This window comes from Mytilus galloprovincialis, chromosome 9 (genome assembly GCF_965363235.1).
Source record: "Mytilus galloprovincialis chromosome 9, xbMytGall1.hap1.1, whole genome shotgun sequence".
NCBI lineage: Eukaryota > Metazoa > Mollusca > Bivalvia > Mytilida > Mytilidae > Mytilus > Mytilus galloprovincialis.
In genome coordinates this window covers 38,161,882-38,233,970 of record NC_134846.1, presented here as the reverse complement: position 1 = coordinate 38,233,970, position 72,089 = coordinate 38,161,882, and the positions used below count along the sequence as shown (strand labels likewise).

The window sequence follows — 72,089 nt, the reverse complement described above, 5'->3', positions numbered from 1 at the left end:
CAACCCAACAACGGGTTGTCCGATTCATCTGAAAATTTCAGGGCAGATAGATCTTGAACTGATAAACAAGTTTACCCCATGTCAGATTTGCTCTAAATGCTTTGGGTTTTGAGTTATAAGCCAAAAACTGCATTTTACACCATGTTCTATTTTTAGCCATGGCGGCCATCTTGGTTTGATGGCCGGGTCACCGGACACATTTTTCAAACTACTAACCCAAAAGATGATTGTGGCCAAGTTTGGATTAATTTGGCCAAGTAGTTTCAGAGGAGAAGATTTTTGTAAAATATTACTAAGATTTACGAAAAATGGTTAAAAATTGACTATAAAGGGCAATAACTCCTAAAGGGGTCAACTGATCATTTCAGTCATGTTGCCTTATTTGTAAATCTTACTTTGCTGAACATTATTGCTGTTTACTGTTTATCTCTATCTATAATAATATTCAAGATAATAACCAAAAACAGCAAAATTTCCTTAAAATTACTAATTCAGGGGCAGCAACCCAACAACAGGTTATCCGATTCATCTGAAAATTTCAGGGCAGATAGATCTTCACCTGTTTAACAATTCTACCCCTGTCAGATTTGCTCTAAATGCTTTGGTTTTTGAGTTATAAGCCAAAAACTGCATTTTACCCCTATGTTCTATTTTTAACCATGGCGGCCATCTTGGATGGTTGGCCGGGTCACCGGACATATTTTTTAAATTAGATACCCCAATGATGATTGTGGCCAAGTTTGGTTTAATTTGGCCCTGTAGTTTCAGAGGAGAAGATTTTTGTAAAAGTTAACGACGACGACGACGGACGACGACGGACGACGGACGACGGACGACGAACGACGACGGACGCCGGACGCCAAGTGATGAGAAAAGTTCACTTGGCCTTTTAGGCCAGGTGAGCTAAAAATGGTTAAAAATTGACTATAAAGGGCAATAACTCCTAAAGTGGTCAACTGACCATTTTGGTCATGTTGACTTATTTGTAGATCTTACTTTGCTGAACATTATTGCTGTTTACAGTTTATCTCTATCTATAATAATATTCAAGATAATAACCAAAAACAGCAAAATTTCCTTAAAATTACCATTTCAGGGGCAGCAACCCAACAACGAAATGTCCGATTCATCTGAAAATTTCAGGGCAGATAGATCTTGACCTGATGAACAATATTACCCGATGTCAGATTAAAATTTTGCTCTAAATGCTTTGGTTTTTGAGTTATAAGCCAAAAACTGCATTTTACCCCTATGTTCTATTTTTAGCCATGGCGGCCATCTTGGTTGGTTGGGCGGGGCACCGGACACATTTTTTAAACTAGATACCCCAATGATGATTGTGGCGAAGTTTGGTTAAATTTGGCCCAGAAGTTTCAGAGGAGAAGATTTTTGTAAAAGTTAACGCAGGACGACGACGGACGACGAAGACGGACGACGACGGACGCCGGACGCCAAGTGATGAGAAAAGCTCACTTGGCCTTTCGGCCAGGTGAGCTAAAAATGCAGACCAGATGTGGGATGGTAATTAAACACACTACAACAAAAAAGAATCTACAGTATAGATCTAATAGTATTCGCTGTTTCTGGCAGCTAGTTTAAAGCCAATAACAACTAATAAAAAATCGTGAATCTAAGACTCGAGTATCAATACGTTCACATCCAACATTCATTATATTTAGTGTGGAAACCTCATAAACAATCAGGCTACGTTCTTTAAATCCAAAACGTCACTTAAGACACAGGCATAGAGAACTAATTATATTATATAAACACCGTATTATGGTGCACAAAAAATATCATCATCTAAAACAACAGGAAATTTGCAATAGGGAATGAAACATCTTCCTTTTTGTCGTAAGTTTTAGTTTAGTCTCCCGTGTAAAACTGGAATATCTAAATTTAGAAAAGGACAGTTATTACTGTTTATATTTGATTAATTGAAAGCAAGTATCTTTGGGTAAATTAAGGTGGTACCTAACACTACAGGGAGATAACTCTGTAAAGTCAGCTAAACGTTTTAATTACGTTGTGTTGTAAAAGGAATATTAAGCTTCTCAATGATCAAAATTGGTGTTTGTCAAATTGCTATATAACCAGTGTAATTTTTCTGGCAAAACGGTTGGTTCAAAAAATTTAAAATTTTTATATTTTTGTTAAAGTGTCAAAGTAAATACTTTGATAAAATTTTATGAAAATTAAACGAGCCAAATTAATTTAGGTGAAAGTGTTGGGTACCACCTTAAGGCAGTATAGTAAGAACACTCTTGATTATTCGGGTCTATATTAAGTTTGTACATAAACTGTGATTCGTGACAGTACAAGAACAAGTTTGCTATTAAAGGGGTGCAAATGGTGACCATAGAATTATACACAACGTACAAATAAATGTTATCAAGGAGAAAATTATTCGCCTAAAAAATCTCATCATATCCTCCAATAAGTTTATCTAGCAAACTTACAATTTTAGTTTGAGAAGAAGGCTTTGAATGAGTTGCAGCAAATCTTGCAAATATATTTCTTATTATACTTTTCAAACGACCATTCGATTGAATAGGAAAACTTATGTCTGGTAAGATTGTATGGAAGTGTAGTGCAAAAAGGCAAACAGTCAAAACTTTTAGCAGAATCAAAATGACATTTAAAGTACGTATTCATATAAAGTATGCAAAGACTTTTTCACAGTCCAAACACAGTTAGCTCAACTATTTTCATATATTTTATTTCAATAGTTAATGATAAGTTCTTTGATAGTATTTAAGGAACTTTCTGGTTAAAAGCACTAAATGAATGTACCCAATTCATAGCAGGGTTCTTCAAATGTTCAAAAGAGACCTTACGCTGTGGTGTGCTTTTGATATGATTGTTTACTATTTGACTGTCAGTGGTGCGCACTAACCTGAATGTAAAAGCATTATCAAAGATGCAGGACGATATTTTGATTCTTTTCGCCAAACATTTTCAACATCTCGGTTTTAAACAACTAGTATATTGAGTCCCTCCGTATTAAGATAGACATATAGTGATCATCTCTAAAATTCAACGATTGACAGTCTCCAATTAGAAGCGTATTTTTTTTTTTTTTTTTTTGCTGTTTTTTTTTGGGGGGGGGGGGGTGTTTGTTTATGTAGCAGTTATTCGATACAGCATGGAATAATAACTTATGTCATGATACAAATGTTTTAATTTAATTTCACATCACCGACCTTTTTAACGAGAGGAATGTGAATTTGTAACTGCAGTATATAGAAAAATGACATACCGTAACCTTTGTTATGTAAAAAGATAGCCAGCAGTATTGAGATAAGAAAACAGCAGTCCACATGTCAGTAAAACAACGGATACAACATGGAGAGTGTTTGTCCTTCCAGGCAACATGGAAATATCTGAAAATATCATTAGTCATCTGAGATTTATTTAGCAATTTTCGGTCGGTTAACGGCCTTCGCCAATGGGCTTACAAAACCTCAGTTTTAAAAGGCCCAACATTACAAAATGGTTCGATTAAAGTTCGGTAGTGTTAAGCTAATAGATATGATTTGCATAGAAAAAAATGTATGTTTATAATGGGTTAAACGTTCCCATTTCTGAAGATTTGATAAGTCTGAATTTTGAATACATATAACTATGTAAATTTATCGCCCAGAATTAAAAACGTAAATCCTGGTGGATTTAGAAATACCGAAAGCAACATTACTTAATCTTAGAAATCTTTATCTGAATCAGTCAAATGATGAAGTAATAGGTTTAATTTGACTGTGACTTTAAAAGTTTACTTCTTCGCCTATACTTTTTTCATTGGAAATCCTTATTTTCAAAACGAAATTAGAATTAAGAGTAAATCAGTACAAAATCTGTACTTTGTATAAATGTTACAAAATCAATACAAAAGTTAGCAAAAAAATAGTTTGTTGAACAAAATAAGCTTTTAAACAAAATACAGGAATACAACCTCGCCAGTAATGATCCACATTAATTTCGGTTTTATCAAGTCATAAAACTTTTAAATTACCTTTGCATTTGTCAACGACTTCTTCATCAAGAACGATTTCCTCTAAAATATAGCACTTAACATGTAATCTGTTTACACAAGAACTGCCCAGGTTTAAACTGATACCAAGAGATGCCATATACAATGGACCGACCATCGTGAAGTTCCTGTCAAATGGTTTATCGATACTTTCATCCTTTAGGGGAAAAAATGAGTGCATTACTATTTATACAGAAACGTCAGTATGGTTGAAAAGGGTAATTGTTAAAGCTAGGAAAGAGTGCAACTTGTCATTGTACAAAAAAGTGTCCTAACATTGCTTTACTTGACACATTCTTCGTGGTTCAAATAGTTATCAAGGTACCAGGGTGATAATTTAGTATAAAAGTCTTGAATATTGAACATAACGGATTTTTATTCAACATATGGCTGTCAGTGTCAATAGCACTTACCTTGTTACAACACTTTTTAGTTTTAAAGACTGTTGTTTGTCTTTTTGTCTTTTTCGTTTTTTATATGTTTTTGTCATTATGTTTTTCTTTGAAAAAAGTTACTCTTGGCTATCCCAATGGAATCTTCCGCATCTCTTTTACTTTTTTATTTTTTTTATTCAAAATTATTTAAGTTTGAAGTATAAATGCAAAGAATAGCAATGCCTACTGATGCACTGTCCTTATCGTCTGATTTACCCGGAAGTACTTTGAGTTATTTATGTTCTTTACCACAATTAATGAGAAAAACACTTATGTCATCAATTGGATTAAGTACAACTTAAGTTCCATTTGGGCGACAAATAAAAAAAATATAACGCGGTCGAGCATGACCACAAACATTTGAAAGATTATTTCTATTTACTTATTATAATCTGTAATAGAGAACCCAAATCACAGATGCTAATTTTTCAATGTTAAACTTATGGAATTAATCTTATGTTTGTATTTTTACTTACATTTAAAGTTAAAGTACAGTTTGGCTCTGGAAAAACCGCATGGAACCTCAAATATAAGTCCACATTGTTTTCCAAAAAAGTGATGTCCTTATCCACTTTTCTAGGTAGCGCTATAAAAGAAAACGAAGGAATAACATCCCACGGCAGCAAACAGAATTGTTGCTACGACAATTGGAAGATGGGTCCGTATTTTCTTAATTCTGTCTGAAAACGCAACATATCAAAAGAAAGTTAAAACAGTAGATTTCCAAATGAATAATGCAGCTTTTCTAATATAGTCTTGATTCTCGTCTTTCCAATTGGGGTTAGTTTTTATTATCAAAACTATTAAAAATGTTTAACTACTAACCACTCATTAACTAAATTTACAACAACCAGAACACATAATGTGAACAGAATTATGCAAATATCTGGTACCATTTCTACATGTTCTACATCACATATGCCCGGTGAATATATATGCTGTTGTAACATCTTAAAACTTGGTGTATTAAATTGAAGTTTGTGAGAGAGAAAACAAAACCGAAACTGTCATAGAGATAATCAGTCAACAAATAGGAATGCGCTCAAAACGTTTTAGTCAAAATAAAGAGTGCATTTCTTTCTAACCAAACTTTTGTAAACGTTGTGTGGCGTTTGTTGCTGTTTTCTAAACGCTCCAAAAGTAGAAACAAATACATCGTTTAATCAATGTTTACTGACCCTGTTTGAACTTTCAATAATGCATGCACATATTGTTGGTAAACAGATTTTTTATAAACTATTTTTGTCAAAATATTCCCATTTCATTATCCTTGATAGAAACAAACGATGCACACGGCTAAGCGCGCACATGTTTTGATCATTTGTTTCTAACATACGTTTGCAAAGTTAATATAAACTTTGACAAACTATGCACTCGCTAGAAATGCGTCTGGTAGAACACACGCTACATTTGTTTAAAACCTTAATATAAGTTTTATAGGTTTCCAACTTGTGTTGCTTTGAATCTGTAGGCGTAAATGGATTATGAGAAATGAGAATAAATAACGTAATTGAGAAAAAAGAGTCATAAACGCGAATTTTAATATTATGGGTATTCAAGACAAGACAATGAGTTATGCGTCTATTGGACTGCGGTGGGTATGCATTGTGTTTTGGAATGTGAAATTTCTATCAAGGATAATGAAATGGGAATATTTTGACAAAAAAAAACACATTGATAGAAGTAAGTAGTTAATATAGCTTTGTTGACAAAATGAGTAATAAATATTAATCTCTCGATGAGTTGTCTTTAAAAGCCATTTACAGCAGTTTCCGCAATTAAACTTATCTTTTTATCACATAATTCTGACTAATACATCTTATTAGGAATGTTTAAGAAAATCAATATATGACACCAGCCGAACGTTGTACCAAATTCGCTCCGTCCCCTCAAAAAGTTTCTTGGATAGATTATGTTTCAGAAATGTATATCTTGTATCACAATCTATAATAATCATAACAGTTGTTGTTGTAAGATGGTTGTGTTAACGAAAATTTTAACAGTGTTTTGGTGTTTTGTGATTGTGACTTTGTGATTTGGAATAAATAAGTAAGAATTTAAATCTTCAATTTGTCTGAAGAAATTAGGTGTCAAGAAAATTCAGACAGGAAATATCAAATACAAATACAGCTGATGTGCATGAGTATATAGTAAAAAATAAAGGTGAATTTACCTACGTTAAAAGAATCATGCTTAATAGATTAATTTACAAATATGAGATATGATTTTCGAAGACTTACATATGAACAAATCATTGCTGAGTGATAATTTGGTGGAGTTTTGCAAGAATCCGTACACACATGTATAAGTTTTTTCCAAGTAATTTTCTGTGAAATTATGAACAACGAGTCTGAAACCACTAGTAAAAAGTTCTTCTGTATATTTGGAATCATTAATTGAATATCCATTACGTAACAATAATGTGTCATCCAAATCCCACCTTCTTGTAACATTCTCTTTAAAATTTTCACCGATCAGTTGGCACTGCAATACAGCTCTTCCGTAAAACACAATACGTGCGATGATGCAAATATTAACAAAAGCTAAAAATACAAAAAAGACATATTAAACCAGTATCCATATGTTGCTAAACAATTGAAAGATTTCCCTTTAAAGTCTAATATTTGTATCTCAAATCTGAAAAATGGAAATGATCTGCAGTTAAAATTCAACAATGTAACAAACAAATAAAAAATGCAATATCAAACTTTGAACTTTCAAATGTCCCAAGTTCAAGGTCAAAAGGTCACATTTCATTGAAGGTCTTGGAATACTTAAGGTGGTACCCAACACTTTAACTAAAATTAATTTGGCTCGTTTAATTTTCTTGAAATTTTGACAAAGTACTAACTTTGACGTTTGACAAAAATATAAAAATTTCAAAAAATTTGAACCAACCGTTTTATCAAAAAAATCACACTGGTTATATAGCAGTTTGACAAACACTTGTTTTGATCATTGAGAAGCTTAATATTCTCTTAACAACACAACGTAATTAAAACGTTTAGCTGATTTTACAGAGTTATCCCCCTGTAGTGTTAGGTACCACCTTAAAGGATGATAGCTGTGACCGTTAAGTTACAGTAAATGGGCTTTTTCACAGATTTGTTTAAATTTTGTATACACTTTTGGTTATTTAAACTGTATCTGAAAATCAAAAAAAATCATACCTCTATGTATTTATTTCCCTTAAATATTACGGATTGCATTCTTTCAAAATATGTGCCCATTTATATAGAAAGCAAATGCACTCAACAAAAAACGTCCTTAAAAAAATTTAAATCATCAAGTTTTCAATTTTTTCGTTTATAATTTTTTCTTAATAAATTATAAATCTGTTGATTCAAAAATTCCCTTTTTATGGACCTAAAATGATAATGATGGTGTACTTGGTGAAAAAATGCACAAAAATGTCGAAATAATCGTAATATCATAGCGTTGTTGACCCTAAATTGACAGTGTTTTTACTGGGGACAAGGTAGTGGATTTTTTAATTCACCAAAAACGAAGTTGGTGACCATATGATTATTTTATTTTATCACTAACAACAACATAGTTTTTTTTAAGAAAATTAAATGGAGTGAAAATATAAAATAACTTAAAGCTAAATTTACGAACTTGATTTAATGTGATTTCTTTACAAATGTTCACCCATTTCGAAAGAATTCAATCAGTAATATTTCTGGAAATAAAAGAGATAAATGTATCTTCTTTTCGATTTTCAGATAGAATTCAACGGGCCCGACCGATGTGCAAAGTTTTACCAAAATAAGTGACATAGCCCATTTACTGATCATTGACCTTAAAGATATTCACAAAATACATTACCTTAGCGTTGTAACTTTTGAACAGATGGTCGGGCAGTTTGGAACTTTTAAATGTATGAAATGTAAATCTCTTGGAGAGAAACATTCGATACATTGTATGTATTCAATCAACAGGACCATGATCCTCCTTATCTATGAAAGTTAGCATCATCGAAAAAATGTATCGCCACACCAACAGCCCTAAACTAAATACTCCTTTCCAAAATGATAGAGAAAAGTTCTGGATAAGGAATAGGTATTGCAATGCAATATGGTTGCAATTATAACACCAAAGGAGTAGGAAATGTGTCACGTCCAACATGTAGTGAGGTTAATATAATGATCTTATTAAATACTACCTTAAGACACCAACGGTGTCATGGATAAAAAACATTATTATCAATCTAGTGTAAAACAAAACAAAACAAAAAAAAGTCTTTCAAATGTTGATTTCCCTCTGGAAGCTTTGATGACCTTCTTTCACATCTGCATCATCCGCTAGGGTCACATTACATTAGAACTATTTTATCAACACTGCCGCTTAATTTTCAAAAATGTTTGAGAGATAATTCACTTGACAAAAGAGGCATAACTATAATTTTTACAATATACAGACTTGTCAGTATAGTTTGTGATGTAGTTCCTTTCCGTCTTTTTAAAACAGTAAGATCGGAACCATTATCTAAGTAAAAGAGGAAATTCCTTCTTGTTCAATTTTACCAATAAAGGAATTGATTGAATCAACGTTCTACATCATAAGCAGGTAACATCTAAAATTCCACATTATTTTCAAAATTAGTCTAATTATAGTATCCTATATTTACACCAAAACCATTTCATCCAAAGTATAACACTATTAATAAGCATTACAGGATCTTTATTTAAAACAATCCCTAAAATACAAGTTGACGTGTGACTGTTCCCACTCGCCTTATATTTGCAGCCACTTTGGCCATGTTATTACTGGGGATCTTAACATAATTCAAGCATTAACATCTCCGAAATGTGCTATCCCATTGTCAAGAAGAAACTCCGGTATACTGATCAATTGTTCATCTGTGTATCATATTTATCATTTCGTTAACTATTATTATATTAACTATATATGATTTCCCAAATTAATAGATTAATAGTGTATGCTACCATATGTTTATGTTAAAAAGCAATTTGGATTAATTATTTTAGACGATTTTTTAATTTCACATTGGGAATGGTCAACAGGGTTGAAAAATTCAAAGTTTTGATAGAAATCATTTTAAAGATCGAGATTTAAAATTATCCATAATATGTTTCCAGTTTGTTTAGAATCGACACATGGTTAACAGCACTTCGAGAGACGACCGTTTTTTGCAGTATATCTGAATACTCTTTCCCTGCAGACATTTTTTTTTTTTGTAAATCTAATGGACAATTCGTAAGTCAAACATGAAGATGAGCCGGAAATGTAAAAAGTGAAATCACAAAAATACTGAACTCCGAGGAAAATTCAATCAGAAAGTCCCTAATAGTTAAAAAGTACCTGGATTATAATTTTATACGCCAGACGCGCGTTTCCTCTACATAAGACTCATCAGTGACGCTCAAATCAAAATAGTTAAAAAGCCAAACAAATACAAAGTTGAAGAGCATTGAGGACCTAAAATTCCAAAAAGTTGTGCCAAATACGGATAAGGTAATCTACTCCTGGGGTAAGAAAATCCTTAGTTTTTCGAAAAATTCAAATTTTTTAAACAGAAAATTTATAAAAATGACCATATAATTGATATTCATGTCAACACCGAAGTGCTGACTATTGGGCTGGTGATATCCTCGGGGACGAAACGTCCACCAGCAGTGGCATCGACCCAGTGTGGTAAATAGTTATCAAAAGTACCAGAATTATAATTTTATACGCCAGACGCGCGTTTCGTCTACATAAGACTCATCCGTGACGCTCAAATCAAAATAGTTAAAAAGCCAAACAAATATAAAGTTGAAGAGCATTGAGGACCTAAAATTCCAAAAAGTTGTGCCAAATACGGTTAAGATAATCTACTCCTGGGGTAAAAAAATCCTTAGTTTTTTTCGAAAAATTCAAAGTTTTTTAAACAGAAAATTTATAAAAATGACCATATAATTGATATTCATGTCAACACCGAAGTGCTGACTACTGGGCTGGTGATACTCTCGGGGACGAAACGTCCACCTAATCACATGGCAAAATCATATGACAAAACCCATAAAAAACAAATGGACCACAACTGTCATAATCCTGACTTGCTATAATCATTTTCAAATGTAAAAAATAGTAGATTGAGCCTGGTTTTAAAGCGCTGAACCTCTCACTTGCACGACAGTCGCATCTAATAATGTAAATGATGCCTGAACAAAACAAACAGACACAATAGTTTAAATGTCACAAATAAAGGTAAAAAGTCTAATTCGGTATGTCACATTCGTAAAACGGGAACGGGATTGTAGTTACGACATTAGAAACATATCCGATATCATCTATATAAGAGGTATTCCATAACTGCCAACCAACTCGTGATGGCGTCCTTAAAATTGACGTAGTAATGATTTCAGCTTCCCAATAATTCCCTACTGGGAAGCTGAAATCATCTCTTTTGTCGAAAATTTTTGTTTTCAACCGTCAGCATAGTCAAGTTCTAGATATAAATCCTAAACAAGTAGCAAAATCAAGAGCTCAAACACATCAAACGAAGGGATAACAACTGTCATATTCCTGACTTGGTACAGGCATTTCCTATGTAGAAAATTGTGGATTGAACCTGGTTTTATAGCGCTAAACCTCTCACTTGTAAAACAGTCTCATCAAATTCCGTTGTATTTACAACGATGCGTGAAGAAAACAGACATTATAAATAAAATAGTTAAAATATGGGTACAGCAGTCACCATTGTGTTATAATTTTAAAAGAAACAATGTTACAAAAAAGCACAAAAGCATCTATCAAATCAAAAACACATTGATTGCTTCTCGTATCTGACGTCAGAAAATTTATACGTCACATAGGAAGTGAGGCTTAGGTTTCCGATACAAACACGGTAAGCCCTCTGATTTGCTTTTCAATGTAATGTTCATTGAAGCATACCCCCCCCCCCTTTTACATGACGTCATTCAAAGAGTAAAACCACAAAAATACTGAACTCCGAAAACGCAAAGTCCCTAATCAAATGGCAAAATCAAAGGATAAAACACATCAAATGAGTGGACAACAACTGTCATATTCCTGACTTGAAACAGGCATTTTCAAATGTAGAAAATGGGGGATTGAACTTTGTTCTCTCATTTTTATGACAGTCGTATCAAGTTCCATTATTTTTACAACGATGCGTGAACAAATCAGACATAATCGGTAAAATAGTCAATATATGGTTACAGCAGTCATCACTGTGTTACAATCTCAGGACAAACAAACATGTACAAAAAACACAAAAAGCATCTATCAAAATTGTGTTTCAAATTGGTGAAGCGGACAGTACGCCGAAATTTATTATCATTTTAATATAATAGAAACAAAATCGAAGTCATAGAGGTTAAATAAAAAGATGATTGATTTGCTTATTTTTTTCATGAACTTCAGTAGTCCGAGATTACTCTGACCTAAATCAAACGCCTGTTTTGCAAAACAGTCGTTGGAAGTCAGAGTAATTTTGGATTATCAATTCAGTGACTTGATACGACAGTCGGATAATGATACTGATTACTTTATTTCAAATCAGCAAATTGCAGGCTAGAATGGTTAGACAATAATGATTAATGTCAACCGGAAGATTCTCCCATGTCCTCGGGGAATTGAAAACTTCGATTCTTTCGTAGTAGTGGTGAGCATCTGAGACATACTTATCGGAGAGTTCTAACAACCTTGAATCGCTTAATCTTCAAGAACACCAGCCTTTAATATATACTGTGAAAATATGTACTCTATCATTGATATTCGTGAGAAGGATGTTCCGCGGAGAGAGATATAGATTTAACAAAAATATGATGCACGTGGACCCCCGACCGAGACGATTAACCAACATCACTATGGCCATGGCCAGTAAAAATATCGGGTCCGCAAAATTAATGTGTTTACAATGTACCACTAGCCCTACTTACTATTCTGTATACCAGTAAACTTCAACACTGGTAGTGGTAATTATAGGCCCTTTAAGCAATATATAAAAGTATAAAACATTTGATTTTAAGATTTATTTTTGGTCTAGAAAATTAAACGTGTTTTTTGAAGTCAGTGAGAGAACAATTATTTGAAAACCATAATGTGATTTATTGGACAAACTATTCATATTTACCTGTTACCATAGAGACTTATTTTACAGTATGGTAATAATGTATAGTTGTACTCATCTATTATGACATAGAAAGTCAGATGGTTAGTTCATTTCATTAAAACTAGTATAGGACGAACAATATCACACAATACCAGACCATAATTATTACGATTCCAAGCTAATTCAATCGTTAAAAAGAAAACTAATTATAAGCCAAGAAACCACACCTAAAAATAAGATTTGGTATGATTGATAATGAGACAACTTTCCACCGGGCTGAGACCAAATAACATAGCAGTTAACAATTAAAGGTCAGCATATGGCCTTTAACAATGATCAATATTCATACCGCACACTCCATATTCACACTCAAATAAGGGTGAATGCAAAATACTATATTTATAATGTTTATGAAAGGAAAATAGGTAGAATAACCGACTGAAAATTAAACACATATACTTGCTTGAAGAAATTATTAATAATATGGTACATGGTTTTATGGGTGAAGATAGTCCTACATATATGCCTTTGTGGCATTTTTTCACAGTTTTTTTATAAGCTGATATTTTCATGTTTTTTTAATATTTTTAAATAAGAAGCTCGATGGAAGCTTGTTAATAAACAAACAATACACTGAGTTCCCACTCAAAAAATATAATTTCCACTAAAATAAATATTTTTCGAAAAAAAAAATACCAAGTAACTTTATGTGCAGTTTTTATAAAGTAGATACCATAAGATGTAGAAATGTCTGAAGTTTAATTGTTTATTTGTCCATAATTATTGTGAGGTCCGTTTCATTTTCTGATGTGTTAAACACGAGTACAATTTTTACGATTTTTTTTTAGTTTGATTACTTTTCCAGATTTTTCTTTGTGTTCATCTCGTCAGAGAATTTTAATGAACATGAATACCATGGCTAGATAAACAATATAACTTTAAAATTTTCTACATCTTTTGGTATTTACTTGGTAAAAAAACAATCAAGTAGTTACTTGGTAGTATTTTTGTGAGAAAAAAAATTATAATTTGAAATGAGGACATTTTTGAGTCATTTTTAACGTTAGGAGAAAGCAATTTTTAATATTTAACACTACATGAATATTTTCTTTCTGTTCCATAGTGCTTTGATGTTACATTGATTACTTCTTTTTGATGATCTTTCATATATTTGCAACATTTCATATGACGAACATAGACTCATTTGTTGCTTTTGGTCAGATTGAATTTAAAAGATCAGAATGCCGAACTCGTATTTAACTGTGAATGTAAAACTAAAGGATATTTTGGAGGTATGCCAACTAAGAGATAAATATCAGTCAAAAATGGCGAGCATGAAAGCCGAAAGCAACGAATACTCATTTTAAGCAATTTCTTTAAACATTTATATTGGTCAGAATATTAAACATGTATTGAAACTATATGGGGTTTCTTGTCTCAGCATTTGTCAAGAAGTGTCTGTACCTTTCCGGTTACTATTCATGTTTTGTGTATTATGTATCACTTTATAGTTTTAAGACAGGTTGAACATAGACGACGAAACATCAAAACAGCAACAGATAATTTCCGATGCCAGCTGATTTCAGATAAGTCATGAATGATAAAAGAATGTTATAAAGTTCTAGTTTGTGTAACTGATTTGATTAAATGATTAACACATATCAAATTATTAAAATGCAGAAAAAAGATAAAAGTTTAATAATGATTGTTATGATGAAAATGTAAGTTTTGTTATTGAAATGAAAGTAAAGCCTGACTTGATGTACCGACACATGGGAAGATACAGCAAGTCCAGAGTTAAAATATACAGTACGTCACAGTACGTCACTGATCAAAGAGAATTGCACCAGTATCGATAAAAGAAATAAATTGTTCAAAGATATTGCATTGCTATAAAATTGGTACATGTAGTATTGTTTACGAGCAATTGCGGAAAACTGATATCCTTATTTCATACATAGAATGTATTTTAATTAACAATGGGGTTTGTCGTAGACATGAAACTATAATGCAGTTTTACATACCTCTTATTAAGTATCTTAATAAAGTACAGCCAACACTCAGTGTTGTAGAGTGAAAGTCCTTGGTGACTTAATCAGTTATTCCCAAGGTTAATAGTCATTGCACAAAGACCAGTAACAATTGGATTAATCTATTTGACTGATATGCCTTACACAACCAAATGAGGAGTATTTTTTTTAATTTTGTACAAATAATGTGTTTGATTGTCCTGTAAAAGAGTCTAGTCAAGTTAAGAAGAATTGTTTACTGAACCAAATGTCCAGTAGATTTTTGAAAACCTTGGAACCTTTGGACTTAATTTCATTTCAGCAGGCAATTGCGTTAAGCTCATTTTCATTTTATTCTATGATCATTCAAAACATAAGCATATCAGACTGGAAAATTGTAGTCCTCTCACCAAATATATATATATAATCTCTACACCACAATAACATGTATACATGTCTTAAATAATGGTTATCAAAGTAAGAAAAATAACAATGCAATTGGTCAATTGGCAAAATCATATTGACATAGCTTTATAAATACAATGTATCAAATGTTTGACATTAGCATTTACATGTTGAAATAGCACATTTCACACTCTGACCCATGATTTTTCATTCTTAAAATGCAATTAAATGGCCACTGGACATGAACAAAAACAAAAATTATCATCTTCTAGGAAGTCATCGGTAGTTTCTAATGTTTCCTGGTCTATTTGTTTGTTGATGTATGCATTCAACACACAACAAAACCTTAGGAAATATACTGGGTGTTAGCTTGCTGGAATAATACTAAAATCCAATTGATTAGGAAGCAGCATTTAAATTCGTATGACATCACGAACAAGGGTATGTCTGAATGGTTAGGATGCCAACACCCGATAAGTTGGGATGCCAGAATGCCCATATTTTGGGATGCCAGCATCATAATATGTTGGGATGACAGCATTCGGATATCTTGGGACGCCATCATCTGTATATTTTGGGACGCCATCGTCTGGATATTTTAGGACGCCATCATCTGGATATTTTGGGATGCCAGCATTTAGAAATGGATGCCATAATCCCATTATTGTAGCATGTCATCATCCAAATATGTTGGGATGCCAGAATTCCCATATTTTGGGATGCTACTATCTAAAACTGATTTGATGTCGTTATTCCAATGTGTAGGGTTTCTGCATCCAAATGCTGAGGTATTCAATATGGAATTAAAAGAATAAAATCAGCATCTATCAAAGGTGAAGATGCCATTTTAATATCTATCTTCTTATCGCAGACACCTTTTTGATAGATTCTATATACAGAAATGTATTTTTTTCAAACAAAACAATCTTATAACAACAAAAGCTATCTTTATAATCACGAGTGCATCCAATATCTTATAGAAAACAATAACAAACATTATGTAGTATCTGCTATTCATAGAAAAAAATGAATAAGTATGATTTTTTTGTAAAATTAGCATTTGTTGACACTAATAAAACAAAATGCTATATAGTGGATAAATAAAGGCAACAGTGGTATACTGCTCAAAAGTCGAAAGTCATAAATCGATTGAGAGAAAACATATCCTGGTTATCAACTAAAACCGAGGTAAACCCATCAACTATAAGAGGAAAACAACGAAACAACAGAAACGCTATAGTGCAACAAAAATCCAAACGACATTATAACACACATAGAAACGAACTCTCAGGTAATAACTGCCATTTTCTTGACTTGGTACATGACATTTCAAGACAAAAAGGAGAGTTGAAACTGGTTTTGTGGCTAGTCAAACCTTGCGCTTTTATGTCAATGTTAAATATAACACTAAAAGGGCAACACTACATGCCAGAACTGCAGTACAAATAAATGCAAGAACATTCAGGACAGAAAAATACAGAAATAACAATACAATAATACATTACGACATTCCAATATATAGTTATCAAAGGTACCAGGCTTTCCAAATATGGAACATGTTTATAACATTTTCTCTGAACATTGAAAATTTAGTAGAATACAACATGAATTGACCTTAGAAATTCCAAAAATGTCAAATGATATGTAATAGCATATGAGAATTAAGAATTTTAGTTCAGAACCCATTGCTAATAGTAAATGACAATTTTTTAATGACCATATTGATCAAACATTTCAGTAAATGACTGTTGATTGATCAATACTACAGTAAGTTGTTTCTGTGGTATTGACATTAAAACAAATGTCTGCATGAAGATTCTATGAAGACATTAATTTTTACCCGTTACATCATTGCGTCATTTCATGTTTTAGGCAGATATCAACCACTATGTAAACACTAGCCTGGCATCCGGCCCAATCTAGCTGAGCGTCGTAAGGGCCAGGTGGTGAACAAATACCATGTGATCAATTCAGTGCCAGTTGACTCTGAATCTAAAGTGACGCTGAATAAATATTTGCATAAATTTGATGTTTGATGTAAACCAGCAAAATTGAAATCCAATTCACACCTTAGTTATGTGAAATCTAAAACTTTTAACTTTCTCACCAGGCGATTACTGATAAGAATTAACCCTTTTGTGCTTACTAATTATCATCATACTAATAATTAGATACACTATACATCAATTCATAAAGAAAAATAATTACAGTCTAATTTTTACTAATTAATGTTAAACAAGAATTGATTGGATACAGATGTTAAACAAACATTGCGCGACAAAAGTAGTATTAACCAATCATTAACAGGCTGTATATTGATACACGCCTGGCTATACTGACAAGATTAGCCAGGACCCCAGATTATGTAAACACTGCATAAATTCAAACCACTCCCATAAATTGTCTCAAATGAACGTTTTCTATCTTAACTTTGACTTATAGTATATAGCGATTATTTTCCTGAGCATAACTGCAGTATTGATCAATCAACAGTCATTTACTGAAACCTAATGAAAAAGGGGGTCAATACTCCTAGATACTTAAATACTTAAATTGTTTACTTAACTCATTGTAAAAATTGAAGGAAGTCTTAAAAGCAGTAGGACTTATAAGGAAAAACCAACCAAAATTAATCTTGATATTGAAATGTATGTTCTTGTAGTCTGAAATATAAGTTTTACGTAGTTTTATGAAAAATAAAGGCAACAGTAGTATACCGCTGTTCAAAGTCATACATTGCAGTCAGTCAGAATTGAGCAGTGAATTTTGCAATACGAGTCAGATAAGATTGTTTTAATAACAATTAAACCAGGAACAAAAATAAAGCAAAACTAAAGGACTCCTGATAAAAAAATTTAATCTCTTTAAAATGTTTATCAAACATTAAATCAAAGGTTGCCTACTGAAGATTCTATGAAATTATAGCTGCATTATTGATCAATTAAAATGATTAATAAGCCATTACTGACATACATTGTATAATGAAAAGTCGGGCGAAATTCCTGTAGTTTTATTACTAAAAGCATTGTAAAATTGTGAAAAGTGTTAAAAGCAGTAGGAAAAACAAGGAAAAATTAAATAAAATTGATCTTAAGCTTTGATATTAATATTAAATAAAAGCAACAGTAGTATACCGCTGTTCAAAACTCATAAATCTATGGACAAAAAACTAAATCGGGGCAACAAACCAAAACTGAGGGAAGCGCATTAAATATTAGAGGAGAACAACGACACAACATTAAAATGTAACACACACAGCAACGGACTAAGCATTAGACAAAATTCGATGAGAATAACCAATATAACATCAAAACCAAATACATGAATTTGGGATAGAAAATTAATAAAGTATTCCTGTTCTCGAAAATTAAATTTTTGAGTATTTTCTATAAAATGCATACATTACAGACAATATAAGTTGAGCTGTGAATTTTACAATTATGCTTGCTGAACAAGAAATATGATTTTAACCATTTTGAGCCAAAATTTGCTTGTCTCTGATATTGCAATCAAAATTAAACATTAAAATGCGCTTCATAGTACACAAACTTAATGTTTCCAGAAAATCAGGGGTTATTTTTGGTAGTACTTGTCTCCTGAAAGGCATTTCTTTCTTATAAGACTTAAACATGGGTTGAACCTTGTCATGTAGATTCATGTACAATTGAGGACAACATTGTTTCTGTAAAGTTAAGCTTAGGATATAACGAAAGCTGTGAAAATTGAAAAGTTTGGTGGAATAGATAGGGATTTTGAATTGGTGGTCTAACACTTTGAAAGCGAAAACCCACGTGAAACCAATAGATCAGGAAACAATTGATTATTATTGGTGTTAACTGATCATTTGAAATGCAAGCAGTCACATTTCAACCTTTTTTAAAAAGTCACATATTGTAGAATTATAGCCTTATACCTAAATTTGAGCTATTTTAAGCTTTCCCAACAATATAATATACATTTATATAAAAAGGCAGATATTGTTATGAGTACACAGGAAGATGTTTTACAACTAAAAAAAAAGTCGTCATAAATATTTTATGAAATTATCTGATGTTTTACCTATAACATCATTGCGTCATTCCATATATTTGGCAGATAGCATCTTTTTATTTGTCTCAAATTAAAGTTTTCTACCATTACTGTTATTGATATATAGTAAGTGACAACTGTTTCATGACCATAACTGCATTGTTGATCAATTAAATGTCCATGACTGACCCCTGATAAAGAAACGCATGAAAATATTTGGTTGGAAGTTTAGGGATTTTGAATTGGTGGTCTGACACCTTCTTTTGACCAAAAATGGAGCATTTTACAATATTGGTGCAAACTATTTGGTAATACAATTGAAGACACTGTTAGATTTTGTTTTACATCTTCTTTGTTCTTAGAAATATTTGAAATTAAATAATTTTGACAAGATTGTTAAGAGAAGTTTTCAATCGTGTAGCATGTTTTTTTATATGCCATTCATAATAAATGGCTTAATAATTTCAAGCAAGAGGCAATAAATAACTAATGAGTATATAAATTAGCAATTTTTCATTTATGAAAATATGCATGTCCTGTTTTCAAATATCATAAAATATAGAATAAATTAATAAATAATTCAAATACCTTATCTTGAATAAAAATACAATGGGGAATATACAAATAAATGTGTTGCAGAAAATACTCGTGTAAGAGTTTTGCAATTATGTGTATTATTTCAACCAAATTCCTGATTAATATAACTTAAAAAGACCTTAATTGTTAATTAATCACAGATGAAATGACACTGATTTTACAAGTGAAGCAACAAAATTATACATATTTTATGTTGAGTATCTTTATTGAACAAAATAACGAGTCAGCTTTCTCACACAATGAACAGAACAAGTAAATGTATTGTTGTTTAAAATAGTTAATATGTTCATTGTTGAGGTCAAGATTTTTGTGTATGCAGTTTAATGTGTAATAAATATGATATACAATTTTTTTACCTCATCATGCTCAATATCAGAATAAATACCCCCTGTCATGATATATATTAACTGTGGTCAATAAAGATTGCATTTGAGGGGACTTGAATTAAATTAATACTTACACCTTTGAATCGGATTGTTTTAAAATGGTGATTTGTCTATCATACTGGTATTGTACAACTACATTTTTTTGACTAATGAAAAAACGGAAACAATAGAATTTCAAAAACGTGAGGGAATCAACTCTGGTATCAATACACACCTAGAACCAAATTTTATTTAATAACTTACAATAATATAGGATACTGATAAAACACTTTCATTATTTTTATAGTTTATAGTTTGCTTAGATTTGATTTTTTTTAATTTTCCACATCACTTTATTGATGGCAATTTAACATACATTTTGATTTACAAAGGATCTATATGCAAGTGTTTATCGTAAATAAAGAAGCTGTTCGTCCAACCTTTTTATTAATTTTAGGACAAATAACATACTAAAAGTTGGCAATTGATTATTAAAATGCTTTATACAGTTTCTGCAAAGAAACACATACTTATTTTCATGATGTGTTTTAAAGTCATAAGAAACCTCAAATTAAAAAAAAATAATGCATAACTCAATGGATAGTTTTCATTATGAAACTATTATTATACATTTACTTTTTTTCTGAAGAAAATTCTTCAAATTGTTCATATTTAGAAGAAATTTACTTTATTTTGATTGATTCCTTCCAGGAAGCAATTCCCCGAAATATTTTCCGTAAAGTGACCTCAGTGTGACCAATCTTGTAAAAATCCGGTGATCGCAATACGCATGGATGTCCTTAAAATAAACTATTATCTGATTGTACATGTTAACACGTGCTCAATATCCATGCTTTTTTTTTTTGTTGTTTGTTGACAAACAGGTGACAATCGTTAAACGTCGGCTTCAAAACACGAACTTTAATTATTTGCCATATTTTCACAACAACACTGACCGATTGAAAAAAAAATGACGATTATACGAGATTTATGCGAAAAAAGGATAAAATTGTGCACAGAAGACTGAGTTTATAATTTTTGTATGCATTGGTTCAAGAATTGGAATAACATGATTTTTCACCGGTCACTCGTTTATTAGGACTTTAATCTTAGAATTTGGGTCAACTCCCAACCCGGGGGAATCATAAATATCCAGTATGGCTGAATTAAAAATGTACAATAACACTATTAAAGGTCCCTTGATAACAAAACATGAAAGATTTCAAAGAAAACACCTCTCGTCTGATTAAGTCACCAAAATCAAACTGAAACAATTATGACACCATAAACCATTTCATTTGGGACATGCATATAAAGAATGAGGTGAGGATGTGCATATTTTACAAGCGATAAAAATCTCATCATAGATACCAGGATTGAAATTTTATATCGCAGACGCCCAATCCGTCTACAAAAGATTTATGAGTGACGCTCAAATAAAACAAATTGTAATGGTCAAATAAAGTACGAGATGCAGGAACATTGAGCACGCTAATACCATGCAGAGAAAATATAAGTACTGCATACTCTTTCTATATTTACGTGTCAATTATCCGGAAGATAGTGTCAATATCAGTAAGAATAAGTATTTGCTTTATTCATTTAACTTACCCATTTAATTCACCAAACAATTAACACTTAACAAAATAATTACAATAATTCAATATGGCGATCAAAAAACCATGTGCATTTATTTTCAATAATACTGAAAGGGAAGTAATCGGTTTTTTTTTATCTCCCCTGTCTTTTTCTTGTATGTATCACTGACTAATAATCATTGTACAATGTTGTATTTTATTTGTTATCGTTACGTCTTTGAAAAATCATAATAATCATTGCATGAAATTTTTCAATGATCGTAATAGACGAATTTACTGTTATCTATTATAAAAGTTGCGTTAGCAAAACTTATGATAAATAACAATTTTGCCGTTCAATGGAAACTATGTCTTAACGATACACCACATCATTACCTATGTAAATTCCTTCTTTAATGACTTAATACATTTACATTACCTTTAATAACAATTATCTAATGGAAAAGTTCCGTTCCTTAATTTGCACCAAATAAGTCAATGATATTGTCCAAAATGTACTTTAAACTTGGATATTGTTTATATCTCAAAACATATTCGAACTGACCAGAGAGTTTTTGTCCAAAATGTGATTAAAAATAAAACAGTGTGTTACTAATCCATGACAAATTAAGTGACGACTATTTGTGTTTTAACTTATCTGTCTCTGGTTTTCCGACAGAAAAATGTACGTCTATGACATTAATATATACTCACTTTTCCTTAACTGGTACTAACGTGTATCTGAATGTCTGAATTACATATTTCATAATGATTGTGTTATATATACGTTCTAATAATTCAAACCAAAAAATTGGCACCCGATCAAGATTTTAGTGACTTGCTAAAAAACAAACGAAGTTTTGTAAAATATTCTTTTCTTTACCTTTAATATTTAAATGTTAATTCAATAGATAAATGGATTTTATTTTACTTTGATACCACAAGGAAAGTAATGTATATATACCTATCGTGCATTCTATTCATTATGCATTATGAATTGAGCTGTGTGTAACTTATATTTGATGTATTTCCTCAGTTTTAGTTTGTAACTCCTGATTTGGTTTTTTTTTCTCAATCGATTTATGAATTTCGAACAGCGGTAAACTGCTGTTGCCTTTATTTATACGACACTATAATCTACCCGAATAATTGATCTATGAGGTGTAGGTTCTCTTTGAAGACATATTTGGGTTTTTTTTAACCAAAAATCTCGTAATCAATAATAAGGACAGAAAATGAACTGACATCCTATTTTTATATTATTTTCCAACAAAAAATGAAACATTACGTTGTTATGATTTGCTATTTCATCATTTGGATTAGTGAGGCTTAAAGCGAGTTCTTTTTAATCTTTCTTTATTGAAAAAGATAATTGGCACAAAGTTCTCTAAAGCTGACATCATCAATTTCCTTTATGTTTTAGCATTCATAGGAAACCCAATTGTGTTTCACCTCTTGCGAAATGGATCCAATACGCATATATAAGACAAACGTCAAGCATTAGCAGCAGAAGCAAAATTGGAAAATAATCCTCTTACAAAATGATTCACAGTATAGTGATATTTTTTAAACATATCTATTCCATTAAAATATGAATTCAGGTCCATATACGTTTTGTATTATTATACTACTTAACAATTGTTAATTTCTATTTCTCAGGAGAAACATACCGTCTAATATATCTTATGGTGTTTGCATATATCACTTGATACGTTACGCACTTGCATATCGCAATGTATGGACTATATATAAGTTCTCAAGGGTGTGACACAAAAAAAAATCGCAATCAAATTAGTCCGGAAGAAAGACATATCAACACAAGATAGTTTTTACTATACCTGAGTCGATGTCCCAACTTACACCCAATAGGTTTTTAGTGGTAACAGCTTTTTAGATAGCAGTATACCAATCTGATCCGAATTAAACGATTGTGTCATGTTCCAGATTTTATCATTTAGACTGAGTGAAATTACTTATCGGCGTACCTGGTCTAGTTCCTTATATAGTTTATGAAAATCCTTTTGTAACTTATTAAACGATTTGCGAGATCTGATCATCCGATCCGTTAAATACTGACGCATTAATGCAAAGGCTCGTTTTGTTCACACAAAACATACCAGAGTCACTCAAATCAATACACCCAGAAGCTAAAATTAAATTCGGAGCCGAAGTGCATGAAAACCAAAACTAGATGATCGGAAGATCCTGTGTCGCTAATGCATCTTTTACAATTGTTTTTTTTTTTGTTGGGGGGGGGGTAAAATTTTCCTACTGTTGGTGCCTATTTGACCGTTTGAAGCCGCTGTATTTGTTTGCACCTGTCCAAAGTCAGGAACCTGATATTCAGTAGTTGTCGTTTGTTGATGTGGTTCATAAGTGTTTCTCGTTTCTCGTTTTTTACATAGATTAGACCGTTTTTTTACCTTTAGAATGGTATAACACCAGTCAATTTCGGGGCCCTTTATAGCTTGCTGTCCAGTGTGAACCAAGGCTCAGTTTGTTGAAGACCGTACTTTGACCTTTAATGGTTTCTGTTTTATAATTTGTGACTTGGATGGAGAGTTGTCTAATTTGCACTCATACCATATCTTCTTATACATGTCATATCAATGTCTTTTTTTAATGTAGCAAAACAGACGAAAATGCAAAACATTGGGGAAAATCATCATTAACGCGGAATAACTTCAATAAGTACTATAAAAAGTCGTCTAGCAGTTCTTTCTACATATTATAGCCGATGAAAATAAGGCATACACGCAAAATGTTGGTAAAAATCGTTTTAAAAGAGCAAATACTCTAGTTATGAGTCGTTTGAATAATTACAGTCAAGTTAACTTATTTGTATATCGTGTCGTGCTTACATGTTTTCTAAAAAAAACTGCTTCTGTACTATTACAGTTTTCAAAATAATAGACAAACATTTTTATAAATGATAACATTTTACATTTAATGGCTATACGAAATCGTCTGTAAGTTTTGAAATAAGTGGACAGCATGAAGTTCTCAACAAAAATAATTGATAGGTAGAAACATAAACAAAAGTAGACATACGGAAATTTTCACAATGATGATATTCATTACTTTTCTCAGCATTTTATGTCGATCAATTGCACAATTAACGTCATTAAAAGCAAAACACTTTGAGTAAAAGATAAAGATTTAAATCAATCAATTCTGTGTACTCTTTGCAAAATGCTTTTGGTAACTCATGGTATGCACATGGTAACCGCTTGTCAATTAGAAGGTAGTTGGTTTGTTCCCCGGCTTGTTCTTAAAAAATACAAACATCAAGTTTTAAGTGTCATACGTCCGAAGCGCATTTCTGGATTTACTTTATTCAGGAACGCTCAAAGTTAAATTTTTTGAAAGCCAAGGATGTACAAGAACCGAAAAAAATAAAGGGCTTTATGACCAAAAATAACAAAAAAAACTAACTAAAGTCGTACATCCTAAATAGCTCAACTCCCCATGAAAAGAGTAGCTTTTTATGGAATTGACGTCAGTATATAACATCACATTTTACTGTGATAAAGTCAACTATAACCCGGAAAAATAGTGTCAACAGAGGCTCTATCACCATGTCAGCTATATTTATTCAGTTTATTATATTCAGTGTTCTGTTATTATTGATTATCAAAATTAATACATACAGCCCGTAACAGAGTAGTGATCGAATTCGCGTTTCTTTACCGTCAAAATAAGTTACCTTATCGACAAACTTATTTCAGAAGTGACATAATTTAATTTTCTTCATCGACAAAATATTTCATGTCCAACGTGTAAATTTCCATTGTTTACGTCGAGTTTTTTTTAACACAGTAAAACATTTTTTATAATCAACCTCTGTCATTGGCATTTTCATTTTAACGGTAAAGGATCAAATACGGGATCTCCGAAATTTCTATCATTTGTTACGAGGAAATCATTATTCAATCGAACATATGTCTTTGTTCATGACACATATTATGAAATACAAAGGAGTTGAAATGATCAAATACTTTCGAACTGACGGAAACAAAAATACATAATCTAGAATGTGTGTTCTGTCATAAACAATGGCTTCGTCGTGCGAATCGACGAGATCATGTTACATGTAACTGATCTTAAGCTAGGTTCACACTGCCGATCAGATCAACTCGATCAAGCCCGATCAAGACAAATTACGTGATCGGGAGACTGGTCTAACTCAATCGACAAAGATGTTCGGGATAGTCTACCCTACTGTTCATCGATCTGACCATCTACCCGAGAGTTTGTTACGAGGAAATCATTATTCAATCGAACATATGTCTTTGTTCATGACACATATTATGAAATACAAAGGAGTTGAAATGATCAAATACTTTCGAACTGACGGAAACAAAAATACATAATCTAGAATGTGTGTTCTGTCATAAACAATGGCTTCGTCGTGCGAATCGACGAGATCATGTTACATGTAACTGATCTTAAGCTAGGTTCACACTGCCGATCAGATCAACTCGATCAAGCCCGATCAAGACAAATTACGTGATCGGGAGACTGGTCTAACTCAATCGACAAAGATGTTCGGGATAGTCTACCCTACTGTTCATCGATCTGACCATCTACCCGAGAGTTTGTTACGAGGAAATCATTATTCAATCGAACATATGTCTTTGTTCATGACACATATTATGAAATACAAAGGAGTTGAAATGATCAAATACTTTCGAACTGACGGAAACAAAAATACATAATCTAGAATGTGTGTTCTGTCATAAACAATGGCTTCGTCGTGCGAATCGACGAGATCATGTTACATGTAACTGATCTTAAGCTAGGTTCACACTGCCGATCAGATCAACTCGATCAAGCCCGATCAAGACAAATTACGTGATCGGGAGACTGGTCTAACTCAATCGACAAAGATGTTCGGGATAGTCTACCCTACTGTTCATCGATCTGACCATCTACCCGAGAGTTTTTGATATGTCAATAACAATCGAGTAAGGACGGAGAAGCAAGTCACTCGAGCGAGACGAGATCGAGAATTCGTCGAGTAGCGGTCGAATTGATCGGGAAAGGATCGTGTATCGGAATACAACAAAATTTCCGTTGTATTCCGACCAATCTCGATCTCTACACGATCCTTTCCCGATCAATCTCGATCTCTACTCGACAAATTATCGATTTTTTCTCGAGTGACTTGCTTCTCGGTCCTTACTCGATTGTTTTTGACATGTCAAAAACTCTCGGGTAAGGACCGAGAAGCAATCAAAAACAATCGAGTAAGGACCGAGAAGCAAGTCACTCGAGAAAAAATCGATAATTCGTCGTCAGATCGATGACGAGTAGGGTAGACTTACTCGAACATCCTTGTCGATTGAGTCAAACCAGTCTCCCGATCACGTAATTTGTCTTGATCGGGCTTGATCGAGTTGATTTGATCGGCAGTGTGAACCTAGCTTTAGCTGTAGAAACAGTTGGTGCGACTTCGATAAAATCAATTTAATATAAGCGATAAATATTCATGACTACAATGATAGTGAATTTATTGGAGTCACATCCACTGTTTCTACTGTTAGCATGAACTCGTCGGTTAGTGCAATGAAGACACTTTTAAAGATTGAGATTGTTGGTTTATTCTTTACACCTTCGAGGTATTAAAATTATTTCAGTGTTTATTTAAAGTTAAATTTATTTTCAAATCTCTTCTGTTTAAAATTGTCGAAACTTCCGTTTAAGATTTCTGTGGTAAACTATCTATTCTATAGTTAGGACCATTTTATAATAAATACCCTTTTGTACAAGAATACTTTTTTTTATAGAAGTATAGATCTGCTGGTTATAGATTTTTTTTATAACTTTCATTATTGTGACGACGCGCTATCAAATTCAGATTAATTTATAAATGAAGTTGTACATAAATTTTTGGTCATAAACACAAATCTTTTATACAGTTCGACGAGTGCGTCAATGTTACAGTAGTCTGTTTACTGTAAGTTACTAAGCTTGGCCCGATTCATCTGTCATTAATGGAAACTAATTCACCACTTTCTGAGACATTCATTTTTATTACACCATCAGACATGGAGCTACATTTGTAACTAAAGGAAAACTCTCAAATTAAAGAAATTTGACATGATATATTACTGAAACTTTCTTATAATCAATTAAACGACTGCTTTTCTTAGATATGTGATTTTTCATGGTCAAACTTTTTCATTGTTAACGGACATTTTGAGATTTTTTATTGTAAAAAAATGGTGTTTTTTTAAAGAAATCAACATTCAAAATTTAGAACTTCATGAACATGTACAGGAAGCTGAATTATTGCACATCTATGAATTACTTCGATCTGTTGCGTCCTTAAAATGTTCTAACCGTCCTAAGATTTAATGTACGGAAATGTTTCGTTAAATTAAATTCAAATCCGAATTGAATGTTTATGACACACAAAACGAGAAACCAGAATCTCTTGATGACCAAACGTATGTACACGTTGGGGCGATTTGGAGCTTTTCAGAAGGAGTGAGATTCAACCCTTGTTGAAAGCCTTGTAGAGACCTCTAGATTTTTAAATTCCCTCCGTTTTTCTCATGGATGGAGTGTGGTCTCTCTGTAAATTATCCCTTATCTTTTCATTTTCCTATTTACCGAAGGTTCCATGTGAAAATTTCCATTGGATCATATCTGTTAAACTAAATGTACAAAACAGGCTCAAGAAAAGGCGAAATTTCTTTTTCAAATCCGAACTAGAAATCCATTTTTTTCTAATAGAGCACCTTACATTATCGTCAATGAGTTCAGGCATGTGAAAAATTATATAATCATACACAAGAAAGAAACCCTGAACAGGCTTTCAGCAATAATTTTTACCTATTTAATATTAAGTAAATATTAACATGTACATGTATTTGATAAAGTACGGATATAACAAAGAAACTGCCCGGTATCCGACGTAAGAGTATACACTTTTTACTGCACGCGTAGTCGGGTGCGTTCACTACGAGGACACTTGTACTCAACTACGCGTGAAGTATGAATACAGAATCGTCCCATACAGAACTAGAAAAAAGTTTGGCATGTAAAACGGACGAAGACATATTCTAACAGAAGTACAAATACCAGTCCTCCCTTTTGTGTATACATATGAGAAAACATTTCAAAGTTATTGATCCAAATCCATCACACAAACGGTACACATTGTAGTCCGAAAAAATACAGGACTTCATTCCTATCAAACACCTTTTTAATTGTTTACCAGTATATTTCTTTTAGTTTTGGGTAAAATTGTAAAGGAAATAATACTATCAAGACGTCCTTCCATAAATCTTTTTTTTTTTCTGTTCTGACTTTGAAGAAATGACTACTTTTCGCCCGATCGAAATGCTGCATGGACATATTTTGTTTCATTTTATTAGAATTATTTTCAATATTATCGGTATTCAACTTGATTATCGACACATGAAAGTTTGTCAGCATTGTCAATCTTTTTAACGTTAAAGTACCAATAGTTCGGTCACTACTCAATTAAGTTTGTCGATAACGTAGCTAATTTTGACGGTAAAGAAACATCAATTCGATCACTTCTCTGTTACGGGCTGTATTAAACAAAAAATGACTCCCTCATATTCAACAATCAAAATAACATGAAGTATAATACGTCTAGTTTAAGTTATCTTAGTGTGGTATAATCAGGGATGTACAGAATTGTACATCGATGTAAAAATTGAATACACTCTGATTACATCATGATACTGTATTTTCTTATGAATACTGTTTTCTATGCTAGGTTTATTCATACATTATAAATATTATTTAAGAACCGTTAATTTTAACTTTTAATTGAAAATTTTCCCCTGAATATTGATATAATTGTTTTTGTATTTTTCATACCATTAGTTATACTACATTACTACACAAAGATAGATAAATATCATTTTGTTAGCCTTCATCTGAGATTGATTTACGAAACACCATGCAATTATCGGATATATCTTAAACGATTTCAATTAAAAATCATACATAAATTACCACACCACAAAGAACTTCAATTATTATACAATCATTGCCTTGATTAAACACGTCTGTTTTCCCAAAGTAATTTTTGATATTTGATTCATACACGATTCTAAACAGACACGTGTACGAATATCGCCTTGGTTTGACACCTTTAGTTAAATAGTAGTTTGCAAAAGAATAGGAATAATATTCTTCACAGAAATGATGTACTTAATATCTTTTAACAATTTTAAAAAATATTAAGTTCCAAACATTTTTAAACCGGAATCATGGTATTAATATCACCTTTGTTTTACATCTTAAATTCAGTACCCAAATATTTTGTATTAGTATTTTAAGAAAGTCTCACCAGAAAACATTTACTAGTATGAATGTCGCCTTTATTTGGCATTGAAAGGAAAAACTCCGATTTGGCCAGGGCAAAAAAATATATATATATGTTGCGCACAAGATGCAAGTTTGTAAAAGTTATCATTTGTACAGGTTTTTTTTTACAAGTTATAAAGATTTTTGACTCATATCTCTTTGCACCTGGTGATACAGTCTTTTGTGCTTTTTCTCTTGTTTAAAAACTTGAAATGAGGACATCTGAGTAGTTAAAAGTCTATTTGTATTTTACTCCTTATGCCAAAATCATACCAATAAAAAGATTTCTTGTGTTCTTATAATGTTTTCGTAACATACTTTGTATAAGACTATATCATGTAGCCATTGAAATATTACAGAAATATGCAAAACAAAATACTGTGTACTTGTGTCATCTAAATGTGTTAAGCGGTTCACAAAACACTAATAACTTGTACAAACATTCTGAGCAAGTCTTAATTTGTACAGAACATATATATACTAACTAGATCAAACAGTGACAGTTGGACCACCGAAGTGTCATACATGTTCTATTATCTATAGACTCTTTTACTATTTTGGACTTTGTGACACTTGATAGATGTCAGAAAAAGAAATCGCCTTAGATTGACCCTTTTATTTCACACAGTGGTTCCCAATTAGATACGAAACCAAAAAAAAAAGTGAAATATCATATTAGTTTTTAGAGATGAAAGAATATATGCTACGAAGATTGTGATGCGACTTCCAACTTTTCACCATTGCATAAAAATGAGGATATTTATCTCAATATTTGTACCGGTTTTTAATTTTGTCATAGATTTCCCATGGATGTAACTAAATAATTGTTTTGTAATTGAATTCCCGATAGTAGCTAGTTTGTGTCTAAAGTAATACGAAAATATTACTAAAGGAAAGAATTCTGAAAATCTCAATAATAACTTTATTCAAACAGTTTTTAAAAAGAAATAGAAACATCATAAAACATGTTCATCTTGTAACGATAAGTTAAACATAATTTCCATGCCGATAAGAAAGATTACATTATCCTTTACATGAAATAGAACAGGTTTATTTTCGATGTACTCCAAATCATCAATTATTAGTAAAAAAAAAAAAGGGAAGAAATAAAACAATGGGACATAGAAAACATTAGACTGAACAAAACAAATCGCACAAACACAGGAAATGATATCAGCTTTGAAGAAAGGGTGCACACATCCCGAATCACATGTGGCACCCGTGGTGTTGATAATGTAAATACAAACCCCGTGCCGAATCCCATGTGGCACCCTTGGTGTTGCTAAGGTAAGTACAAACCCCGTGGTAAGGTTTATTTGGTAGATATCATTCGATGAATAGATGACAGGATTATGATTACGGCTGTTGTAACATATTAGTTGTCATCATTAAAACAGGTATTCTTTAACGATTAAACCACTCGTGATGCTGTCTGTAAAAGTTTCGAAAGAATGATTTCAACTTCACCATTTGGAACTCCTGGTTTAATAAGCTTCCTTGTAAGCAATGTGTTCGACTTTCTATTACGATGAACCGCAATATATTAATATCCTCTTAGAAATATCTTACTTGTTTTCAATACATTTAGCCAATGCTGTTAATAGTTATCAAAGGTACGAGGATTATTATTTAATACGCCAGACCCGCGTTTCGTCTACATTAGACTCATCAGTGACACTCAGATCAAAATAGTTATCATGCCAAACAACTAAAAATATAGTATTTCAAGTTTACTAAGCAGTATGAACAATTTGTAAGGACATACATGTGCAATAGGTTTGCGTCGATATTTTCTATTATAGAGAGGAATAAGATTGCATTTTTCCTTTTTTCTGTTTTAGATTGAGATAATTGTTTATTTTCCACATAATAACATACCTGTACCAAGTCAAGAATATGACAGTTGTTATTCATTCGTCTGTTGTTTTTGTTATTTTGCCATTTGATAAGGGACTTGAATTGTCCTCAGTGTTCAGTAATTTTGTTATTTTACTTTTTAAACATTCACCAACATCATACAAATACGGGTGCAGTAAAAATGGTAGTATTACTAGGACTATTACATTGTGTTTTTAGCTCTGCTGATGGCTTTTTAGTCCTAGAGGGTATCACCAACACAGTGAGTACAATGCAGATCTGGATATTGTTTGAATTAAATTTTCTATTACAAATGTTGAAAATAGTGTTTATTTGAGGAATATATTTTCTACGTGTAAAGCTCTAATCTCCTAACCTGATTTGGCTATATGTAGGTTATTTAAGTTAAATCAGCTCTTCGACGTTTCCGTTTAAAGTTTTTTTATATTGATTACGTTTTGGCCACGCCCATTACTGAACAGCCTTTTTTTGTCTTAATATCTATCAGGTGCAGTTACAGTGGTACCGCCAATTCCATTACGTACATCAAAATTATTTAGTTGACCGGTAGGGAATATCTGTGTCAATGAAGACCATGACTATGTTCCTCTTGTCGACACCAACAATTCTCTATGTGCAATGTCTTTTAATATGTGTGTTCTCGACAGGTGTTCCTTCATCTGATATGTTCAATATATGGGGGTGTATTTTTTCAATATGTGTTTCTTAGTAAGATATGCTCAATGTGTCCGAGATATTTGGTGAATTTTAATGAATAGAATTATTTCATGTAGTGATGAACATGAGCGAATAAAATATTCTATCTATCAATTTCTACTACAAAGAAAAACCTTGTTACCTGTACTTAGTTAGTTTAATTAAAAAATGGATAGAAAAACTTCCTGATAATATTCAGATTTAAGAAATATGTTCCTTATTTTTTTCATATCTAAAATGATAAAACGTGTGATAAATAATCTTAAAATAAATCGTAAAACCTCCTGGTTTGAGGAAGTTAGGTATCATTTTCAAAAAAATATTGACAAAAATATTAAACTTCAACGTAAATTCAAAAAGGGGGATTACAAAACAAAAACAAACGTTATATTATATCAACCAATGGAAGAAAATGGTTGGTTTAACCTGACTTTATAGTAGCTAAGCCTTCGACTTATGTCATAGTTTTTTTATCCGTTATTTTGAAAAAAAATGGATAAGCGGCCCAAACAGACAGCTTTTAATGATTGGGATCCAGCACACAAAACTGAGTATAATATAAAACAACTAACTAAACAATTTCAAACAAACATAGAAATCAATCTGACAAAACACCACCAAAAAGCTTATATAGCTGTTCTGCATAACAAAGACACCAACTATGTTATGTAGTTAATAGTACATACAGTTTATTTAAACATAATGCCGTACTTGTATACTAATACACTATCCAGAAAAGATACATTTCTTAATACTTTTACTTAGTACTTTCATAGATATCAACAGTTTGTTGGACAGTTTTTCTTGAATTATCTTCATCCGGAACGCTGGAACCTTACCATTTGAAAGCTAGGTTTTTATTGAAAGACAGAAACGTTTACCGCTATTCGACCAAAACGTTGCAAAAGGGACTAAGAAAGATAATCAAATTCATCTAACGTCAACTTTACCTGAGAAAGTTGGAACCTTATTAATTAGTTATCTTAATAATTCTTGACTACATCTTCGGTGAATTTTAGAAAATATGTTTTAATCATATCGGTACCGAAGCTACGAATACTGAGCTAATGATACCCTCGGAAATTCACAGTCCACCATCAGTACAGTTCATATTACAATCGAGGTTTCATATTTCTTACGGTGATGTTGTTGATTCAGTTATTTAGTTATTTAGTTCATTTAAATACACTTCATGTGAACATATTGATTCCTAGAAAAAAACAGAACCTAAAATTTATTGATTCATAAACTGTACCAAGTCACTCACAAAAATATATTGAAAGTCTTCTTGTGAATTGGTCGAGTTTATGCACCACTAAATTCTTTTTAAAAGGCGCTTATTCCTTTAACAAACCAGGATGTTTGTTTTTGTTTCCAGTGTTTCACATTTTGTCATCTCGGGGCAATGAATTAGATTCCACAACTGGAACAAGTGTATAACGATATTTCTCCACTCGAGACAGTTAAGTTTTAATATTTAAAGCGCGAGGCTTGCCGAACTTTTAAAATAATTGAAATTTAATTGTTGAGAGTGGAGAAATGTCGTAATACACGAGTTAAAGTGGTGGAATCTGATTCTTTTATGATTTTTATCCTTCCTTTTCATAGATTTGAGGAAAGTTGTGTACTTTTGATGTGACGTCATCAGGTATGGTCGCCTTTTTCATGACGTCACAAAGAAAATTCAGAGGAAAACAAGAAAATTTAACGTCACAATTTAATTCCAACCAATCATTTGCCGAGAACAGATTTTTCACTAGTGAGGAGAAATATTTTTCTCACACCGGTCAGGAAATGTGAAAATAGCACAAAAATTAGAGAAAGTAAATTTTATCCTTCTCCTATAAAATACCTCATTTAAACAAGTTAAAAAAAAAGTATATAAAAAAATTACTGAACAAGCCAACAAAACCATTCACTCACAAATATCAAAATATTTTAGTGATATCTAAAACTTTTGAATAGCAAATTGATACATCAAAAATACTAGATGTATTGATTAAACAACACCAGTATACGTAAGTATATAACCTCCACCAGAGAGTCCAGGCTACTACTCCAAAACCTTAAGGAGTTGGTATCAAGAATTCATATCATCACTTTTTCTAGCGTCATATAACCAAAATGCAATTGCATATTCAGTGTTTAGTAGGGATTTCCCTTATAAATTGACATTTTGGTAAACGTCCTGTTCGAAACGTTTGTTTTCGAAGGTTAAAATTTGTCAATACTAAATTTGAAGATTACTCTGATTATTTCCTGAATTTCCATGTCACCAAGTTAAAGAAAAAATAATACTGATATCGTTCCGATGCCTGTTTCACGTTTTTATTTAAGCAACAGATAATAAAATAAAAAAGAAACAGTATAACATTTGTATAAGATAATATTTCCTTTTTCACATCAAAGATCTGAAAAGAGTAGTATGTGTTTTATTTTTGTATTTTTTATCTTTAAATACACCAATGGATTAGTACGTGTTTATCTATACAACAGATAATATAAATAAAAAAGAAACACTTAAACATTTGTATAAAATAATATTTCCTTTTTCACATCATGGATAGGAAAAGAGTAACATGTGTATTTTTGTATGTGTTTATATTCCATTGCACCAATGGGTTTGCATATGCAACGATGTGTAAGGTATATTCATTTAAAGGATATGTGACATGTGATTGTTATTCGCTTGGATTGGAAAAAGTCCCCTCAGATTGTCCGTCGAATACATCATATATAAACTTGTCTGACAATTCCTTCGCAGAATTAAAACCATGTGCATTTTGTCAATATCCAGACGTAAAGAAACTTAATTTAGACAATTGTCCAATATTTCGTATAACCAATACATCTTTCGCTCAACTAGATAGTCTGAGAGTGCTGTCTTTTAGACATAATAGTATTGTATCGTTCACATCGAATGTTTTTGTGGGTCTCTCAAATCTTTGTGTTTTAAAGATCAGGCATGAACTTCTAGCATCTTACCCAGAGGAATTCTGGACAGATCTTTCAAATATATCTCATCTATATACATATGACGGTCCAAAAGGTGAGCGATTTGGAAAATCAACTGTACATGAAGATGTCAATGTTTTCCCAGCACTTCACGTATTTAAGGATAAAAGTATGGATACACTAGATTTGTCTCAAACATTCAGGTATTTCGGTGAATTCGTCTTCACTGCTAGTTTATCCTCGTATATCGGGAACATATGCGTTAAGTCGTTATTAATGAGAGGAAATAATTTAATAAGAATTGAGGGTGCTGCGATAGCAAACGTGAAATATAAAAGATGTTTACAAGTAATTGATTTAAGTCTTAACCGTTTTAATTTCAATAGTATTTATTCATTGTTATATACAATGACATTTGTAAACTTAAAAAGAGCTTATTTAGCCTATGCTAATTTATGCTCCCCTTTTCAAATTATTGTCAGAAAATATATGTATCAAAATATAACAATACCACTGCCGCCTTCAATAGAGTTCATTAACGCGTCGAATATTAAAATGTTAGATGCACGAACCCCACAAAAAGTTCATTTTCTTCACTCAGAACATCTAGAAGTTATTGATTTAGCCGATACAACATTTGATGACTGTAATTTTGCGATTGATGGTCTGAACCATTTGAAGGTTTTGAACATGTCCGGACAGAATTGTTCGATTCTGAACTATAATCTTCTCGGTTCATGTTCTCGTCTTGAAATTTTAGTTATGAAACATTCTAAACTTGGACTAGGATTGGATAGTGACACACGAGGGACTTTTATGTACAGTCTCCGGTCGTTAAAGTATTTAGATTTGTAAGGAAATGATATGTACAAGCCATTCATTCCACAAATGTTTGTTCATCAGTCTACGACGTTAACATCATTGATTTTAAATGATCACAGTTTTAAAAATATACCTGTCAGTATAAATATGTTAAGAACATTACGTACACTCAGTCTAAAAAATAACAAGATAAATTGGCTTTCCCAATACCAAACAGATATTTTAGAAAAGCTAAATGTGAGGATTTTACCTCACAATTTCAAACTGGCGCTTAAAGGAAATCCTATCGTGTGCAACTGCGAATCTTTAGATTTTATTCAATGGATATATACAACGAGAGTGGATGTTGATTTGAAAGGCAACTATAGTTGCTTATACACAGATGGAAGTTTCCGAACCACTTTTGAAATTTTTGAAAATATGAACCAGTTAAGGACACAGTGTGTATCTAAAGTATGGCTAGTTCTAAGTGTAACACTGTCTACTATTTTAATCTTTACATTTATAATTAGCAGTCTATTGTATAAATATCGCATTTCATTACAATATTGTTGCTTAATAGGTCGCGGATTGTACCGTCATTACCGGGAGATTAACGATAACAAAGACGAATATATCTATGATGCATTTGTGGCACATAGCCAAGAAGACTATATATGGGTTTACGGACCATTTCGTACATTTTTAGAAACAGAAAAAAACTTTAAACTTGCTTTACATGACAGAGATTTTGTTCCTGGTAAATTCATTGCAGACAACATAATAGATACAATTAAGGTTAGCAGAACAATTGTTTTCGTTGTATCCAGATCTTTCCTCGATAGTGAATGGTGTCAATATGAACTTGATATGGCGAGAATGCACATGTTCCAACAAAACAGAGAAATGCTTATCGTAATTCTATTGGAAGATATACCAAATGGTAAAATACCAAGCCGTTTAAAACAGATATGGGAGAAAATAACATGTCTTGAAACCGATGAAAAGACTAGAAATGATCAGGTACCGAACGAAGATAATATATTTTGGAAGAGATTGCATTTAGCTATAAAACCTTGATGTTTTCCAAGCAATATTTTTAATTCATTTATAAATAAATTGGGACAAGGAATGGTGAAACTCGGTCTTAATGAAACCAAGCAGAAATAGTCAAAAAGATGCCCTAATCCATTGGTTGAATGTAGTTTAGGGCCTCTTTAATCAGACAGTGAAACCAAAGCCGTCATTCATTCGCCTACACGGCTTGTAAAATAAACCACGCACATACGTTCGGTAGAAATTTGGTTGTTAAATCTGTTTTAAATTGTAGGAGTTTAAGGCATCTAAAATGCTCGTATCATAATGTCTTAAAAGTTTTGTGAAGGAACAAAACTTACAATGCTTGTAACTACGACGAAAAAAAAATCACGTCAGTCAATTCTGATAGCTGCTCTCTATCTCAGCATTGGTATCAATAATAAATAATACATAGTTGAAAATTGAACATTTATTAACTTGAATAGTTGTACAATAACTGACTGGAACATCTGATATTTGTTAGCATACATGTACAATATTTGCCAATGTATTTTCAGTAACAATTATACAACATAAATGGCGGAGCAAATGGGAAAAAACATGTTTGTATTTTAGTACTATACAAACGAGGAACATCCTAATATAAATTCTATAATTCTAATAAATCCCAGCGATGCGATGCTTACGGCTTTTACTTATAAAATATACGAGCAAACAGCTAAAAAAGCTGCTTCTCACCATTCGGAACTAACGGGATCCTCTCCGTATGCTAAAATTTAAACACAGCAAAGACTCGTGAACTTGATCCGCAAGTTATATAATAATAAACACTTACCGGAGTAAACATTTCGGCAGGAAGAAAATGCTTCAATGTACAGTAAATGTATGCGCCTTCGACTTTCTGTTACACCGTTAAAATAATGAACACAATTAACAATACATGTAACACACCTTATTCATATAATTTTACATTTCTTACAATGATTTAAGTTAAATACATGCACTCTTATTTATATAGATAGATAAAACTAGTAAATATCATATCAATCGATAATTGTTACTTTAAGGCCACGTATTGTGTCTGAACCAGGTGACTGTTTGGACCATTTGTAGTTCGCTGTTTTTTGTCTCTTTCCTATTTCCTCAGATGATTCTTGTGACCTTAGTTTGTGTGGTTAGTTGCACTGACCAAAAAGTAAAAAAAACAAAAACTCCGAGGAAAATTAAAAAATAGAAAGTCCCAAAACAAATGGCAAAATAAAACCCCTAAATTCAAAAAACAAATGGCTAATAATATATTTGTAATACCGGGTAATAGTTTTGTTATTTTCTTTACATATATTTTTTCTTCGTTTTCTGTACGAAACATCATTCAATTTCATCAGTATTTTTTTAAGTTCACTGACCAGTAGTAACATTTCTTCCATAAATAATTTACTTTACCAAAACAGATTCCGTATACATTATGATTATATATCACTGTTTATACAACTCAAAATATCGCTACTAACATTTGAATCCAACATTTCAAAAATCTACAGAATAACTTCAGAGCTTCATCTGACCTAGTCTTTTGTAATTGTCTATGCACAACCAATAAAGCCGCATTTTATTTATTGTCGTAAACTGGTGATTTTGTTGTAGAGTAACTTGTAATCGACATTAATATCAAGTAAAAACAACTTTGAAAAGAGGTTGTATCGAAATACTAACAAGGTGTGTCATTCGTCTTATGTATTTACAATTTATTTTAATTTCATGATATCAAAATTTCAAGGTTTTCTTATAAAAGGTAACTGTCTGTAGTAAAATGAATCAAATGGCAACGGACTAAATGTCTTGTTATGAATATATTCTTCTAAACAGTCCAAAGCCAAGTATTGATAATCCGGGTAAAATTTATTGGCAAAAAGTTCTTTTCTCGAAATAAGTTCGTTCAAATCACCCACTCCATAAATGCAAATGTTCCGAACAAACTTACCACGGCATCGGTCTCTTGGATGCCATGAGGCATAAACGGCAAGCCATGGCTTCTTTTCTGGATTGCCTGTTAACAAAACGTCATAATTTATTGTTTTGCTAACGCTTTTTATTCCTTAACCTATTTTCCGTTGTATTGTTTTATGTTCAAGTGCTTAAGTCTGAATTTAAAAAGCCAAATAACAAATATTCGTTACACACCTAACGACAAATGTATGTGTTATCGCAAAGATAAGGTTAAGAGAAGGTTTCCAAAACTCATTGAATATATATCATGTATATATTTCTTTAATATGTTTATCTACCAAATAGGCATAATAGCTATTAGTATTATTAGTTTGTTTTGAATCACGTGTTACTCTTTGTTAGACGCTAAGTAGTGGAACCTAAAGCACGATTAAAGAAAAAATAAATAAAACAAATAAGAGGCAACAGTAGATTATGCATGTTCAAATTCCAAAAAAAACATAGAACATAAAAACCAAAGAAACAACTGTAAAAGGTGTCCATGGGACCCCAATGATGTCCCGCTTGTATTTAATGTTAATAAAGGTACACAACCTGATATTTGTTTTGTGGTAATGAATATTGTATATAAGTTTCATAACATTTGGTCGTGGAAAACTAAAAAGAAAGAACGACAACTAATTTTAGGACGTATAAAACACAGACAAGGGTAACATTCAATGCGTTCCCACGTCGGTCGCGGCGTACAAACCAAAATCTCCTTAACACCAAAACAAAAACATCGAGACTGGGATATTCGACATGATATGTATTTCCTGCAAGGCCTGCATCACCTGCATGCTTGGGCCATTTTTACTATAAAGGCAAAAGCCATACTTTTCTGTAGCAACAAATACACCATCCTTGTCCTTGTATAATGGGAGAGAACGTCACTAATGGTTTTATAACTTGTGTCTAATCCCTGTCGCCTCTTTTGGGACAAAATGTTTAAACTTGTCATGCGCAATAGTTAAGATGAGTGTCTGATTTTGAGCAAAAGTATTAACCGATTAAGAATAATTTCGGTAGGCATGGTTTTGGTACTGAACGAGTATGTTGTTAAATTTTCCGTTGTTTTATTTTGAATGATGGTACATGTTCCGTAGTCTCTATTAAACTCTTACTACTGCAAATAATGCAACTGGGTGATATTAGTATTAATAGAGATTATAAAAATTTTATATTTTCAATAATCTGGTTTAATTCAATCGAATATTTGTGTGGGTGCGTGGGTGTTGCAGTCTGTAGCTCATTGCCATATTCTGCATGGCCATAGATGGCGCTCGCAGCTTGAATCAGAATTTTGGAATTTCCGTATCAGCTTGAATTAGAATTTTGGAATTCCCGTATCGGGCACTTGTTAATTTGCTGTCGACTTGAAAGCAGGTGTTTCACAAATAAGTTAAACTATTTAAAAATCTCCAAATTGGACTTGATAAGTGACTGTTCCGAGTTTATGAACGATAGTTCCTTGTTTCCACTTGTTATTGTCTCTATAGCCTCTTTAAGATTTGGACTCCCTAATGGATGCAAAAAGAATATTTGTTTTTTACCATCTCCTCATTTTATTATTATTCTCTGTGGAGCTAATGATTTGACAGATTTAGAATTGACAGGGAATGGTTTAATTGAAAATGTAAAAATGGTCTACCCTACGTTACCAGGCTTTATTTTAAAAAGGTTATTATAATATGGTCTTCAATGCTACAGTGCGATACTGGCATTTTGCACCCTTGAATGCGGGTGCAATAATAGAACAGAACAGAAAAAGAGGAACTTAATGGCCAAAAACTTTGTTACAGAAAATGGGGGTAAAGCTATATTACATGAGAACATTAAGGCAAGTGAAGTGTCTTTATACAGAACAAATGGAACTAATTTGTCACAAACTGGAAATCAGGTTTTCTTGAATAATATACAAGGGTGTGGGGGTTGAGTCTTTCCTACGCACAACATAATCAACTTTTCCTAAGATTCAATAATGAAAATTTTGTGGAGGTGCGAACCCATGTCAGATTTGGTAGCTGACTTGGGCTCTCATGTGGCGGTCCAGGGAGACTGGTAGTGATTGGGGGATTATTTCACTCGGCCCTTGCTCTGGGTCTGACAAGTTCTAAAATTTGCAGGTTTGGAAAATGTGGTTAGTGGTAACGGTGGGGTCTACAGATGGGTGACACTAGGACCTCCTCCACCTCATCTTATAGAGGGGAGGCCTACACCTGCCAACAGGTAGGGTACTAATCAGAGATGGGTCCGATTACTTTCAATGTAATTGATTAAATTACAATTACTTTGTCATTTGTACGATTAAATTAAATTAATGATTACATCATTTCTGAAAGTGTCTGATTAAATTAATGATTACATTAGCAAAGTAATCATGATTACATCTGACTATAATTAATTTAAAAACACATTTTGAATGATATGAATGAATTAACATTTGATACAACTAAAGCACTGTTTAGAAAGGATTTTGTTTTATATATTAGAACATGATAACTTCAAACTTCATCTATCTAATAAACCACAAAAGTTCACAACACACATACATGAACATTGTGTCACTGGTTATGACCCATTACACTTTATCAGCATTGATCTCTTGAATTATTTTGACTTCAATTGAATATGGCATTATAAAGAGTTTGCTGTTTGTGTTCTGACCTCTTTGAGACTTTATATGTATTTCAAGGTGTAGTGTATGGAAGTTAAAATATGGATGAAATAAAGTTACTAGTTAAAAACTATGTAAAATTTTAATAGAATTGTTTAATCAAATTGTAAACAAAATACAAGTCCTATAAATCATTGCATTTTACATGTCAAGTTTAAGAAAATACAAAAATTTGCTTATCTTGAACAAGATATTTGTCCAACTTTTAATTTAGTTTGTGCTAAATTAAATTAGATAAATTTTCACATGTTTGAATAATCTTTTATCATATACATTGTCCTACAGCTATACTCAATTGGAAATTGCAATAAAAACAAACCTTAATTGGTTTCCTACCTGTCAATTCAAAGTTGACAAAAATCACAATATTAACAAAAGATCATAATTCAGGATTAAAGAAAAGTATAATGTTACTTGAATATAACAGTTATTATCAAATATATATATATGTACATCTTTAAATTGTTAATATATGTACAATATCTTTTACTAAGGCGAGTACAATATATTTAACTAATTGTATTATATGTCTCTTCTTAGGCTATAAATGATGACTTTTCAATACTGTAACAGTTTATTTTTTGCTGAAGTATACAAATCAATTAACATGCTTTGTAAAGTAAACCAAACTATCTTAACATGTAAATATTTATTAAATAAGAATAACAAAATTGTTTATTTATTGACCATAAACACAGTTTAAGAATTTTTGGAAGGTGAGGCGAGGTTTTGGAATATTTGTCAAATTTTCGGACTGCTTGCTTTTTTCCTATGCTACAGGGTTGACTATTTTGCCTCATAACACCCATTTTTTTCTTTTTATATAAAACTTTAAAAGTGGACTAAGCTATCAAATGCATCATGTTCATGTTCGCATATTTGTCTCAAATTCTCATATTTGATTTATAATATATTAAAACGTATATCCAAATAACAATAAATCTGAAATGAACAGTAAATAATTCATGTACTTGATGATATATATCCGAATTTCTTGTGAATTTGGAACATAGAAATGCCCTCTAATTAACTATCTAGATAACTTCTGAAGGATGCCAATGGTCACATAACCTGATATAAACTAATGTTGTCAAAGCGAACAGTTTTGACTGACTAGTTACTCGGTTAATCGTTCGACCGATTAACCGGTTAACCGATAGTTTAAGTTGATGTTTGAAGACCTTATCTATATTACCCTACACATTTATACGTTTTTAATAATACGAAAAATCAAAGTTTGTACTTTGGCATTGACTGTGAGTATTCCTTGCGAAGTTTGACTATAAATAATCGAAAACTAACGTATCTGCTATGGCGTTTGTAATAAATTCAAATCTAAAAGATAAACAAACTTCTTGAAAATGTCTGAAAATAAACTCATCATAGATACCAGGATTAAAATTTTATATTTACGCCAGACGCGCGTTTCGTCTACAAAATACTCATCAGTGACGCTCGAATAAAAAAATGTTTAAAAGGCCAAATAAAGTACGAAGTTGAAGAGCAACGAGGACTGAAAATCGATATTTTTTTTCATTTTCTCTTGATGTTATAACAATAACGGTCACGTTGATATTCATTTCAAAATGTTTAAGTTTTCATTTTGTTTTAAGTATGACAAAGCCTTGTACGATGGAGGTTGCACTTTCAGATGAAGGTCTACGAGATATTTGATTAAAAAAATTCAATGAATTAAGGCATAAAATTAAATAGAATTTCTGAATTAAAGTTACTGTTTTAAAAAAAAACATGTATACTAATAATGTTTAATTAAGTTCTTGACCCGAGGTGATACACTTAACGTTATGGGTTTGTTTGTTTTTTTTATTAACAATAGCAATCAATATTTTGGACAATTCATCCGTCAAATTGATTACCACAGCGATCGTTTTTAAAATAGAACAAAATTAATCAATGATTTCAATACATATCTATATCAAATCTATTCAAATTGAAAAAAAATCCGGTTTACAGGTTAGAATTTTTGGTATTCAATATTTGGTCCTTGCGACGGTTAACCGTTGACAACACTAATATAAACAACAACATAAATAAAAATGAATAGCAACCTCGTCAAACACATAAGTTGAAAATAAAATGACTACGCAAAGACTAAAAAAGAAAACGACAACAGACACACATACAAACAAATAAAAGTACATAAAACACATCGTTGTTAACACCAACCTCTATCAAGGAAATCATGGTAGGAAAAACTAATTAATAGACATGTGAGATATACAATAAGATATAAAGTTATCTTACACTGTTATCATTAACTCAGGCTATAGTTTTGTGTCAAAGACTTCAAACAAAAAAGTCTTAAACAAATAGAGTCTCAAACGATAAATCATTCGGTTTATTGATGAAATTACTGTTGTTTTAAATCTGAATTCGTCAGTTATCACACAACATCGTACATTTACATTTTTTCTTAAATCTTGAAATATATCTATTTTTCTACATTATATATCGATACAAGAAGGACGATAACTATCATTGTACCAGATCTCGATTTAGATCAGTACGTTAAATATCGTCCTTTCATCGGCTATATTGTGTAACGATGTCACGCAGAGGGGAAATCCTATACGACCATCGTCTTGATGTGACGTGTTTTGTTCCCAAAGTAGTTTTTAATTAGATTCATACACAGTTCTACACTTCTATTTAAGAAGATTTTTTTCACAATCTGTACACGAAAATATTTTGCTCAATCTTATACGCTTTCGATTCATTCAGTTACTAGTACTTTTGAATTACTATTAGAGTGTTTACGACACAAAATAGCTACTCTCTATCATACGATGACAAAAAAAAATGGAGCAGGATCTGCTAACCCTCCCGCAGCGCCTGATATCACCCGTCGTTTTGGTGGGGTTCATGTTGCTTAGTCTTTAGTTTTCTATGTGGTGGCTTTTGTATTATTTGTCTTTTTATTGTTTAGCTATGGTGTTGTCAGTTTATTTTCGATCTATACGACTGACTGTATCTCTGGTATCTTTCGCCCCTCTTCAAAAATTGCTGGCCCTGCTTTTTAAAAAAAAGGAATAAATGTATTGACAGACGCCTACCTTTACCCTCACATGATACATAAGTGTAACATAACATTAGAAAAAGACACACTCTAAAATTTCATTTGAAACAGTTTCATTCAATTAAAAAACATTTAAACAAAAACAAGTAAACATACACTGAACGAATAAGTTTGCACTTTTAAGATGGTGTACTCTCATGAAATAAACCAGAGATTGCATGTTTTGTGATATTTTCGCCATGCTCTGTGTGCCTATTGCTTATATTTAAATGAAGTAAGTGTTTTTATTCCACATTTAAAATTGGATAAATATAGATATAATTTGAACTGGGTTATAGTTCAGGAATACATATATGCAAAGAGAATATACCTTAACGCAGACTTCAGCTTGTCCATGGACCACCCTCGTAAGTTGTATCATTTTTATATCTACATGATCATCCCTGCTTTTAATGTATTTTCGTATGTTTTCGAACCAGTAAACTTGCGAATATCATATCAAACAGACAGGGAATGTTCATTTCTTTATTGTTCCTTGGTTCTATTGTGAAATCAATATATACAGACAAAGTATCTTAAAAACAGAATTTCGATAATTGCTTAGGTATACATTATTAAGACTCAGATGGATTGTTGTCTTTTTGGCAATTATACTACATGACATATCCTTAATGTTCTTGTACCTTAAATAAGGGCATAAATTAACATAATTTATATCCTATAACTTGAAAGAGGACACTCGCTCATAGACAAAACACTTTAAACATGAGACAAAGACTTACATCGGCTGTCTAATTCAAAACATTCAATCTGTCTATGCCAGAACCATAAGGTGTGTACATCCTGCTGTCATATTAGCAACTTTTTGTAGCGATTTATCATCATAATGCACTTGAGTGTTTGAATATTTGTAGGTTTTTCCCGTACAATTTGTTAATATTTAAAAACATCCTGTTCGAAATGTTTGTTTTCGAAGATTAATCAAGATTTGTCAATACTATATTTAAAGAAGAAATTGATTATTTCCTGCATTTCCATGTCACCAAGGAACAACAAAATATACTGGTCAGCTGATACTGGTATATCATTTCGACGCCTGTTGTACTGTTGTATTTTAACAACGGATACCCATAGATAAAAACCGTATAACAGTTGTATTTGTTGTATAAAATAATATTTCCTTTTTCACATCATGAATCTTCAAAGAGTATCATGTGTATTATTAATGTTGTTTATATTTCATTACACCAATGGATTTGTAAATTCAACTCTGTGTAAAGTATCTACATTTAACGGATATGTGACATGTGATTGTTCTTCACTTGGATTGGAAATTATCCCCTCAGATTGTCCGTCGAATACATCATATATAAACTTGTCTGACAATTCTTTGACAGAATTAAAACCATGTGCATTTTGTCAATCTCCAGATGTAAAGAAACTTAATTTAGACAATTGTCCAATATTTCGTATAACCAATACATCTTTCGCTCAACTGGATAGTCTGAGAGTGCTGCTGTTTCGACATAATAGTCTTGTATCATTCAAATCGAATGTGTTTGAGTGTCTCTCAAATCTTCGTGTTTTAAAGATCAGTCATGAACTTTTAGCATCTTACCCAGTGGAATTCTGGTCAGATCTTTCAAACATATCTCATCTATATACATATGACGGTCCAAAAGATGAAAGATTTGGAAAATTCCTATCCGCAATGAAAAGTCTTATATATTATAACCATGGAATAGGTGGTTGTGAACTTCAAAAAATACATAATAACACATTTGAATCTTTGGGAAACACATCTTTGAAAGCGCTGGAATTAGGTTGTTATGCACGATATGTTGAACTCAATGCATTTGAACCAGTAAAATATCTATCAAACCTCAGTTTAGCAAATCAGCTGTACATGAAGATGTCGAATGTTTTCCCAGCTCTTCATGTATTTAAGGATAAAAGTATGGATACACTAGATTTGTCTCAAACATTCAGGTATTTCGGTGAATTCGTCTTCACTGCTAATGTATCTTCGTTTATCGGGGACATATGCGTTAAGTCGTTATCAATGAGAGGAAATAATTTAATAAGAATTGAAGGTGCTGCGATAGCAAATGTGAAAAATAAAAGCTGTTTGCAAGAAATTGATTTAAGTCTTAATCGTTTTAATTTCAATAGTGTTTATTCATTGCTATATACAATGACATTTGTAAACTTGAAAAGAGCTTATTTAGCCTATGCTAATTTATGCTCCCCTTTTCAAATCCTTGTCAGAAAATATAAGTATCAAAATATAACAATACCACTGCCGCCTTCAATAGAGTTCATTAACGCGTCTAATATTAAAATGTTAGATGTACGAACCCCACAAATAGTTCAGTTTCTTCACGCAGAACATCTAGAAGTTATTGATTTAGCCGATACAACATTTGATGACTGTAATTTTACGATTTATGGTCTGAACCATTTGAAGGTTTTGAACATGTCCGGACAGAATTGTTCGATTCTAAACTATGAACTTCTCGGTTCATGTTCTCGTCTTGAAATTTTAGTTATGAAACATTCTAAACTTGGACTAGGATTGGAAAGTGACACAAGAGGGACTTTTATGTACAGTCTCCGGTCGTTAAAGTATTTAGACTTGTCAGGAAACGATATGTACAAGCCATTTATTCCACAAATGTTTGTTCATCAGTCTACGACGTTAACATCATTGCTTTTAAATGATAACAGTTTTAAAAATATACCTGTCAGTATGAATATGTTAAGAAAATTACGTACACTCAGTCTAAAGAATAACAAGATAAATTGGCTTTCTCAATACGAAACAGATCTTTTGGAAAAGCTTAGTATAAGGATTTTACCTCACAATTTTAAACTGGCGCTTAAAGGAAATCCTATCGTCTGCAACTGTGAATCTTTAAATTTCATTCAATGGATATATACAACAAAAGTGAATGTTGATTTGAAAGGCAACTATAGTTGCTTATACAGAGATGGAAGTTTCCAAACCACTTTTGAAATTTTTGAAAATATGAACCAGTTAAGGACACAATGTGTATCTAAAGTATGGCTAGTTCTAAGTGTAACACTGTCTACTATTTTAATCTTTACATTTATAATTAGCAGTCTATTGTATAAATATCGCATTTCTTTACAATATTGTTGCTTAATAGGTCGCGGATTGTACCGTCATTACCGGAAGATTAACGACAACAAAGACGAATATATCTATGATGCATTTGTGGCACATAGCCAAGAAGACTATATATGGGTTTACGGACCATTTCGTACATTTTTAGAAACAGAAAAAAACTTTAAACTTGCTTTACATGACAGAGATTTTGTTCCTGGTACATTCATTGCAGACAACATAATAGATACAATTAAGGTTAGCAGAAAAATTGTTTTCGTTGTATCCAGATCTTTCCTCGATAGTGAATGGTGCCAATATGAACTTGATATGGCGAGAATGCACATGTTCCAACAAAACAGAGAAATGCTTATCATAATTCTATTGGAAGATATACCAAATGGTAAATTACCAAGCCGTTTAAAACAGATATGGGAGAAAATAACATGTCTTGAAACCGATGAAAAGACCAGAAATGATCAGGTACCGAACGGAGATAATATATTTTGGAAGAGATTGCATTTAGCTATAAAACCTTGATGTTTTCCAAGCAATATTTTTAATTCATCTCTAAATAAAATGGGACAAGGAATGGTTAAACTCGGTCTTCATGAAACCAAGCAGAAATAGTCAAAAAGATACCCTAATCCATTGGTTGAATGTAGTTTAGGGCCTCTTTAATCAGACAGTGAAACCCAAGACGTCATTTATTCGCCTACACGGGTTGTAAAATAAACCACGCACATACGTTCGGTAGAAATTTGATTGTAAAATCTGTTTTATATTGTAGGAGTTTAAGGCATCTAAAATGCTCGTATCGTAATGTCTTATAAGTTTTGTGAAGGAACAAAGCTTATAATGCTTGTAACTACGACAAAAATAATCACGTCCGTCAATTCTGATAGCTGCTCTCTATCTCAGCATTGGTAGCAATAATAAATAATACATAGTTGAAAATTTAACGTTTATTACCTTGAATAGTTGTACAATAACTGACTGGAACATCTGATATTTGTTAACATACATGTACAATATGTGCCAATGTATTTTCAATAACAATTATACAACATAAATGGCGGAGCAAATGGAAAAAAACCTTGTTTGTATTTTAGTACTATACAAACGAGGAACATCCTAATATAAATTCTATAATTCTGATAAATCCCAGCGATGCGATGCTTACGGCTTTTACTTATAAAATATACAAGCAAACAGCTAAATAAGCTGCTTCTCACCATTCGGAACTAACGGGATCCTCTCCGTGTGCTAACATTTGAACACAGCAAAGACTCGTGAACTTGATCCGGAAGTTATATAATAATAAACACTTACCGGAGGAAACACTTAAGCAGGAAGAAAACGCTTCAATGTACAGTAAATATATGTGCCTTCGACTTTTTGTTACACCGTTAAAATAATGAAATCAATGAACAAAACATGTAACACACCTTATTCGTATAATTTTACATTTCTTACAATGATATAAGTTAAATACATGCACTCTTATTTATATAGATATATAACACTAGTAAATATCATACCAATCGATAATTGTTACTTTAAGGCCACGTATTGTGTCTGAACCACGTGACTGTTTGGACCATTTGTAGTTTTTTTTTCTTTGTCTCTTTCCTATTTCCTCAGCTGATTTTTGTGACCTTAGTTTGTGTGGTTAGTTGCACTGACCAAAAAGGTAAAAAAACAAAATCTCCGAGGAAATTAAAAAAACAGAAAGTCCCAAAACAAATGGCAAAATAAAACCCCTAAATTCAAAAAACAAATGGCTAATAATATATTTGTAATACCGGGTAATAGTTTTGTTATTTTCTTTACATATATTTTTTCTTCGTTTTCTGTACGAAACATCATTCAATTTCATCAGTATTTTTTTAAGTTCACTGACCAGTAGTAACATTTCTTCCATAAATAATTTACTTTACCAAAACAGATTCCGTATACATTATGATTATATATCACTGTTTACACAACTCAAAATATCGCTACTAACATTTGAATCCAACATTTCAAAAATCTACAGAATAACTTCAGAGCTTCATCTGACCTAGTCTTTAGTGATTGTCTATGCACAACCAATAAAGCCGCATTTTATTTATTGTCGTAAACTGGTGATTTTGTTGTAGAGTAACTTGTAATCGACATTAATATCAAGTAAAAACAACTTTGAAAAGAGGTTGTATCGAAATACTAACAAGGTGTGTCATTCGTCTTATGTATTTACAATTTATTTTAATTTCATGATATCAAAATTTCAAGGTTTTCTTATAAAAGGTAACTGTCTGTAGTAAAATGAATCAAATGGCAACGGACTAAATGTCTTGTTATGAATATATTCTTCTAAACAGTCCAAAGCCAAGTATTGATAATCCGGGTAAAATTTATTGGCAAAAAGTTCTTTTCTCGAAATAAGTTCGTTCAAATCACCCACTCCATAAATGCAAATGTTCCGAACAAACTTACCACGGCATCGGTCTCTTGGATGCCATGAGGCATAAACGGCAAGCCATGGCTTCTTTTCTGGATTGCCTGTTAACAAAAAGTCATATTTTATTGTTTTGCTAAAAAGCTTTTATTTCCTTAACCGATTTTCTTTGTATTGTTTTAAGTTCAAGTGCTAAAGTCTGAATTTAAAAAGCCAAATAACAAATATTCGTTACACACCTAACGACAAATGTATGTGTAATCGCAAAGGTAAGGTTAAGAGAAGGTTTCAAAAACTCATTGAATATATATCATGTATATATTTCTTTATGTTTATCTACCAAAAAGGCATAATAGCTATTATTAGTTTGTTTTGAATCACGTGTTACTTTTTGTTAGACGCTAAGTAGTGGAACCTAAAGCGCGAAGATTACAGAAAAATAAAACAAAACAAATAAGAGGCAACAGTAGATTATGCATGTTCAAATTTCAAAAAACCATACAAGATAAAAACCAAAGAAACAACTGTAAAAGGTGTCCATGGGACCCCAATGATGTCCCGCTTGTATTTAATGTTAATAAAGGTACACAACCTGATATTTGTTTTATGGTAATGAATATTGTATATAAGTTTCATAACAATTGTTCGTGGAAAAACTAAAATGAAAGAACGACAACTAATTTTAGGACGTATAAAGCACAGACAAGGGTAGCATTCAATACGTTCTCCACATCGGCCGGGACGTAAAAACCAAAATCTCCTTAACACCAGAACAAAAACATCGAGACTGGGAGATTCGACATGATATGTATTTCCTGCAAGACCTGCGTCACCTGCACGCTTGGGCCATTTTTACTATAAAAGCAAAAGCCATACTTTTCTGTAGCAACAAATACACCATCCTTGTCCTTGTATAATGGGAGAGAACGTCACTTATGGTTTTATAACTTGTGTCTAATCCCTGTCGCCTCTTTTGGGACAAAATGTTTAAACTTGTCATGCACAATAGTTAAGATGAGTGTCTGGTTTTGAGCAAAAGTATTAACCGATTATGAATAATTTCGGTAGGCATGGTTTTGGTACTGAACGAGTATGTTTTTAAATCTTCCGTTGTTTTATTTTGAATGATGGTACATGTTCCGTAGTCTCTATTAAACTCTTACTACTGCAAAAAATGCAACTGGGTGATATTAGTATTTATAGTAATTTGTATTCTGATACCAGATAACTATATGTGTATTCAAATGTTTTTTCTTTTTTTATTTCTTCAAAAAATGATTTCTCGCAATAATTTCTGAATTAACAGTACTATTATAAGTATTTTATTTATAGTCTCTAAACCATTGACTATTTTTTTTATTATTATTATTCTTGTTAAATCTTTTTTTTAAGTTAATCAGCAAGCTATAAAGGGCCTCACTCATCACAAATTGCTAGTGTTAAACCGTTCAAACGGGAAACCCAGCGGTCTAACTATATAAAAAACGAGAAACGAGAAACACCTATGAACCACATAAACAAACGACAACCACTGAACATCAGATTCCTGACTTAGGACAGGTACAAACAATTGCAGCGGGATTAAACGTTTTAATAGTACCAAACCTTCTCCCTTTTCTGATATGATTTCATATGAACCTAGTTATTACTTTTCGTATACTCATATCAGCCCCTAGATATGCTCAGATCAATGTGGCTGGTTTAGTCTAGTACATTTAATATTTGGAATGTACTACCATATTTGTTATCTCACCTTTAAAGCGCCCAGGAGCTTTCAGTACCTCGTTTTGATTCAATGTAGCCCAGTAATATTCTTCTGGACTTCTAAAGTCCTCCATATACTTCAAAACGGCTTTAGATTTTTTGTCAAATATCACATACTTGACAAATTCACGACTAAAAACACCATATGCACTGCCTTTAACAATATTTGCATTGTATGGCAATTTTCCATTCTTTAGACCTATGCGCTTCAAAGTATAATTGATATATTTATAACTGTATTTAAAGCGATTGGATAGTAGCCTGGGTCTGTTTGTAATTCCTTCAATGTCATTTGCACCGTTGTAAATTTTCAGTATTTTTACCATTTCTAAATTTGTTTTCAAAGGAAATTGTTGATGAGGTAAATTAATGAAATATTTCCATTTGTTTGATTTTGATAAGAGATCAGTCATACAATAAATATCTGCTCTCAACCTCGATACATGGTCATAAATCACGTCTACGGTCTTTGAAACAATGAAAACATTGCTTAAACAATTAGCTATCTTCCTCAATGATTTGTGCAATTCTTCTGAAGAGCTGTTGTCTATGTGTATACAATAGAAATTATGGGGGCGATAGATTGATCGAAGCAAACGTTCAGTTTGATCAACATCTTTAAATGTCAAAATACTAAATGCTATCGGAAACTCTCTTTCTTCTTCTATCACTGTGTAGGCATTATAGCCAAAACGATTTACGAAATTATTACAGTTATTAGTGTTAGTAATATAGTCATCTTCCGTAATTCTCTTTGGCTGATTTAATTTCATATATCTATTGGCTTTTGCTATTTCTTCTTTGTCGCCTTCAACGATTTTACGACAATTAACTTTCCTGTTTATTTGCAAAAATGGAGGGAATTTATATTCTGCCGTGTGCGCATCCAAACGAGTTATGCTAACATGTGTTTGTCTCGTGTATGTTTCCATAGTATGTTCATTGACTCTTTTGACTTTTTTTATTCTAATACTAGTGTACTTTTTTTCCGAAAGAAAAAGTTCCTGAATTGCTCTATGGAAACTAAAGAACACAGTTATGCAAATTACGAGTAGAAGCCTTCTTTTGTTCCTCATAATTATGTCAATAGTGTTGCCCAGTACTGACAAGTTGCATCAATGTTTTGGCAATGTTCTTGAAAACTATATAAAAAAGTGAAAAAAAGAGAAAGTATAAACAGCCAAAAATTATCTAAAAGATAAACTCTACAATTAAGTGTGAATGGTCTCTAAATTATTTGCGCTCTTTATATCAGTTATAGACCTTTAATTATATTTTTTATCAATTTTTATATTTAGACAGTTTTAATGAAAACAGAAAACTGACGTACAAGAATAACCAAAGTTGTCAGTTGACTCTTTATCTCAGTTATTGTCCAGTTATAAATAGAAACAGCACTTTATAAATTTCATGATCCGAAATAAACTCACCATAGATACCAGGATTGAAAAGAAACGGTAAGTATATGCCGGTGACCCCATTTTTTGATTTTATTTTTCTAATAAGTATATATGATAAAGTTCATTTATTGAAAGAAAATAGAGAAATCCTATATTTTAAAAAAAATGGAGCCCCCTTTACACAAAATAAAGGATCCGCAAAAATAATTTGGTTTACAGTAATTGAATGTCCTTGATTACACTTAAATACTCAAAAAGGCTGTATTTGAAAACAGATTAATAAATTTCTGCTGAACTATAATTTAGTTCAATCAACAAAGGTTATCAATAAGATGTTTGCTATAGCAACACAAATGTGACATTTTTGACTTTTTACCCCTGAAATTTGACCACGTTATCCAGATAAATATCCCAAAAAAGTAATAAATTTTGAATGACTTTGATGGGAAAACTATTGTAATTGAATACATGTCTCAAGTATCAAAATGCAAGGTTAGCGATTTTGATTTTAGTTTACTTGAGATCGCAGAATTAACGATGTCTGTTTAAAAGAGGGCCGAAAGATACCAGAGGGACAGTCAAACTCATAAATCGAAAATAAACTGACAACGCCATGGCTAAAAATGAAAAGGACAAACAAACAAACAATAGTACACACGACACAACATAGAAAACTAAAGAATAAACAACACGAACCCAATCAAAAACTAGCGGGTGATCTCAGGTGCTCCGGAAGGGTAAGTTTAAAGATTTAAAATGCATGTTGGTCATTTTACACATTATTTTTTTGGAATTTTGGGTCCTCTATGCTCTTCAACTTTATATTTCTTTGGCTTTTTAACTATTTTGATTTAAGCGTCACTGATGAGTCTTATACAGACAAAACGTGCGTCTGACGTATCAAATTATAAGCCTGGTATCTTTGATAACTAATAAATCCTTCCTCTGATCATGCACAATTATTACACAAAATAAAAGAACTAATTACAAACAAATATTGGATATTTCAACAAACAACCCAGCCCACCCCCGCCCCAACCCCAACCAAACCCAATCACCACCAACAACAACTAATTTCGTCCTTACCTTCTTAAAATGAAAAGCATATAAGTATATTCATAGTGGTGGGAAGAAGTTAGTATATATTTTCATTATTTATTAACAGGCCTATTATTTTCTCATTGATTTCTTTCAACTATACATAATCAATATTTATGAATTTAAAAAATGAATTAGTTTATAAATTTCATAATTGTCTTTTTTTTATCAATCATGTTTTTTTTAGAATAAAGTGGGATTTTTTTTTTCAAAGCAGTTTTAGATTGTTTGGAAATTATCTGTGTTTTTTTTAATTGTGATTGGATATTAATAAATATATATATATATATATATATATATATATATAAAGGTGTCGACCTCAAGTAAAATAACCAACTTACTTTGTAATTAAAAAGATTAACTGAATAATAAATTAAAACTAAAAGGTCGCCACACTGAAATTGTGATGGACAGAAAGACCTTTAAACGCAGGCCTTACATATCCTGATATTTCCTTACAACATTTAATCTTTAAACGCAGGTCCTACCTATAATGCTATATCCTTACAATCCTTTAACCTTTAAACGCAGGCCCTAATTATAATGCTATATCCTGACAATCCTTAAAACGCAGGCCCTACCTATAATGCTATATCCTTCCAATCCTTTAACCTTTAAACGCAGGCCCTAATTATAATGCTATATCCTGACAATCCTTAAAACGCAGGCTCTACCTATAATGCTATATCCTTCCAATCCTTTAACCTTTAAATGCAGGCCCTACCTATAATGCTATTTCCTTTCAATCATTTAACCTTAAAATGCAGGCCCTACCTATAATGCTATATCCTTCCAATCCTTTAACCTTTAAATGCAGGCCCTACCTATAATGCTATTTCCTTACAATCCTTTAACCTTTAAACGCAGGCCCTAATTATAATGCTATATCCTGACAATCCTTAAAACGCAGGCCCTACCTATAATGCTATATCCGTACAATCCTTTAACCTTTAAATGCAGGCCCTACCTATAATGTTATATCCTTTCAATCCTTCATTTAAGTATCGTTATACTTCTCTCATGTTCCTGTTTTTAAACAAGAATAACTACCATTTTTTTTATATATTTCTCAATAAATCGATCTATTCTACAAGGCATTGATGAAGATTTTAAGTATACTTATTTGTATCACTGCAATATAATAGTTATTAAGCTAATGTTGAATTCCCTGTCATTTATTTATCAGCCCCGCACGAACTTGTCTCAGAGAAAATATATATATTTGTGCATAACAGGAAAAAAATATTATATGTAAGCATCGTTTACACTATCTACTTAAATCATATTACATAGAAAATGATAACATCTTTAAACATCCATCTTTCTCAACTTCCTTCTACCTGTTTTAATCGAGATTGTTTTTGTTTTTGACTTATATTTTATATATATATATATATATATTGAACCAATTATTGCATAATTTTTTTTTATAAAATTCTCATCCCCCCTCTTTCTTATCCTTTGTCTTTCCCTTCCTATCACATCTTATCACTCTCTCACTTACACGCACATTTTCTCTTTCACTTATTCCTCTCACACACTGTGTCTCCACTCAAACGCCTCCATGCTCTCGCTTTACTCTCTCCCTCTCTTATGCACCCACCCAGACAAACACACTGACATACAGAAACTCTATCTCTCCGAAATATACCCACACACTTAATCAGTCCGCTCACTCATGCACTCTGCTCCTCTCACATACACTCTCATCCTGTCGCTCCCATTTACTCATTCCTCTCACCTACTATCTCATTAATAGACTCTCTATCTTTCATACACACTGTCTCCTTTCATACACACTGTCTCCTCTCACACACAGTCTCAATCTCTCCTATCACACACTCCCTCTCTCCTATCACACAATCTCCCTCTCTACTGTCACACACTTTCACTCTTCTATCACACAATTTCCCTCTCTCCTATCACACACTTTCACTCCCTCTCTCCTATCACACCCTCCCTCTCTCCTATCACACACTTTTACTCTCTCCTATCACTCACTCTCTCTTATCACACAGTCTCTCTCTTATCACACACTCACTCTCTCCTATCACACACTTTCACTGTCTCCTATCTCTCACTCTTTCTCCTATTTCTCACTTTCACCTATTAGTCACTCTCTTCTATGTCACACTCTTTTCACACACTCTCTCTCACACTCTCACTATCACTCTCATACTCTCACTATCACTCTCACTCTCTCCTATCACACACTCTCACTCTCTCCTACTTCACAGTCATGACCTTTACCCCAATACTCAACTTTAACCGAACGTTTTAACTTTATCCCAACCCTTGACCCTTAACCCTCTCAACCCGTCATACACCTTCCCTTAAATACCCCTAATAATACATACCCTTAACTATACCTACATTTGAATGGTTTTACACTAGTAATTTTGGGGCCCTTTATAGCTTGTTGTTCGGTGTGAGCCAAGGCTCCGTGTTGAAGGCCGTACTTTAACCTATACACATGGAAAAAAGTATTGCAACACCTTGATTTTTCAAAAATTGAAAAATCAGCCTCTTTTTTTTTGGATGATATATAATAAGATATTTGTATAATATTATTGAAACATAGTTTATGATAACATTGGCATTGAAACGAACAAAAAATGTTTAAAAAAAAATGATTTATATAGCCACAATTTTAATAACAAAATGAAGCGTTTTTTTGTACAAAAAAATGCATTTTACAACTTTGACTGTAGTCGAACTTTACAATGTCAGACATTTCAAAATTAATCTTCAGATGACTGTTCACATCATGGTTGATCGTTACACGCCAAAGAATTAGTACTTTGTGCGCAGCCTCCATTCAAACGGATAACCGCATCTTAACGTCTTCTGATTCCTGCCAAAAATCGACTAATTTGTTGCTAAGGTAGCAGCAACCATTTCTGATGAAGGGCATTGTTTATTTCATGATGTGTTTGAACTGGGGTGTCCTTTCGCGCACTTCCCGCCCAATAGTGTCCCATATGTGCTCGATATGGTTCAAATCTGGGCTACGATCCGTCCACGGAAGATGACCCGAATTCCATTGGAACAATGAATCTTCCTCCATGATGCTAATTTTCAATTTTAGCGAGCTCTGCACTACATTGGATACGGAAAACTGTGTGTCTGTTCGTGAACAAAGGTCTCCGAAATGGTCTTATCGCACGATAACCAGTAGCGATGAGTCAATCTCGAACAGTTCTTGTTAAAAGGTCCCTGTATGCCAAACACTCTCTTTTTTGGATTGTATTGTATGCAAGGGGTTTCCTTCTGACCAACCTTTTTTATGCTTGATTTTCCCTAGCAAATGGTATAGAGGGTCTTCTTTATTTCGGAAGGTCTTTAACATCGTTTAGTGCCATTTTTAATTCTCAAAACGACTTCTAGTGGAATGGTGATGACCAACAATACGTGCAGTTATTACAGCGACCTCCTGCTTCACTCATGCTGATAATCTGTCATCTTGCTGCAGTTAAGAGTTGTCGATGACCCATTACAAGGTGTCAATCACATAACTTTAAAATTTTGGTTATTTAAAGTGTTGAAAACAATGAGGATGAAAACACCTGTTTTGCTGTTTACGGGTACAGTAGCTGCATGTGCAGATAAAAACTTACCGAGTCGATATGTATTGATTAAACTCAGGTGATACTTAAATAATGTTTAAGTAGTTCTATTTTATCAAATTATATCACAAAAAAATAAAAAGTGTTTTTTTAATTTCAATTTCAATTTGGTGTTGCAATACTTTTTTCCATGTGTATATAATGGTTTACTTTTTAAATTGTTATTTGTATGGAGAGTTGTCTCATTGGCACTCACACCACATCTTCCTATATCTATCTACACCTAATTTTACCTAGCAACAAACTCCTAACCCATAACCCAAAGCCTAACTACCACCATAACCCAAAAAAAACATCATTTCCCAAACCCAACATTTAACCCGTATTCCTACATGTGACCCCAACTTCTCTTCCATTGAATGCTCTGTATACGACCGTTCCCATATTTGCATGAGAAAAATCAATCTGACAGACATTCAAAATGGCCATGACAGCACAGGTGTTCTACTCCTTCAGGGTTGTGGACACCACAGTCCATTGGGGAGAACGCCACTGTCGATTATTGTCTGGGAAAGGATGGTACTCGTTACTTCAGTAATCCTTCATTAGGTATGAGTATAACACTATGTTAGAAAATCTATGGTTTTTATTGCAATGAAAATATCACAATTCACTGCTCTTTTGACATTTTACAATTTGCAATATATACCTATATGAAGAACCAACTTTTTTTGTTTTCATTTGCATATCACTTTTTTTAATATTCTTGACCTTTTTTATGTCCAGTTAGCTATAAAACTTCTAATATTTTGTATGCACAAAAATACTTAAATGAGATGAAATAAAGGGTGCTTACTGTGACAATCCTTAAGTTATTGTTAGTATACATGTATAACGTTACAGATATACGCTAATTAACAGGTCAAAATCAGTTCACTCGTAATCATAGTAATCACTGAACTGTAGAAATATCAACTGAACATTAATATCTTAAATTTTAATTTATATTATAAGGATTTTTCTAATGAATTAAAAGTGGTTATATAACATTTTTTTATCTGACTCTCAAAAACTCTGTTGAATAATATCAGTAGTCCCTGTTGTTTCTATTATCTTTGGTTGGTCCATTTGTTCATCATATTAGTGATCCTTTAGTCATCTCTTGATTTTCATTTTTTTATTGTTGAACTCAATTGCACTTGGTTGTATTCTTTCTTCTTGTAATGTCTTTTTGATAGCCTTTTAATTTAGTATTATTCATGGGATACCAACTTTCGTTAATTTTGCGGTTTCATGTGAACCACAAATTTGATGTTGAACACATGATCTATAATTAAATATTCACAAAAACAAATGAATTCACAGTTGTCAGGTTTGCGATTTCACCTGGTAGGTCTTTGATTTCTGCTTAATGTATTTCGCGCATTGGTTATTTTCAACAAAATATTTCAATCATTAATTAAAATCATAATGATTACTTTATAATGATTTTTATTAATAATTGAAATAGTGAAATACCTTTGTAACGAGTCATACCAACTGAGAAGGTGACTGTGTTTGAATAACAAAAAAAAAACAAAAGCTTCGTTTTACTACAAATGTTTCAACTTTAAGTGTATTTTTCGAATGTATTTTCCATAATATATAAAAATATTTTTATGTTCTATTCATATTTGCTGGAACATAATATATGTATATAACGCAGATCTGTGTGTGCAATTATGCTTTTATAAAAATAAAGCTGAAATCCTGCAACATTAATTATACATTTAGTTTTATCTTGTCATTTTTTACTACACTAGTGCAAGTTGTCTCAAAGCTTCAGCTTTTGATTAAGCGTTTATTTATTTTTGTAAAAGTCTGCACAAATTTTTTATCCATAGAAAATTATTTTTATAATGATTCAACTTCCTTTTTTTATGCCTAATTCAGACAAATAAAGGGGTATTACATTTTTTCTGAAGTTTCCATTCTATAAATAGTTAAATTTTTATTTTATTTATTAGACAATGTGATTTATAAACTGATATTCAATTATAGATGGAAATATTTGAGAATTTTTATCATTTTTTTTTTAAATGAGTATATGATTTATATAGCTAATTATTAGAGATTCAAGCTCAGGATTATTTATTTGTGGAAAGACGTATATTAATTTTAATATTTTATTTTTACGCTATTTTAATTTGTAAATATGTATTGGTATAACGTAGTGTCTCGTAAGTCAGTTTTTGACTGGATGGGCGCAGGAAATTTGAGCGAAAAAATTAAAACTTCTAGGGGACATTTGATCGCCAACATTAGAGCCCATTTAAGCACCGGTTTAATCCCCTCACCTGTATTTTCGATAGCCCATTTTAGCGAAAATTAACCTGGTTGAATAATGCTCACCTTACTATATATACCATGAACAGTTATTTATATTGGTTTAATGTTTAAGTTGTTTATATTTAATAGTTGTCACCCAGCAATTTATGTTTTCCTCGATACTATTATAAAATTACAAACAACAACATATATAAAGATACAAAGTATAGTGGAATGTGCACCACTATCGAGAAAAGAGAAAGAGAAAGAGCAGTTCTTAATGCAATCCTATGAACAGTATTGTACAAGGGGTATATCTAGAGCCGTACGTTCTCTAGGTCATAAATTCCAGACTAGACCAAACTTTTACATCGGAATTAAACACATTTATTATAAAACACGTTATTGGCATGACTCGGGTTATGTCCTTCTCATATAGTTTATGATGGTATACTACTAAACCCCTAAAGGGAGGGATTGTGCTTGATATTCATATGATGAAGACATATTTTTTCAATCAGTTTAATTGAGGTCTATAGCTAGCATTTCAGTAACTGCTAGTAGTATTTTGTTTTTATGTATTATTGTCATTTTGTTAAGTTTCGGACTCGGACTTCTCTTAAACTAAGATTTACGTACTGTACGTATTGTTGTGCGTTTTTTCTTCATTGGTGGTTGAGATCTCAAAAAAACATGTTTAACCCCCCGCATGTTTGCGCCTGTCCCAAGTCAGGATCCTCTGGCCTTTGTTAGTCTTGTATGATTTTTTTTTTAAACAGCATAAATAAATATTTATTTCAAATATTGGCTTGTTACAATATCATTCAGGAGTCCAAGCTCCTCCTGATGTTCCCTGTTACAATCCACTAATCACTCAGGGTAGTGATTAGTTGTAAAATACATATTACATTTTTTACATCATATATATATTAAATAATATCACTTAATGTGACTATTCATATGTTTTCTAATAGTTGCTAAAACATTACTTTTAATTTTCAAACATACTCTTCTATTGAGAAAAATTGAGAAAACGTTGACATTTTTTGTCTTTTGATCAGATATGTAGTAGGCTTTGTAAATTGAAAAACCCACAATTGTTAAAAAATAGTTCAAGTCAAAATATTCTTCCTGAGAAATTTTATATCCAAATAGTTTTATCTTAAAAGTTATTTTACTGTTCTTTAAAACTTCATTTATTTTATTTCAAAAAAGTTTTAAATACGGACACAGTACAAAAAAGTGATCATACTCTTCTTCTTGTGTACAAAAATTACAAGAACTATTGTTTACAATTTTCCACCTGCATAAAAGTTTCTTTGTAGGTAGAATATGTTGTAGTTATTTCCATCGAAAACTTCTAAGTTTATTTTCTTTTAAATATCTGAATAAAAAATTATATAGATAGTTTTGATATAACACATCATCTATATCAAATATACGCAGCCATTTTTTGGGTCCAATAGCTGGTTCAAATTTTTTATTTATCAGAGACTTATATAAAAGTTTATTTGTTAGTGCTTCTAATTTTATAGGTAAACTATCCAATATAAATTGGTTTCTTTTTATATTAACAATACTTTTTATAGAATTTTCCAATTTTAAAATTGCTGCCCAGTCTTTTGGTAAAGATTTCTTTACTAAATTAATTTCAGCTATCCAGTTTGATTTATTTTTTAGTTTATTTAAAACGATGTCTTGAGAAATACAGCCTTTTTCATCTATGATATCATTTACGTATATAAGATCGCTTTTAATCCAATTTTTTTTTGAAATATAGCTTTATTTTCAAATTTAATAAATAATTATTTATTGTTCCATAATTATTTGTTTTCTTATATCTGTAAATGTTTCTGGGTTTTTTGTTAGACCTCCACCAGTTAATTTCCAACATTTAATAATATCTTTATAAAAATCTGGGATATTTTCAATGCTTTCATCTGTCTTATCCCCACTGTTTGTTTGAAACACTAACCAGTTTGACCCAAAATTATTAAAATAGTATTGAGGTATAATTGTCCACCCGCCCTCACAATCATTTACTAGTCTTTTTACCCACATAGCTTTTAAAGCAGTGAAATAACTTCTGATATCTATCATATTCAATCCCCCCTTTTCATATGGACCAATAATTGAATTTCGTTTTACTTTATCTGGTTTATTATCCCAAACAAATTTAAAACAACTTTTTTTTATTTCTTTTAAAAATTTCTCTGGAACTCTGCAAGCAGATCCCACAAAAGTAAAAATGGGCACAATTAATGTTTTAATTATCAAAATTTTTTCCAAAAATAGTAAGATTTCTTTTTTGCCAAGAACAAAATAATTTATTCATCTTTTCAATTTTATTTTCCCAATTTAGTTTTTTCACATTCCTCTCTACAATGCCCAAAGTAAATACCAAGAGTTTTAACTGGTCCTTTGCTCCAGTTGATTCCCTCAATTTTGTCTTTACAAGATTTAAGCCTTCTACCCATAACCCCTCTGTTTTGTTTCTGTTTAATTTCAGTCCTGAATAAGAACCGAAAATTTCAATTTCATTCAAAGCTACTTGAACATCATATTTAGAACAAACAAAATAAAGTAGTATCATCTGCCAGTTGCGAAATTGTTATAGTATTTTTTTGCAGTCTAATTTTACTCTGATACCTTTAAAATCAGTATTGCTTCTTAATCTTGAAGCCATAATTTCCACAGATAAAACAAATAATAACGCAGATAAAGGACATCCTTGACGTATACCCCTTGTGTTTTTAAAGACCTCAGGTATCCAACCATTATTCATTACACATGTTTGAATATCGCTATTTAAAGTCTTAACCCATCTTATAAAAGATTCATTAAATCCAAAATGTTTTAAAACTGAAAACATAAAATTCCATTCTAAAGAGTCAAACGCTTTAGAAAAATCAACAAAGACTATAGCCCCCTCAATTTTGTATAAATCAGTAAAATCTATAATATCTTGTATCTGTCTAAGATTAAAACCAATAAATCTATTTTTAACATATCCAGTCTGATCTTCTTTAATAAGTTTTGGTAAGATTTTTTTTTAATCGTTGTGCTAGAGCGTACGATAGAAATTTCATGTCAATATTTAAAAGAGAAATAGGACGGTAATTATCTAGTGGCAATGGATCACCTTTTTTGAATAAAAGCGTTAATACACTTGTACGCTGTGAATATGTAAGGGTTTGATCTTCATATCCAATGTTAAGAATGTTTATTACTATGAACTTTAAGTTATCCCAAAATTTTCTATAAAATTCAACGGTTAAACCGTCTAATCCAGGGGATTTATTAAGTTTCATTTTATAAATAGCACCTGAGCATTCTTCTACTGTAATATCCCCATCGCAGAGTGATTTATCATTTTTATCCATTTCTTTATCGAGTTTTGTCTCAAATATATATTTGTCACTTGTATGATTTTTAATTTTAGTTTCTTGTGTATAATTCGGAGTTTAATATGACGTCCATTACAACTGAACTAGTATAAATATTTGTTCAGGGGCCAGCTGAAGGACGCGTCCGGGTGCGAGAGTTCCTCTCTGCATTGAAGACCTATTGGTGGCTTTTAGTTTTGTTACAGCAACCCAACTTATTGGTTCTATCTAGGATCTCAAGTTTCTAATGTTATCGTTGAATTTTGAGAAGATAATTATCGGCAAGTATCCGAATAAGAAGATAAAGTGGGACAAAAACGCTTACTAGTATCTTGTTTTATTTCATTATTCATTTCTGCATCGATGGATAATGAAGCTGTAATGTAAATAATTATATTCCCTTCTCACTTTAATTATTTTGATTAGGACTAGACCAAAAAAGAGCATGTTACATCTATAATACTAAAATTACGAGGTCCAATTTGTCAGCCGTCATCACGTAAAAACGACGAATCAAAGAATTCAACTTTATATACAACTAATATAGTACAAAGGTGTAAATTAAAAATTACACCACTCCAGGCCCTTTTGTTTTCCACATAATTAATATCGCCAATAATTAGGAAGTTCCGGGTCGAGTCCGATACCGATACCAATAGTATAATCACCTGTTACCTATTACCTTATCTGTACGTTCCGCATCTGACAGGCGCACCACCAAACGGTGTATTCAGGATTAATATGCTATATAAACGGGTCATAATCACAGGGTTGACACTACTAAATTGTCAAATTGTTACCTATTGTAGTATTTTAATCCGTAAGACTTTCTAAGATAACAATACGAATACTAAAAATCTGGACTAAAAATAAGTTTCAATTTGTTAGCGGGCATGACGTAAAACAGCGAATCAAAGAATTCAACTTTATTTATAACTAATATAGGACAATGCTGTTGATTAAAAAATACTCCATTCCAGGACCTTTTGTTTTCCAAATATTTAATATTACAAATAATTGATAAGTTCCAGTTCGACGGGTTCAAACAGAAAGATTTGAAAGCAGAGAAAATTGTGTATCTTATAATCGGCATGACTTTATCAGATGACAGTACTAATACTAAGATAAGGCTTGCGCATAGTTATATACTTTAATTCAGTCACGGACCCGCGATATCACGGGTGTGTTCTAGTATATTTATATAAACCTAAATAAACAGTATTTCGAACATCCTATTTTTCAGTTTAATCAGTCGTTCCGTTTTCAATTTTTTTCACTACTTATCACCATTGTTTCCGTCACTATTTTTCTAGAAGTTTTAAAAACACTTTAATAATTAGGCGAAGTCGTTCAATTGGCAAATGGTATGTGCATATAGCTACTTGACGACTTGCATGTATATTTGATTGAACATTCATTTTCAAAATTTTATTTGATTGGCTTTATAAGAGGAAACAATGTCAGATTTGCTAGAAATACATGTGTACAGTAGTGTATGAGTTAAATCGTTTTGTTCAATACAGAATGTTGAAAGAAATAAAGAAGAGAAAGTCATGTCAGAACAATTTCAGTTTGTTAGCTTTAATCATTTGACATATAATAAGCAGAGGACCACATCGGGATTTTCTCGCTTCGTTGAAGACCCATTTGTGGCTTTCGGCTGTTGTCTACTCTTTGATCGGATTGTTGTCTCTTTGATATATTCCCCATTTCCATTCTCAATTATTAAAAGGTACAAAAATGTATATATATGTATAAATTTGTAAAATTTGACACTCCTTGTGAAGGAGATGCAGAATTATAATTATGGCTATATTTGCCCAGAATAAAGAAATCAAAATTAAGATTGAATATTTTATTGTAAAATTGTGTATCGGTTAATGCCAGTGCTGGTGGCGGGTAAACCTTGGGTATCAACAGCAGTAGTCAGAACTTCTTCGTTGGCGCCGCAGAGGAGGGGGCATAAAGTGTTATCTTGTCCTACGTCCCGTAAGTCAAAAAATGATTTGACTCAACCAACTGTTATAAAACGTAACTATACAAAATGCTTATTATCACAACCACATTGCCAATATCAAATCTGAAAAAGGGTTTTGTCACTTTTGCCGTTCATGAATTATGCCCCTTTTAAAACATAAAAAATGCTGAATTTTTCGTTTCCGTTCTCTAACTTAATACGCAATGCTTATTACCATAAAACACTGTGACAGCTCAAGTTCGATATTTGATGGCGTCACTTTTACTGTTCATGAGTTATTAGATATAAGAAGATGTCAATGATACAACTCTCCATCTAAGTAACATTTTGTAAAATTTATGAAACTAATACGGAATGCAGTGGCGGATCCAAGGGGGGGTCCGGGGGTTGGAACCACCCCCTTTTTTTGATCGATCAATGCATTTGAATGGGGACATATAGTTGGACCCCCTTTTTGTCCTGGGTTGGGACCCTGCCCCTTTTATAATGACTGGATCATCAGCCCCTGGAATGCTAATAATCACACAACGGTCTTAACTACGTGATACTGCATCTGTATATGGAAGTTGACATATGCATATTTACAGGCGGTGGCACCTGTGGTCAATTATAAACACTTTCTACATTTAATTCAAACATCTCCTTTACTGTAATTTGCATATCTTTTTTTCAGGTTCTCGATGCAGTTTGGAAACAGACTGTGACAATTTAAGTTATTTTAGACCAGTAAAACAAAATATATTACTGGATTGAGCTCTTTGTCTTAGTATACGTTTTAAGGTTCTCTGCATTGAGTTCAGTTTATTGTTATGCGGAAACCTTCTGTATGGGCTTTTTAGATTTAAAAAAAAGACCATCCATGTATACATGTACATGAAAGGAACTGTAAGGTAGAAGACTTGAATCAGCAACAGTTTCCATATCGCAACTGTCAGCACATTGTATTCCTGAAGCAATGAAGGATTTACATTAATTGTTCTCGGAAATTAAAGGATTTAGTTTTCTTTTGAACCCAACATTCTTAAAAATTGAGAATGGAAATGAGGAATGTGTCAAAGATACAATAACCGCATTCTGAATGAATCTGTTATCCTAAATGTGTTGGAAACGCAATCTTTTTTGGATTGCAAGTGGTTACATTCATTCATCAAACTCAGACTTAAGGATCGGTTTGTACAAGTCTGACATTCTTTACTTGAAAACTCACCATAAGCACTTAATTACAAACTTTTTAAAGATTCTTTTAGAAAAGAGGGTCATTTTGAAATTCTTGGGAACAAACTGTCTATTGATTTAGGTAGATTTAGGACCACACATCACAAGCTTCCTATTGAACAGGGTAGATGGAATAATATATTTGGAAATAATAGACTTTGTATTCTGTGTAATAAAAATGATATTGGTCATGAAATGCATTACATGTTAGAATGAAATACTTTGAAGAAAACAGGAAACATTGTGTGTCACATTATTATTTAAAAAATGCAAATATTATCAAATGCATTGGACAAGCAAATTATGTCTTCAAAAAACAAATCAGAACTGTGTAAATTTATAAAGATTATTCACACAGGTATATGTGCGTCTGGCTAAAAAGTACTTTATATATTGTCATAGCAACTGTTTTGTTTGTTCTGTCTTATTGTAAATATTGTACATAATTGTCTTTTCTTTACCTACATGTATGTATATGGTTAATTGAACATAAAGATATATACAAAAGAGTAGAAAACAGCCCAAGGCCACCAGTCTACAACACAGCGGGCTTCAGCTGACCCCTAAACCAAATGTGTACTAGTTCAAACACCAAAACATATAAATGAACTAAAATTAAAAACAAACGGGCAAGACTAACAAAGGCCAGCGGCTACTGACTTGGAACAGGCGCAAAAATGCTGCGGGATTTAACATGTTTATCTGCTCTTTGGTCGGGTTGTTGTCTCTTTGATATAAAAAGAAGAAACATCAAGGAATTAAAACAAATTGGTGTGTGAATCTATGAGGAAATGCTTTTCTGAAAATACTTTATCTAAATAATCTCAAACGAGTAAATATTAACCACTACTGGTATATATATATATATAAGTACGTCTGAGTCAGTAACAACTCTACAACAGATGTATCCATCGGATCGCCATCAATGATGGTGATACATGGCTGTGTACATAATGTATATACAACTCGTCTAAACATCAACCCAACAATGTTAGATCTGTAAATTTGCTTTCGCAAATTTTTGGTTCTTCCCTCGCCGGGATTCGAACCCATGCTACTGTGATATCAACTGTGTATATCAGTAGCATGGGTTCGAATCCCGGCGAGGGAAGAACCAAAAATTTGCGAAAGCAAATTTACAGATCTAACATTGTTGGGTTGATGTTTAGACGAGTTGTATATATATATATATATTCTGTTACACCATTCCGTAATTTATATAGTTCGTTTGATTATATTCTTAATCTATTTATGTGTTCCAGTCTAGGAGGATTATTCATCTTTAACCTTATAAGAACATTAAAACATCGTATCATCGCTACCTTTCCCCTGCTCACACGGATCTCAAACTGAACATTGCAAGGTCATTCCAGTTCTGGAGAACTTTTCAAAGGACAAACGTCATCTAGGACACAATTCGTGGCTAACCACAGAGTGAGTTAACTTTACAACATTGTTTTTGAAGCCTTCAAATTACTCTATACATATTTGAACATTCTCTCCGTGAAACACTGGAAATTTAACTGCTCTTGAAAGTACAACATTTCCTCGGATTCAACGGACTGTGCTATCTATTACCTTTGACATTTCGTTTTAATAACATTAATTGAACACATTGTAAATTGTATTTTATTTGTTTTTCAGCTTTTTACCATTTGTTAGATTGGTTTAAGAATAAATTATCAGCACCTGATAGTCTTCTTGCTTGAGCCCAATCGTCGGTTAAACTTAATGGTCAGGCCATTACAGTAAAAAGTCTACAACTTGCCTGTTGTGTCTCACAGATAACGCCACTCCACGTTAGTTATACAGCTATATAACTACCTACCTGTTGAGCCCTTCATGTACGCGTCATCCCTTGACGTACAGTAAATTGACGACAACCTGTCTTTACATATCCAGACAAGGAACGACAACGTAGCAACGTACATACGTACATACCTTTACACTCACAGTGTAAACTCTTGTGTAAACTCGACAGCAACCTAACAAAGTTGAGTCAATATGGATCCCAGTCATGTGGAACAACAAGAAGAGATTCAGCCCCGAGAAGGAGATGTCCTTGAACTATTAGAAAATCCGTCTAATACATCACAGTCAGATGAAACTCCCGAGGCTAGGCGAGTACGTGACCTCACGGAAAAAGGACGAGGAGCTTTCACTGAAAAACGTGACAAGTTCTGTCAGGAACTAGAGGCTCTCTGGGCAGACATTGAATCCCAGTTATTGGAAGTAACAACGCCTCCTAACGATCTCCAGCAACTCCTAACAGTCCAGGACAAACTTGTTAAAGCCTGTAATAATTATCGTAGGCTCACAGATGAATACCTAGACTTTCTGAAAAGGACCCGAACATTGGAGAGTCAAAAAGAAATTGATGCATGTAAACTCTCTTTGGATTTACGTCTGTCCAAAGTGGAGCTAGTTATGGAAAAACTACACGAGTATCGCCTCGCTCTTACAAAGGCTAAATCTACAAAAACAAAGACATCTAGAGGCAAGAAATCCTCACACAGTGGGAGCTCCCACGTCTCTGACATTTCAAGTCTTGCACGGAAGAAGCGTGCTAAAGCAGAGGCTGCCAGAACTCAGATAGCCTTTGCTGAAAAACAGGCCTTGCTCCTAAAGCAGGAGGCAATGATAGAAGAACAGACTCTTTTCAAGCAAAATGAAATAAAGGCCGAGGCAGAACAAGAAGCCATCAGAGCAGAACAAGAAGCCATCAGAGCAGATCAAGAAGCCACAAGCAGAAAAGCCGAGGCGGAGCAAGAGGCCACACGCAGAAAAGCCGAGGCGGAGCAAGAGGCCACACGCAGAAAAGCCGAGGCGGAGCAAGAGGCTATACGTAGAAATGCTGAGGCTGCACACCAGAGAGCTGAAATGAAACGTGAGGCCATACGCAGGAAAACTTTGATGGAACGGGAGGCTGCACGAGCGACACGGGAAAAAGCCGAAATTAAAGCTGCTATGAACATTCTAGAAGCACAAAGAGAAGCTGCAGCCGCAGAAGCCGAGGCTCGTGTCCTAGAATACGACGGCAGCCAAGCATTTAGCGATCTTCCTGATGAAAAGGAAGACCCGCTCCAGCGTGTGCAAGATTTCGTCAATAAACTTCCTGTATCAACTGTTGTAAAGGAAGTAACAGGACCTCAAAAGAAAAAACAAATTCCTGTTAAGATCGAGCTGAGTCACGAAGCACCAGCGTTCGTGCCATCCGTGGCACTGAACTTACTGTCACAGACATCTGCTGTCTTGCCTTCCGATACTAAGTCACCGGAAGTTACCTCTATCCCAGATCTGGGATTAGTAACCGGCATACAAAAACTAGGCCTTTCAGATGAGATCCCTGCTGAATACCAAAAACAGGGTGTTAAAGAAGCGATCCCTGTCTTACGCACAAAACAAGACGTTATAGAACAGATCCCTGTTTCACACCAAAAACAAGGCGTAATAGAAGAGATCCCTGTTGCACACCAGCAACAAATCAACTCAACATCGGAGATTACTAGATTTCTCTTGCGCAAGGACCTGCTTTTCTCCCGATTAACAAGCTTTAACGATCGGGCAGAATCCTTCCATACATGGAAAGCAAGCTTTAAAAACGTGACAGACGAGTTACAAGTATCTGACTCGGAACAGATTGATTTATTGATCAAGTGGCTCGGTCCAGAGTCTGCTAAACATGCCATAAGCATAAGAGCGTCGAACGCCAATAATCCTACAATAGGTATACAAAGATTATGGAAAAGGCTTGACGAGCGGTATGGTGCTCCAGAAATGTTGGAAGCCTCTCTCAGGAGTAAACTTGACAACTTTCCAACACTGACAAATAAAGACAACTCACTCCTTTACGATTTGTCAGACATTATCTCAGAAATAGAGTATCACAAAGAAAATCCCAAGCTGGGATGTTTGCTAGCTTACTTCGACTCGTCAAAGGGGGTAAATCCTATTGTGGAAAAACTACCATACGGACTCCAAGAAAAGTGGATAACAAGGGCTTCAAGATACAAGTCTAAATATGAAGTTGCCTTTCCACCTTTTACAGAATTCTCTGCCTTCATCAGGGAAATGAGCAAAATTAAGAACGATCCTGGGTTCATCTTTGGTTCAAAGGTAACACCAAATACAAAAGACTCTACGCCAAGGTTCACACCTCAGACGTACTCTAAAGTCAACGTCCATAAGACGGCTGTTGAACAGCAAACTGAAGACAGCAGTCAACAACAAAATCTGTGTATCCTACACAAGACAAAGCATACCTTGAATGAATGCCGAGCATTCCGAGCCAAACCAATCGAGGAACGCAAGGAACTGTTAAGACAAAACAATGTGTGCTACAAGTGTTGTGAGTCAACCACACACAGAAGTCGGGACTGCAACGCAAGTATCAGTTGTAACGAGTGTGGAAGTGAACGACATACCACAGCACTTCACATCACTAGACCACAACAATCTGAAAGTTCCCAGTTTAGCTCACCCAGACAAGCCTACGGCGGGGAGCAGACAGAGTCAGCTGAAACAAAGTTAACCTCTGTAAGTTCGATCTGCACAGAGATCTACAAAGATCATAAGAGCGAGAAATCTTATGCCAAGATATTACCTGTGGACGTGTACCATAAGGACAAGACAGACAAAATTATCAGGATGTACGCCATTATTGACGACCAAAGCAGCCGGTCCCTTGCCTCGCCTGAATTCTTCAGTCTGTTCAACGTTCGGGAGAAACCTGAAAACTACTCTCTTACGACATGCTCCGGCAGAGTAGCTACTTCCGGGAAAAGAGGAAAAGATTTCGTCATAAAATCTGTACATAGTGACGTACAATTTGATCTGCCTACATTAATTGAATGTAATAATAT

At 32.6% G+C, this 72,089-nt stretch overlaps 3 protein-coding genes and 1 long non-coding RNA gene across 8 annotated transcripts in view; 2 read left to right on the top strand and 2 right to left on the bottom strand.

Annotated features, from left to right (window-relative positions):
* The window catches only part of LOC143044960 (uncharacterized), a 26,517-nt gene extending 4,171 nt beyond the window's left edge, over window positions 1–22,346 (bottom strand). The window contains exons 1-5 of one of the 5 annotated variants that reach the window (XR_012968818.1): window positions 22,241–22,346; window positions 6,702–7,004; window positions 4,938–5,047; window positions 4,010–4,184; window positions 3,260–3,383 (exon numbers count right to left, since the gene is read on the bottom strand). This is a non-coding gene — a long non-coding RNA (uncharacterized LOC143044960). Of the gene's footprint in view, window positions 1–3,259; window positions 3,384–4,009; window positions 4,185–4,937; window positions 5,048–6,701; window positions 7,005–20,044; window positions 20,104–21,560; window positions 21,617–22,240 lie in introns of those variants that run through there. The other 4 variants (XR_012968819.1, XR_012968821.1, XR_012968820.1 and 1 more) reach the window with 4 other exon arrangements.
* A 12,676-nt stretch (window positions 22,347–35,022) lies between these two features.
* On the top strand, window positions 35,023–38,287 carry LOC143044959 (toll-like receptor 4). Its single transcript, XM_076217232.1, has one exon. The coding sequence runs from the start codon at window positions 36,272–36,274 to the stop codon at window positions 37,286–37,288; it is 1,017 nt and encodes a 338-aa protein (XP_076073347.1). The 5' UTR covers window positions 35,023–36,271; the 3' UTR covers window positions 37,289–38,287.
* Window positions 38,288–46,079: 7,792 nt separating this feature from the next.
* On the top strand, window positions 46,080–49,624 carry LOC143044958 (toll-like receptor 2). Its single transcript, XM_076217231.1, has one exon. It carries the CDS (start codon window positions 46,139–46,141, stop codon window positions 48,611–48,613), a length of 2,475 nt encoding a protein of 824 aa, XP_076073346.1. The 5' UTR covers window positions 46,080–46,138; the 3' UTR covers window positions 48,614–49,624.
* Window positions 49,625–50,177: 553 nt separating this feature from the next.
* On the bottom strand, window positions 50,178–53,413 carry LOC143046784 (beta-1,3-galactosyl-O-glycosyl-glycoprotein beta-1,6-N-acetylglucosaminyltransferase-like). Its single transcript, XM_076219858.1, has 2 exons — window positions 52,267–53,413; window positions 50,178–50,617 (listed from the first exon to the last, which is right to left on the bottom strand). Exons 1-2 carry the CDS (start codon window positions 53,351–53,353, stop codon window positions 50,343–50,345), a joined length of 1,362 nt encoding a protein of 453 aa, XP_076075973.1. The 5' UTR covers window positions 53,354–53,413; the 3' UTR covers window positions 50,178–50,342.
* Between the last annotated feature and the right edge of the window lie 18,676 nt (window positions 53,414–72,089).

Bases quoted from the DNA above. Each gene is read 5' to 3' on its own strand.
- LOC143044959 (XM_076217232.1), top strand. From the start codon at position 36,272: ATGTACAAGCCATTCATTCCACAAATGTTTGTTCATCAGTCTACGACG.
- LOC143046784 (XM_076219858.1), bottom strand. From the start codon at position 53,353: ATGAGGAACAAAAGAAGGCTTCTACTCGTAATTTGCATAACTGTGTTC. The intron at 50,618-52,266 runs GTGAGATAACAA...TTTTGTTAACAG, and splicing joins AGCTCCTGGGCGCTTTAAAG to GCAATCCAGAAAAGAAGCCA.
- LOC143044958 (XM_076217231.1), top strand. From the start codon at position 46,139: ATGAATCTTCAAAGAGTATCATGTGTATTATTAATGTTGTTTATATTT.